Here is a 72,089-nt window from a genome sequence, read left to right on the forward strand (position 1 = left end):
AATGTGACATCCCTCCCTTGTCTCACCTACATGTGGCTCCAGTCAGACAGCAACATGTCTGACTCTTCAGTTCCTTCTGAGCTGCCCCAGCAAACCACTCAGTTCAACAGCAATTAGGGACAGGGAACACATGGTGGTCTGACCAGTGAGTCCCACATTCCATGGAAGCATGTAGGAAAAAAGACAGAATATCCATGTTGATCTGTTACAAATGGGCCCCTGTCTCATAGACTAATTGTATTTCTATCCATCATCACAATGTTATGAGATGTGGGAGAGATCTCCAGCCGGCTGTTGTTGCTAAGAGGGACAAGAAAAGCTGGATAACTCTCCTTTCCTGAGATGGGAACAGTTCAGATAGGTTCGCAATTTAAAACGTAAAATGATCTCCAGTACTGTTGCTGGGTAGATTTGTTCATAAATAGTCCTCATTGACAATGTTAAGAGTTTGTAGTTGGCTTGCAGCCAAACGGTCAGGACTGAGGAAACAGATCTTTGAAAAAAAATCCAGATGTTTCCTGTAAACAACTTTGAACATTCGAGCCTGCCTGCTGCAAGCGGCTGGATTGCTGCCAAATACTGTGTGGGGCAGATTAGCCTGAATATGAATGGACAAAATGGGATTTATCCATTCAAACAATAAATGTTTCAGTCTCACATGAAGTAAACGTTTTAAATGGTGTTCCATCTAAATAAATATGTTCAGTGAATGCTGTGATCAATCTGAGGTTAGACGCGATCGGAACATTGTAAACTGACCAGATGCTATTTAATTTATATTAGTTCCGAGTAAAGGTCACTATAGTTATTTAAGTCCGTTTGTTAAGAACCTAATGAAGTGATTGTGAGTGGTGTTGATGGACCCAATCCACAAGCCCAATAAGACGAGGTACTTAAATAAAATCATAAAACTGCCTTGAACCCGCCTGAATTCCTGGAATATTCTCCGAGTTGTTGACTTCATTTAAACGGAGGCGTCTCTTATACCTGATTAACACCGTGTTCTGTACAGTTTAATTTGTGCTGATTTCCATTATTATTTAACAGTCCCTCTCATTGCTGCCAATGAGTGGAGAAATGACCAGTTCATGACCTGCTTCAGTGGAAGATAAAACATTTATTCTTGTGATATTGTGTAATATTCCGCAAAATCCTGATATCCTGTGTTCCCAACATAGCGAATGTTAGACAGTCGATGGTCAGTGAAATTAGCGGCATTGATTTGGATGCTGAAGGATAACTTTGCTGATCGCCCTGTCCGTTCTGATTCATTCTGTCAAATGTTAATGTCAATTTTATGTTTGCAAGCGGGTTTCTTTTACCGCCTATTTTCACAGGACTGTCTGAGGCTCAGGGGCAGTTTCAGAAATGTAAGGAGAGACATTGTGTAATGTTAGGAGCCTTGTCTGCAGACCCGCAATGCTCAGTGATAGCCATCCGCACTGCAAATGGAATCATCTTGTTCATTCCCGCATTCCGACATAAATCGTCAACAATTCCTCTGATAAATGATGTATTTTTACAAATGGAATGGGGACCCGGAGTGTTGCAAATCAGACTGACACACAACCTATTCCCTAACAAAATAATTAGTCTTTTTAAGATCACCTCAATATATTGGAGTAGAAATAAAGGGACTGAATTTGCAATGGAATAGTTCTTTTCTTCACAGATGAGCAAAAGTAATTTCGCAATGGGGACATTATAAAGAATCAATTCAGGGAAACAAATATCCCGTTACAGATAAATGTCTATTTAATAATAACCCATAGTAAATCTCTGGGTCCATTCTGTTGGGGTGGGGGGGGGGGGGGGGGTGGAAGGTGGGACGTGGATCCAGCCGCCGCCTCCACCAGGGAATCAACAGGCGGCGCCTGGAAACCCGCCCCCTTCTGCCGGGTATTTAAATGCCGCTCACTGGGACCCGAATCCAACAGTCCGGGAGCTGGTTTGTTCACTGAGTTCCTGACACAACCATTTCCCCCAAATGACCAGAAGGATGAGGTGGGCCATTTCTCTCAGTTTGTTGCTGACTTTCTTATCCCGTGAGTAGTTTTTATTGTCCAAGTCTCTCACTGTTACTGTCTCAGTGTTAGTCTCTCTCTGGAATGTCCCAGAGTCACCAATCATTTCACCAGCATTAATCCTCGGGCTTTTTGATATATTTTTACAGGTGTCCAGTCGGATGTTGTGGTGCCTCAGCCGGAGGCAGAGACCGGGCATCCCGGAGGCTCCCTGAGGCTGACCTGTAAAACCAGCGGGTTCAATCTTGGCACCGCTTACATGCACTGGGTCCGACAGGTTCCCGGGCAGGGGCTGGAGTGGTTGGTATATTACTATAGTTCATCAGACAACAGCTACGCCCCAGCAATTAAAGATCGATTCACTGCGTCCAAAGACACTTCAAACAACATCTTCTCTTTGGCCATGACGAACCTGAAGACCGAAGACACCGCCATCTATTACTGTGCAAGACACCACAGCGAGAGGAACCAGGGCTGGACCCGCACAAGAACAGCTCGAGAGGGAGTTCAGCAACTTACACCTTAACCTGAAGGTCAGTACTTGACTCAAATGTAATATTGATGTCAGTGATCAGTCAAAACACAAGCTGCTTCTTACATAACTGACACAGGGAAAATTAAACAGTAAAACCGAACAAACCAATCGATCTGCAAGTATTAGCTTTTGTCTGTTGATGTTTACTGTTAACAGTTTCAGTAATTACAGGCCTGGATATACTCATCGTTGTATTATTTCTGATACTTGGAGAAAGTCTATGTGCATTGCGTTTTATGAACTGCTGTCTAAATTGTAAATTCGATCAGAAGTAATCGTCTATTTGAAGTGAATATTGAGCGGCAGGACTGAACAGAGAGTGAGTGCAGTTTTTGTGCGGGTGTCTGTCACTGTGACTACAGGGGGTCACGGTGCTGTGCACAGCGACATCCTCACACAAAAACCTCAGTGAAAGAGTTTGTCCAAATTGGTGATCAGGGCCACAGCAGGATTGTCAACGTAAATGAGGCTTAAATAAAACACAATATTAGTTTGTGAAAAGGTACAACAATCTTCCACTTTATCTCTGTGGACCGACACGCTAAATGTGCCCAGAGAGTTTAAAAGTGTTCCGATCCTCTTTATAAATGTAATGACCAGGACAAGCTGAAATAACTCAGATTCGCTCTTGGAAGAGACAGAGTTTTTTGAACGCGCAGTGAAATTAAATCTCTGTATTTTACAGTTAACAGTCTGCCGCAGTATTTGATACGCTGTGTCTCACTGTGATAACTGGGGCACAGCAGTTACTGTCAATACAAAAAGCCCCTCAGCACCAATTAACTGAGGCTGGCTCAGTGATCGCTTTTACAATCCAACTTTATTTACAGTGAAGTATTATTCATGTCCAGCACTGACAAAATGACAATAATTAATACGGAAATCTGTGACAATTATTCACTCGTTAGTTGGTGATTTCAAGAACATGATCAGATGTTACTCTGAAATATAAAACATTAGGGTCATTTCTGAACAGCAAGCGATCTCCACAAGTACAATTCTAGTTTAATGAAAATGTACCGCGATTTTACCTTGTCTCTGGTTTGTGAATATTTAAAATAATGGTGGATTTCTGTCTATTTTGTGCAGGTCCGGTTATTGTACGGAGCTGCTCAGGGAATGTGACACTGTGACGCTATGGACTACTGGGGACAAGGCACCATGGTGACGGTGACTGCAGGTAAGAATCATTCAATTATTTATGAACTGTTTTACTTGAGTCTTTGTTTTATTTATTTTTCTATTTTAACTATGCATTCGTTCACTGAATTGCGGGTTTGCTGGATTCTGTATTGAGATTTTGTTGTCATGTTTTATGTGATTCTGCTGGAAAAGGAATTATTCTGCCTCTTGACAAAAGGTTCTGCTGAGGGATTCAGTCCCTGGTTGTTATAATTTGATGTTTATTTGCTGAGGATACTGTGGCTGGGTTACTTTAAATACCTAACGCCTGTTAAACAGTTTGGTATTTCTGCAATGTTTAATCTCGGTGACACCTGGTGGCTGCAGATTTTAGCGCCTCCTGCACAAGTGTTAGAAATCCACCCAATATTCACAAAATATGCTGAAGTATCTGTGTCAATTTATTGAACACTTCCCGCGTATTGACAATGCTGATGATATTCTTCCATATTTCTGTTTGTTTTAATTGTTCATTCACTTGCTGAAAGGCGGATTTGGTGGGTTCTAGATATAAATTTTCTTGAAATGCTGTTTGATTCTGTTGAAAGTGTTTGTAGAATTGAGCTGGTTCTCCATGAGACGAGTTTCAGCCCCTCGGTGATGTAATTTGGTGTTTTTCTGCTGAGGAGATTGTGTCTGGGTGATTTTGAATGAGTAAAGTTTGTGAAACGGTTCTGGCGTGTCTATATTCTTTAAACTCGGTGATACTGAGCGTTTCCATGTTTTGTAATTGAATGAAAATAAGACACGTGTTTGAAACTGCTTGGCACACGATTGTGGGTGGAAAACGGTCAGGATTTTAGAGTTTTTTTAAAATTGATGATTGCAGATTAAACTAAGCCACAGTTTAAAATGCTCTTTCCGAACATAATTTGTTCCTGCAATCACAGCCTGGCTTTTCTTCAATGTTCCATCTTGGTGGGATTGATGGATGCAGCTTTTATCTCTCCTGTCAACTGTTTAAATGCGTTTGAAATATGGTCCAACATGAATAAAATATGGTAAAGTTTCAAATATATTTTAGACATACCCCACATCCTCACACTGATATACTGTTATTCTGTATTTCTATTTAGTTTGATAATTCATACATTTGGTGTCGAACTGATTTGCTGGATTCGATATTCAGATGTTTTTGAAATGTTACGTTTGATTCTGTTGAATGTAGAATTAAGCTGCTTCTCAATGAAACGGGTTCAGTCCTTACGGTGAGTTTTGGTGTTTTGCTGCTGAGGAGATGGTGTGTCTGGGTGACTTTGAATAAGTACAATTTGTGAAGCGGTTTTCTGTTTCTACGTTGTTTCTGCATTGTTCAAACTGGGTGACATTGAGCAGTTACACGTTTTCTGGTTATATGTAAAAAGGTTTGCGCGTTTGAATCTTCTTAACACAATTGTGGGGAGTAGACGTGGCCGGTTTCGAAAATAAAGAAAGGAATTAAAGATTTGATAGACATTTTTAAATTTTACCAAATGATTACTGATTAAACTAAACCAGGGCGTCATTAAGAACGCAATTCGTTACTGCAGTCTGAAACTATTTAATTAAAACATTTTCAAATTCGTGAGTAAAATTAATATAACTTAAACAATTATAATGCGGTATTATCACCATATTATCCAAATATGTTTCCATATTAATATCATTAATCATCAATCTCCTTCCACAATTCTGCTGTGCTCGGCACACCATTAGCATGACCGGAAAAGTTTGTAGGCTGGGAATATTTTGTGATTATTTATGAAACTGTTTTAATAATAACATACTGATTCTACAGCACTGTTCAATTACACAAGATATATTTGAATTAATTTTTATTTCCCTGATTACGTTTGCAGTTACTTAAATAGGAGTTTTATATTGCAGTTTGGCAATTTATGTAGCCGGTTATTGTATTATTTATGTGCAGCAGCAAGAATATTATCTCTTCAACATTTGTAGTTGTCTCTAACCTAATCATAAAGAGTTTTCTCAGAGGTGGAAGTCGCTGACAGTGCAGCAATTGTTCTTATGATTTTATCTGAATTGTAGGAATGTTCAGACTGCACAGGGCTGGAGCTTGACAAGTAAAAGCTTGAAATTCAAACAGATTAATTTAATTACAAAAGGAGAATATTAGCTTTGCAAAAAATAATAACATCCTGTTTCGCAGAGCTGTGCTGTACACAATATAACATTATAGAAATAAAACAAATTATACAATCGAAGAATAGATTATATCTGAGCCTCAAGCTTATTTCTTCTTAACTCATAAATTGAACAAGAACATTTCTCCATCATTTTCTCATTATGTTTCAGGGCTGTGGAGGATCTGAATGAATTATTTTCATTATTTTTTGCGCTGATTAATTTGGATCTCCTTTTCTTAAGCAATATTTTCAATAATAAAGTTAATCGAATTGCCTGAATGATTAAATCTCAGAAACACTTTATTGATCACAAACTACCAAGGACTTTATTGTTATATATATAGTTTCGAGTTACAACAGTTTATCAATTCGGGAATACCGCTTTAACAAACAGATGAGATATTACACATGTCTGAATTATTCCATCCGATAATTTGAAGTTTAATGTTTAAGTAATTCCAAATTATTTATCAAATTTCAGGCAGGAGCAGCTTTTGAATTACAGAGAACCATGTTTTATTATTTATATTATAGAGTACAAATCAGCTGACAGGTCAACTAATTGACAATTGGCAATAACTTGCAATGCGACATTAGTACTAACTAATTCAACATAAATTAACAGCTACAATTGAGTAGCATATTGGCGTGTGATATCAAAGCTATTGGAGAATGTTTAATTGTACTGAAAATAATTTAGAAAACAATACATTTATTTGCTCCGGTTGATGAGGTGGCCCGCCTCCATTGTTTTGTTGATTGTATTTAATTAAGACATTGGATCAAATCAGGTAATCAGTTTCCAATGCGAATGTTTCCTGGTTTGTTTATTTCTTATCAAACACTGGATCTCTGTCACAGACATTAAACTCCCCTCAATCTGTTATATTTAATGTCTTCATTCTCAGTGAAAATACATTCTGCCCAGTTCAGACAGGAGAAATAGCTGAAAGGCGAAAGGAGTTTGAAATTAATATCAGTTTAATTTCAAAGAGGTTATTAATTTCATTTGTCGTAAGTTGACCATTTATCAATTAGAATCAAGCGGTTTGAATGATTCGTTCCCCTGTGTTTCAGAGTGAAATTTGACACACTAGGTAGGCTCTCATCCGCACACTGTTTCTCCCTCACACACTCCCTCTCTCCCAGAAACCTGGACTATTCCTCAAACACACAGACACTCCCTCTCACAGAGACTCTCACATACACAATAGCTCTTCAAAAACACACAGTCTCTCTCACACACACACTCGGTCACACGCACACTGCCTCACACACTCATTCTCTTACATACTCTCTGTCTCCAACTTTCTCTCTCTCCAACTCTCCCTCACACACCAACAGACTGTCACGCGCTCTCTCTCATACACAGGCACATTATCACTCACTCTCTCACACACACTCTCTCTTACACGTTTTACCAATCTCACTCACATACACAATCATTCACAGACACACACTCTCACACACATGCACTCTCGCACACATTATCTCTTGCACACACGCTCGTTCACACACATGCCCTGTCACACACATCTCTCCAACAAAAAAACGCTCTCTCACATACAGGCTCTCTCACATATCCGTTCTCTCACACATACACTCTCTCTGACATGCATGCTCTCTCATGCTCTCACACACACATGCTCTCACACACACGCTCTCTCACACACATGCTCTCTCACACACACGGCCTCTCGCTCACACATGCTCTCTTGTACGCCTGCTCGCTCACACATATATCCTCTCTTGCATACATGCTCTCTCATACACATGCGCTCTGATACTCACACTCTCTCGCACACACTCTCTCACTCACTTGCTCACTTACACTCATGCTCGTTTACACACATGCTCTCTCACGCACATGCTTTCTCGCACACTTGCTCTGTTGCACACATGCTCTCACACCTATGTACTCTCCCACACATGCTTTCTCACACACACGCTCTCAATCACATATCTCTCACACTCACGCTCTCTTGCACACACGCTCCCTGACACACATGCCCTCTCACTCACATGCTCTCTCATACACTTGCTCTCTCACATACACACTCTCTCACACACACACACTCTCTCATTCTCTCTTGCACACACACTCTCTCACACACCTCATGCTCTCTCTCGTACTCATGATTTCTCGCACACATGCTCTCTCACACATGCTGCCTCGCAGTCATGCGCTCTCACACACATGTTCTTTTGCACACATGCTGTCTCATGCACACGTTCTCTCCAACACACATGCTCTCTCACACATATGCTCTCTTACACACATGCTCTCTCACACATATTGTCTGTTACACTCACACACATGCGCTCTCACACACATGATCTCTCACACACATGCTCTCTCACATACATGCTGTCTCACTCACATGCTTTGGTGCATACATGCTCTCTCACACACATGCTCTCTTGTGAAAGCACTCTTTCACAACATGCTCTCTCATACACACAATTTTGCACATGCAGTCTCTCTCCTGTGCACACTATATTGCTGCCTCACACACACAGATATCCTCTCGCTCGCACAGATACACACAATCGCGCTCTCACACACAGATACTCTCTCACACACAGATATTCCCTCACACACAGATACTCTCTCGCACACACACTCACGCGTGTACTCTCTCTCTCTCCCACTCTCTTGATCCATCTCTCACAGAATCACACGCATGCATACAGACACATACATAGACACAGACACATGCTCTCAGACACATACCCACATTCTCCCTCACACGCACACTCACACAGACACGCACACACTTTCAGATACACAGGTGAGAGCGACTGAACTAACATCAATAATAATAATCATTATTATTGTCACAAGTAGGCTTACATTAACACTGCAATGAAGTTACTGTGAAAAGCCCCCAGTCACCACACTCTGGAGCCTGTTCGGGTACACAGAGGGAGAATTCGGAATATCCAAACCACCTAACAGGTCGATTTTCGGGACTTGTGTGAGGAAACCGGATCACCCGGATAAAACCCACGCAGACTCCCGGGAGAATGTGCAGACTCTGCACAGGCAATGACCGAAGTGGGAATCGATCCCGGGCCCCTGGCGCTGTGAAGCAACAGGGTTAACCACTGTGCTGCCGTTCCGCCAAATCAAGGCAGCATTGAAACGTGTGACCTCAAGCAGCCCAACCAAAGAATGAATGGATAGGAATCAGGGGAAGAATCTCCGCTGGTTGGAGTCACAACCAGCACCAAGGTGGATGGATTCCATTGCTGGAGGCCAATCAGCTCAGTTCCAGGACATCACTGCGAGACTTCTTCAGGGCAGTGTCCCAGGTCCAACCATCTTCAGCTTGTTCATCAATGACCTTCTTTCCATCATCAGATCTGAACAGGGGTTGATGGCAGATGATTGCACCATGCTCAGCACAATTTGCAACTGTGCAGTCACTGAATAAACCTGTAAATAAAGCAACATGGAGGCTCTATCCGGTTCTGGCTGACAAGTGGTAAGTAACAGTCAAGTCACCCAATTGAAGGCAATGCCCACCTCCAGTAAGAACGGATCTAACCACCGCCCCTTGACATTCACTGGCATTACCATCATTGAATCCCCACTAACATCCTCCTGGTGATTAACATGGACCGGAAAGTGATCTGGGTGAGTCATAGAAATTTTGAGGCCAAAAGAACAGATCAAAGGTGAAAAACCCATCTTCTGACTCCCCAAAGCCTGTCCACTATCTAAAGATCCGCAGCTGAAGCTCATCGTGTCTCCGTAGGCAGCATTTTCCAAACCGATGACAGCGGCCATTTGGACAAGGACAATAGACACATGGGAACATCACCAACTGGAAGTTCCCCTCCTCACCATTCGCCATCATGACTATAAAATATATCACATTTCCTGCACTGCCGCTGGTTCAAAATCATGTATCGGACTCGGGGAAACACCACATGGACTGCAATGGTTAAAGAAGGAAGCTCAGCACCTTCTCAAAGTCAATGAGGGATGGGAGATAAATGGAGGCGGAGCCTCCATCACAAGAATGAATAAACACAACACACTCTCTCTGACACAATATGACAAGACTTTTACGGGCACAAAAATCCCATTTGCAAAATGAAAATCCGTTAAGTCGCAGGAATGTTAATTGTCCCAGTTCTAAATTGTTTTGTGGAAAATGAAATTATATCGGCATTAAAGCAGCTGTCCAGTGATCTACACTGCTGTCTGACTTTACACAGCCGGTGTAACTGAAAGTATTAAAACAGCTACCCAGTGATCTACACTGCTGTCTGACTGTACACAGCCGGTGTTACTGAAAGTATTAAAACAGCTGCCCAGTGATCTACACTGCTGTCTGACTGTACACAGCCGGTGTTACTGAAAGTATTAAAGCAGCTGTCCAGTGATCTACACTGCTGTCTGACTTTACACAACCGGTGTTACTGAAAGTATTAAAACAGCTACCCAGTGATCTACACTGCTGTCTGACTTTACACAGCCGGTGTTACTGAAAGTATTAAAGGAGCTGCCCAGTGATCTACACTGCTGTCTGACTGTACACAGCCGGTGTTACTGAAAGTATTAAAGCAGCTGCCCAGTGATCTACACTGCTGTCTGACTGTACACAGCCGGTGTTACTGAAAGTATTAAAGGAGCTGCCCAGTGATCTACACTGCTGTCTGACTGTACACAGCCGGTGTTACTGAAATTATTAAAGCAGCTGTCCACTGATCTACACTGCTGTCTGACTGTACACAGCCCGTGTTACTGAAAGTATTAAAGCAGCTGCCCAGTGATCTACACTGCTGTCTGACTGTACACAGCCGGTGTTACTGAAAGTATTAAAGCAGCTGTCCAGTGATCTACACTGCTGTCTGACTGTACACAGCCCGTGTTACTGAAAGTATTAAAGCAGCTGCCCAGTGAGCCACACTGCTGTCTGACTGTACACAGCCGGTGTTACTGAAAGTATTAAAGCAGCTGTCCAGTGATCTACACTGCTGTCTGACTGTACGCAGCCGGTGTTACTGAAAGTATTAAAGCAGCTGCTCAGTGATCTACACTGCTGTCTGACTTTACACAGCCGGTGTTACTGAAAGTATTAAAGCAGCTGCCCAGTGATCTACACTGCTGTCTGACTGTACACAGCCGGTGTTACTGAAAGTATTAAAGCAGCTGCCCAGTGATCTACACGGCTGTCTGACTGTACACAGCCGGTGTTACTGAAAGTATTAAAGCAGCTGCCCAGTGATCTACACTGCTGTCTGACTTTACACAGCCGGTGTTACTGAAAGTATTAAAGCAGCTGTCCAGTGATCTACACTGCTGTCTGACTGTACACAGCCGGTGTTACTGAAAGTATTAAAGCAGCTGCCCAGTGATCTACACTGCTGTCTGACTGTACACAGCCGGTGTTACTGAAAGTATTAAAGCAGCTGCCCAGTGATCTACACTGCTGTCTGACTGTACACAGCCGGTGTTACTGAAAGTATTAAAGCAGCTGCCCAGTGATCTACACTGCTGTCTGACTGTACACAGCCGGTGTTACTGAAAGTATTAAAGCAGCTGCCCAGTGATCTACACTGCTGTCTGACTGTACACAGCCGGTGTTACTGAAAGTATTAAAGCAGCTGCCCAGTGATCTACACTGCTGTCTGACTGTACACAGCGAGGGTTACTGAAAGTATTAGAGGAGCTGCCCAGTGATCTACACTGCTGTCTGATCTTACACAGCCGGTGTTACTGAAAGTATTAAAGCAGCTGTCCAGTGATCTACACTGCTGTCTGACTGTACACAGCCGGTGTTACTGAAAGTATTAAAGCAGCTTTCCAGTGACCTACACTGCTGTCTGACTGTACACAGCCGGTGTTACTGAAAGTATTAAAGCAGCTGCTCAGTGATCTACACTGCTGTCTGACTGTACACAGCCGGTGTTACTGAAAGTATTAAAGCAGCTGCCCAGTGATCTACACTGCTGTCTGACTGTACACAGCCGGTGTTACTGAAAGTATTAAAGCAGCTGTCCAGTGATCTACACTGCTGTCTGGCTGTACACAGCCGGTGTTACTGAAAGTATTAAAGCAGCTGCCCAGTGAGCTACACTGCTGTCTGACTGTACACAGCCGGTGTTACTGAAAGTATTAAAGCAGCTGCCCAGTGATCTACACTGCTGTCTGACTGTACACAGCCGGTGTTACTGAAAGTATTAAAGCAGCTGCCCAGTGATCTACACTGCTGTCTGACTGTACACAGCCGGTGTTACTGAAAGTATTAAAGCAGCTGCTCAGTGATCTACACTGCTGTCTGACTGTACACAGCCGGTGTTACGGAAAGTATTAAAGCAGCTGCCCAGTGATCTACACTGCTGTCTGACTGTACACAGCCGGTGTTACTGAAAGTATTAAAGCAGCTGTCCAGTGATCTACACTGCATTCTGACTGTACACAGCCGGTGTTACTGAAAGTATTAAAGCAGCTGCCCAGTGATCTACACTGCTGTCTGACTGTACACAGCCGGTGTTACGGAAAGTATTAAAGCAGCTTTCCAGTGATCTACACTGCTGTCTGACTGTACACAGCCGGTGTTACTGAAAGTATTAAAGCAGCTGTCCAGTGATCTAAACTGCTGTCTGGCTGTACACAGCCGGTGTTACTGAAAGTATTAAAGCAGCTGCCCAGTGATGTACACTGCTGTCTGACTGTACACAGCCGGTGTTACTGAAAGTATTAAAGCAGCTGCCCAGTGATCTACACTGCTGTCTGACTGTACACAGCCGGTGTTACGGAAAGTATTAAAGCAGCTTTCCAGTGATCTACACTGCTGTCTGACTGTACACAGCCGGTGTTACTGAAAGTATTAAAGCAGCTGTCCAGTGATCTAAACTGCTGTCTGACTGTACACAGCCGGTGTTACTGAAAGTATTAAAGCAGCTGCCCAGTGATCTACACTGCTGTCTGACTGTACACAGCCAGGGTTACTGAAAGTATTAGAGGAGCTGCCCAGTGATCTACACTGCTGTCTGACTTTACACAGCCGATGTTACTGAAAGTATTAAAGCAGCTGTCCAGTGATCTACACTGCTGTCTGACTGTACACAGCCGGTGTTACTCAAAGTATTAAAGCAGCTTTCCAGTGACCTACACTGCTGTCTGACTGTACACAGCCGGTGTTACTGAAAGTATTAAAGCAGCTGCTCAGTGATCTACACTGCTGTCTGACTGTACACAGCCGGTGTTACTGAAAGTATTAAAGCAGCTGCCCAGTGATCTACACTGCTGTCTGACTGTACACAGCCGGTGTTACTGAAAGTATGAAAGCAGCTGCCCAGTGATCTACACTGCTGTCTGAATGTACACAGCCGGTGTTACTGAAAGTATTAAAGCAGCTGCCCAGTGATCTACACTGCTGTCTGACTGTACACAGCCGGTGTTACTGAAAGTATTAAAGCAGCTGCCCAGTGATCTACACTGCTGTCTGACTGTACACAGCCGGTGTTACTGAAAGTATTAAAGCAGCTGCCCAGTGATCTACACTGCTGTCTGACTGTACACAGCCGGTGTTACTGAAAGTATTAAAGCAGCTGCCCAGTGATCTACACTGCTGTCTGACTTTACACAGCCGGTGTTACTGAAAGTATTAAAGCAGCTGTCCAGTGATCTACACTGCAGTCTGACTGTACACAGCCGGTGTTACTGAAAGTATTAAAGCAGCTGCCCAGTGATCTACACTGCTGTCTGACTGTACACAGCCGGTGTTACTGAAAGTATTAAAGCAGCTGTCCAGTGATCTACACTGCAGTCTGACTGTGCACAGCCGGTGTCACTGAAAGTATTAAAGCAGCTGCCCAGTGATCTACACTGCTGTCTGACTTCACACAGCCGGTGTTACTGAAAGTATTAAAGCAGCTGCCCAGTGATCTACACTGCTGTCTGACTGTACACAGCCGGTGTTACTGAAAGTATTAAAGCAGCTGTCCAGTGATCTACACTGCTGTCTGACTTTACACAGCCGGTGTTACTGAAAGTATTAAAGCAGCTGCCCAGTGATCGACACTGCTGTCTGACTGTACACAGCCGGTGTTACTGAAAGTATTAAAGCAGCTGCCCAGTAATCCACACTGCTGTCTGACTGTACACAGCCGGTGTTACTGAAAGTATTAAAGCAGCTGTCCAGTGATCTACACTGCTGTCTGACTGTACACAGCCGGTGTTACTGAATGTATTAAAGCAGCTGCCCAGTGATCTACACTGCTGGTGGACTGTACACAGCCGGTATTACTGAAAGTATTAAAGCAGCTGCCCAGTGATCTACACTGCTGTCTGACTGTACACAGCCGGTGTTACTGAAAGTATTAAAGCAGCTGTCCAGTGATCTACACTGCTGTCTGACTGTACACAGCCGGTGTTACTGAAAGTATTAAAGCAGCTGCCCAGTGATCTACACTGCTGTCTGACTGTACACAGCCGGTGTTACTGAAAGTATTAAAGCAGCTGCCCAGTGATCTACACTGCTGTCTGACTGTACACAGCCAGGGTTACTGAAAGTATTAAAGCAGCTGCCCAGTGATCTACAGTGCTGTCTGACTGTACACAGCCGGTGTTACTGTAAGTATTAAAGCAGCTGCCCAGTGATCTACACTGCTGTCTGCCTGTACACAGCCGGTGTGACTGAAAGTATTAAAGCAGCTGCCCAGTGATCCACACTGCTGTCTGACTTTACACAGCCGGTGTTACTGAAAGTATTAAAGCAGCTGCCCAGTGACCTACACTGCTGTCTGACTGTACACAGCCCGTGTTACTGAAAGTATTAAAGCAGCTGCCCAGTGATCTACACTGCTGTCTGACTGTACACAGCCGGTGTTACTGAAAGTATTAAAGCAGCTGTCCAGTGACCTACGCTGCTGTCTGACTGTACACAGCCGGTGTTACTGAAAGTATTAAAGCAGCTGTCCAGTGAGCTACACTGCTGTCTGACTGTACACAGCCGGTGTTACTGAAAGTATTAAAGCAGCTGCCCAGTGATCTACACTGCTGTCTGACTGTACACAGCCGGTGTTACTGAAAGTATTAAAGCAGCTGCCCAGTGATCTACACTGCTGTCTGACTGTACACAGCCGGTGTTACTGAAAGTATTAAAGCAGCTGTCCAGTGAGCTACACTGCTGTCTGACTGTACACAGCCGGTGTTACTGAAAGTATTAAAGCAGCTGTCCAGTGATCTACACTGCTGTCTGACTGTACACAGCCGGTGTTACTGAAAGTATTAAAGCAGCTGCCCAGTGATCTACACTGCTGTCTGACTGTACACAGCCGGTGTTACTGAAAGTATTAAAGCAGCTGCCCAGTGATCTACACTGCTGTCTGACTATACACAGCCGGTGTTACTGAAAGTATTAAAGCAGCTGTCCAGTGAGCTACACTGCTGTCTGACTGTACACAGCCGGTGTTACTGAAAGGATTAAATCAGCTGTTCGGTGAGCTACACTGCTGTCTGACTTTACACAGCCGGTGTTACTGAAAGTATTAAAGCAGCTGCCCAGTGATCTACACTGCTGTCTGACTGTACACAGCCGGTGTTACTGAAAGTATTAAAGCAGCTGTCCAGTGAGCTACACTGCTGTCTGACTGTACACAGCCGGTGTTACTGAAAGTATTAAAGCAGCTGCCCAGTGATCTACACTGCTGTCTGACTGTACACAGCCCGTGTTACTGAAAGTATTAAAGCAGCTGCCCAGTGATCTACACTGCTGTCTGACTGTACACAGCCGGTGTTGCTGAAAGTATTAAAGCAGCTGCTCAGTGATCCACACTGCTGCCTGACTGTTACACAGCCTGTGTTACTGAAAGTATTAAAGCAGCTGTCCAGTGATCTACACTGCGGTCTGACTGTACACAGCCGGTGTTACTGAAAGTATTAAAGCAGCTGTCCAGTGAGCTACACTGCCGTCTGACTTTACACAGCCGGTGTTACTGAAAGTATTAAAGCAGCTGCCCAGTGATCTACACTGCTGTCTCACTGTACACAGCCGGTGTTACTGAAAGTATTAAAGCAGCTGTCCAGTGATCTGCACTGCTGTCTGACTGTACACAGCCGGTGTTACTCAAAGTATTAAAGCAGCTGCCCAGTGATCTACACTGCTGTCTGACTGTACACAGCCGGTGTTGCTGAAAGTATTCAAGCAGCTGCCCAGTGATCTACACTGCTGTCTGACTGTACACAGCCGGTGTTACTGAAAGTATTAAAGCAGCTGCCCAGTGATCTACACTGCTGTCTGACTGTACACAGCCGGTGTTACTGAAAGTATTAAAGCAGCTGCCCAGTGATCTACACTGCTGTCTGACTGTACACAGCCAGGGTTACTGAAAGCTGATCAATGTGGAGAATCAGGACAGGATCGATGCAGAGGAAGAGGAGGAGGTGGGAGTGGTGGAGCCGAACGGAGGAGCCCCCAGCTCGGCTGTGGACAACTGGCAACAGGAAGCTGAGCCTGAGTGGAAAATCAGCCAGAGAAATGTCGTCCTAATGGGCTGGGAGCACCTGGGAATGATCACTCACCCACACTCACTCACTCTCACTCACTCACTCTTACTCACTCACACACATCCTGTTTCACCCACCCTCACTCACTCACCTACCCTCACTTACTCGCCCTCCCTGAATCTCTCTCACCCACCCACCCTCGCTCACACTCACTCACCCTCTTTCCGCAACCCGCACTCACTCACTCTAACTCTTCAACCCTCAATCAGACACCTTCACTCACACACACTCACTCACGCATTCTCACACACAGACTCTCATACACACTCACTCACACCCTCACTCACACACCCTCACACACACACACTCATACACACTCACTCACACCCTCACTCACACACCCTCACACACACACCCTCACATACCCTCACTCACACACCCTCACTCACACACCCTCACACACACACCCACACTCACACACTCTCACTCACACACCGTCACTCACACACCCTCACTCACACCCTCACATACTCACCCTCACTCACATAACCTCACACACACACCCTCACTCACACACCCTCATTCACACACCCTCACTCACACACCCTCACTCACACACCCTCACTCACACACCCTCACTCACACACCCTCTCTCACACACACACCCACACACACCCTCACTCACACACCCTCATACACCCTCACTCACACACCCTCACTCACACACCCTCACTCACACACCCTCACTCACACACCCTCACTCACACACCCTCACTCATACACCCTCACTCACACACCCTCACTCACACACCCTCACTCACTCACCCTCACTCACACACCCTCACTCACACACCCTCACTCACACACCCTCTCACACATCCTCACTCACACACCCTCACTCACACACCCTCACTCACACACCCTCACTCACACACCCTCTCTCACACACCCTCACTCACTCACCCTCACTCACACACCCTCACTCACACACCCTCACTCACACACACTCACACACACACCCTCACTCACACACCCTCACTCACACACCCTCACTCACACACCCTCACTCACACAGCTCACTCACACAGCTCACTCACACACCCTCACTCACACACCCTCACTCACTCACTCTCACTCACACAACCTCACTCACACACCCTCTCTCACACACCCTCACTCACACACCCTCACACACACACCCTCACTCACACACCCTCACTCACACACCCTCACACACACACCCTCACTCACACACCCTCACTCACACACCCTCACTCACTCACCCTCACTCACTCACCCTCACTCACACACCCTCACTCACACACCCTCACTCACACACCCTCACTCACTCACCCTCACTCACACACCCTCACTCACACACCCTCACTCACACACCCTCTCACACACCCTCACTCACACACACTCACTCACACACCCTCACTCACACACCCTCTCTCACACACCCTCACTCACTCACCCTCACTCACTCACCCTCACTCACACTCCCTCACTCACACACCCTCACTCACACACCCTCACACACACACCCTCACTCACACACCCTCACTCACACACCCTCACTCACACACCCTCACACACACTGTCTCACTCACACACCCTCACTCACACACCCTCACTCACACACCCTCACTCACACAGCTCACTCACACAGCTCACTCACACACCCTCACTCACACACCTTCACTCACACACCCTCACTCACACACCCTCACTCACACACCCTCACTCACACAGCTCACTCACACACCCTCTCACTGGATTGTGACGTACACAGCTCAGTTCGCTGGATTGAGACGTACACAGCTCAGTTAGCTGGATTGTGATGTACACAGCTCAGTTAGCTGGATTGTGACGTACACAGCTCAGATAGCTGAATTGTGACGTACACGGCTCAGTTAGCTGGATTGTGACGTACACAGCTCAGTTCGCTGAATTGTGAGGTACACAGATCAGTTAGCTGGATTGTGACGTACACAGCTCAGTTCGCTGAATTGTGACGTACACAGCTCAGTTAGCTGGATTGTGATGTCCACAGCCCAGTTAGCTGGATTGTGACGTACACAGCTCAGTTAGCTGGTTTGTGACGTACACAGCTCAGTTAGCTGGATTGTGACATCGACAGCTCAGATAGCTGGATTGTCACGTACACAGCTCAGTTAGCTGGATTGTGACGTACACAGCTCAGTTAGCTGGATTGTGACGTACACAGCCCAGTTAGCTGGATTGTGACGTACACAGCTCAGTTCGCTGGATTGTCACGTACACAGCTCAGTTAGCTGGATTGTCACGTACACAGCTCAGTTAGCTGGATTGTGACGTACACAGCTCAGTTAGCTGGATTGTGACGTACACAGCTCAGTTAGCTGAATTGTGACGTACACAGCTCAGTTAGCTGGATTGTGACGTGCACAGCTCAGTGAGCTGGATTGTGACGTACAGAGCTCAGTTAGCTGGATTGTGACGTACACAGCTCAGTTAGCTGGATTGTGAGGTACACAGCTCAGTTAGCTGGATTGTGACGTACACAGCTCAGTGAGCTGGATTGTGACGTACACAGCTCAGTTAGCTGGATTGTGACGTACACAGCTCAGTGAGCTGGATTGTGACGGACACAGCTCAGTTACCTGGATTGTGACGTACACAGCTCAGTTAGCTGGATTGTGACGTACACAGCTCAGTTCGCTGGATTGAGACGTACACAGCTCAGTTAGCTGGATTGTGATGTACACAGCTCAGTTAGCTGGATTGTGACGTACACAGCTCAGATAGCTGAATTGTGACGTACACGGCTCAGTTAGCTGGATTGTGACGTACACAGCTCAGTTCGCTGAATTGTGAGGTACACAGATCAGTTAGCTGGATTGTGACGTACACAGCTCAGTTCGCTGAATTGTGACGTACACAGCTCAGTTAGCTGGATTGTGATGTCCACAGCCCAGTTAGCTGGATTGTGACGTACACAGCTCAGTTAGCTGGTTTGTGACGTACACAGCTCAGTTAGCTGGATTGTGACATCGACAGCTCAGATAGCTGGATTGTCACGTACACAGCTCAGTTAGCTGGATTGTGACGTACACAGCTCAGTTAGCTGGATTGTGACGTACACAGCCCAGTTAGCTGGATTGTGACGTACACAGCTCAGTTCGCTGGATTGTCACGTACACAGCTCAGTTAGCTGGATTGTCACGTACACAGCTCAGTTAGCTGGATTGTGACGTACACAGCTCAGTTAGCTGGATTGTGACGTACACAGCTCAGTTAGCTGAATTGTGACGTACACAGCTCAGTTAGCTGGATTGTGACGTGCACAGCTCAGTGAGCTGGATTGTGACGTACACAGCTCAGTTAGCTGGATTGTGACGTACACAGCTCAGTGAGCTGGATTGTGACGTACACAGCTCAGTTAGCTGGATTGTGACGTACACAGCTCAGTGAGCTGGATTGTGACGTACACAGCTCAGTTACCTGGATTGTGACGTACACAGCTCAGTTAGCTGGATTGTGACGTACACAGCTCAGTTAGCTGGATTGTGACGTACACAGCTCAGTTAGCTGGATTGTGAGGTACACAGCTCAGTTAGCTGGATTGTGACGTACACAGCTCAGTGAGCTGGATTGTGACGTACACAGCTCAGTTAGCTGGATTGTGACGTACACAGCTCAGTGAGCTGGATTGTGACGTACACAGCTCAGTTACCTGGATTGTGACGTACACAGCTCAGTTAGCTGGATTGTGACGTACACAGCTCAGTTAGCTGGATTGTGACGTACACAGCTCAGTTAGCTGCATTGTGACGTACACAGCTCAGTGAGCTGGATTGTGACGTACACAGCTCAGTTAGCTGGATTGTGACGTACACAGCTCAGTTAGCTGGATTGTGACGTACACAGCTCAGTTAGCTGGATTGTGACGTACACAGCTCAGTGAGCTGGATTGTCCCGTACACTGCTCAGTTAGCTGGATTGTGACGTACACAGCTCAGTTAGCTGGATTGTGACGTACACAGCTCAGTTAGCTGGATTGTGACGTACACAGCTCAGTGAGCTGGATTGTCACGTACACAGCTCAGTTAGCTGGATTGTGACGTACACAGCTCAGTTAGCTGAATTGTGACTTACACAGCTCAGTTAGCTGGATTGTGACGTGCACAGCTCAGTGAGCTGGATTGTGACGTACAGAGCTCAGTTAGCTGGATTGTGACGTACACAGCTCAGTTCGCTGAATTGTGAGGTACACAGCTCAGTTAGCTGGATTGTGACGTACACAGCTCAGTGAGCTGGATTGTGACGTACACAGCTCAGTTAGCTGGATTGTGACGTACACGGCTCAGTGAGCTAGATTGTGACGTACACAGCTCAGTTAGCTGCATTGTGACGTACACAGCTCAGTGAGCTGAATTGTGAGGTACACAGCTCAGTTAGCTGGATTGTGACGTACACAGCTCAGTTAGCTGGATTGTGACGTACACAGCTCAGTTAGCTGGATTGTGATGTACACAGCTCAGTTAGCTGGATTGGGACGTACACAGCTCAGTTAGCTGGATTGTGACGTACACAGCTCAGTTAGCTGGATTGTGACGTACACAGCTCAGTTAGCTGGATTGTGATGTACACAGCTCAGTTAGCTGGATTGTGACGGACACAGCTCAGTTAGCTGGATTGTGATGTACACAGCTCAGTTAGCTGGATTGTGACGTACACAGCTCAGTTAGCTGGATTGTGACGGACACAGCTCAGTTAGCTGGATTGTGATGGACACAGCTCAGTTAGCTGGATTGTGACGTACACAGCACAGTTAGCTGCATTGTGACGTACACAGCTCAGTGAGCTGAATTGTGAGGTACACAGCTCAGTTAGCTGGATTGTGACGTACACAGCTCAGTTAGCGGGATTGTGATGTACACAGCTCAGTTAGCTGGATTGTGATGTACACAGCTCAGTTAGCTGGATTGTGACATACACATCTCAGTTAGCTGGATTGTTACGTACACAGCTCAGTTAGCTGGATTGTGACGTACACAGCTCAGTTAGCTGGATTGTGACGTACACAGCTCAGATAGCTGGATTGTGACGTACACAGCTCAGTTAGCTGGATTGTGACGTACACAGATCAGTTAGCTGAATTGTGACGTACACAGCTCAGTTAGCTGGATTGTGACGTGCACAGCTCAGTGAGCTGGATTGTGACGTACAGAGCTCAGTTAGCTGGATTGTGACGTACACAGCTCAGTTCGCTGAATTGTGAGGTACACAGCTCAGTTAGCTGGATTGTGACGTACACAGCTCAGTGAGCTGGATTGTGACGTACGCAGCTCAGTTAGCTGGATTGTGACGTACACGGCTCAGTGAGCTGGATTGTGACGTACACAGCTCAGTTAGCTGCATTGTGACGTACACAGCTCAGTGAGCTGAATTGTGAGGTACACAGCTCAGTTAGCTGGATTGTGACGTACACAGCTCAGTTAGCTGGATTGTGACGGACACAGCTCAGTTAGCTGGATTGTGATGTACACAGCTCAGTTAGCTGGATTGTGACGTACACAGCTCAGTTAGCTGGATTGTGACGTACACAGCTCAGTTAGCTGGATTGTGACGTACACAGCTCAGTTAGCTGGATTGTGATGTACACAGCTCAGTTAGCTGGATTGTGACGGACACAGCTCAGTTAGCTGGATTGTGATGTACACAGCTCAGTTAGCTGGATTGTGACGTACACAGCTCAGTTAGCTGGATTGTGACGGACACAGCTCAGTTAGCTGGATTGTGATGGACACAGCTCAGTTAGCTGGATTGTGACGTACACAGCACAGTTAGCTGCATTGTGACGTACACAGCTCAGTGAGCTGAATTGTGAGGTACACAGCTCAGTTAGCTGGATTGTGACGTACACAGCTCAGTTAGCTGGATTGTGATGTACACAGCTCAGTTAGCTGGATTGTGATGTACACAGCTCAGTTAGCTGGAGTGTGACCTCCGCAGCTCAGTTAGCTGGATTGTGACGTCCACAGCTCAGTTAGCTGGATTGTGATGTACACAGCTCAGTTAGCTGGATTGTGACGTACACAGCTCAGTTAGCTGGATTGTGACATACACATCTCAGTTAGCTGGATTGTTACGTACACAGCTCAGTTAGCTGGATTGTGACGTACACAGCTCAGTTAGCTGGATTGTGACGTACACAGCTCAGATAGCTGGATTGTGACGTACACAGCTCAGTTAGCTGGATTGTGACGTACACAGATCAGTTAGCTGGATTGTGACGTACACAGCTCAGTTAGCTGGATTGTGATGTACACAGCTCAGTGAGCTGGATTGTGACGTACACAGCTCAGTTAGCTGGATTGTGACGTACACAGCTCATTTAGCTGGATTGTGACGTACACAGCTCAATTAGCTGGATTGTGACGTACACAGCCGATTTAGCTGGATTGTGACGTACACAGCTCAGTTAGCTGGATTGTGACGTACACAGATCAGTTAGCTGGATTGTGACGTACACAGCTCAGTTAGCTGGATTGTGATGTACACAGCTCAGTGAGCTGGATTGTGACGTACACAGCTCAGTTAGTTGGATTGTGACATACACAGCTCAATTAGATGGATTGTGACGTACACAGCCCAGTTAGCTGGATTGTGACGTACACAGATCAGTTAGCTGTATTGTGACGTACACAGATCAGTTAGCTGGATTGTGACGTACACAGCTCAGTTAGCTGGATTGTGATGTACACAGCTCAGTGAGCTGGATTGTGACGTACACAGCTCAGTTAGCTGGATTGTGACGTACACAGCTCAGTTAGCTGGATTGTGACGTACACAGCTCAGTTAGTTGGATTGTGACGTCCACAGCTCTGTTAGCTGGATTGTGATGTACACAGCTCAGTTAGCTGGACTGTGACGTCCACAGCTCAGTTAGCTGGATTGTGAAGTACACAACTCAGTTAGCTGGATTGTGACGTGCACAGCTCAGTTAGCTGGATTGTGACGTACACAGCTCAGTTAGCTGGATTGTGACGTACACAGCTCAATTAGCTGGATTTTGACGTACACAGCCCAGTTAGCTGGATTGTGACGTACACAGCTCAGTTAGCTGGATTGTGACGTACACAGATCAGTTAGCTGGATTGTGACGTACACAGCTCAGTTAGCTGGATTGTGATGAACACAGCTCAGTGAGCTGGATTGTGACGTACACAGCTCAGTTAGCTGGATTGTGACATACACAGCTCAGTTAGCTGGATTGTGACGTACACAGCTCAGTTAGCTGGATTGTGACGTACAGAGCTCAGTTAGCTGGATTGTGACGTACACAGCTCAGTTCGCTGAATTGTGAGGTACACAGCTCAGTTAGCTGGATTGTGACGTACACAGCTCAGTGAGCTGGATTGTGACGTACACAGCTCAGTTAGCTGGATTGTGACGTACACGGCTCAGTGAGCTGGATTGTGACGTACACAGCTCAGTTAGCTGCATTGTGACGTACACAGCTCAGTGAGCTGAATTGTGAGGTACACAGCTCAGTTAGCTGGATTGTGCCGTACACAGCTCAGTTAGCTGGATTGTGACGGACACAGCTCAGTTAGCTGGATTGTGATGTACACAGCTCAGTTAGCTGGATTGTGACGTACACAGCTCAGTTAGCTGGATTGTGACGTACACAGCTCAGTTAGCTGGATTGTGACGTACACAGCTCAGTTAGCTGGATTGTGATGTACACAGCTCAGTTAGCTGGATTGTGACGGACACAGCTCAGTTAGCTGGATTGTGATGTACACAGCTCAGTTAGCTGGATTGTGACGTACACAGCTCAGTTAGCTGGATTGTGACGGACACAGCTCAGTTAGCTGGATTGTGATGGACACAGCTCAGTTAGCTGGATTGTGACGTACACAGCACAGTTAGCTGCATTGTGACGTACACAGCTCAGTGAGCTGAATTGTGAGGTACACAGCTCAGTTAGCTGGATTGTGACGTACACAGCTCAGTTAGCTGGATTGTGATGTACACAGCTCAGTTAGCTGGATTGTGATGTACACAGCTCAGTTAGCTGGATTGTGACCTCCGCAGCTCAGTTAGCTGGATTGTGACGTCCACAGCTCAGTTAGCTGGATTGTGATGTACACAGCTCAGTTAGCTGGATTGTGACGTACACAGCTCAGTTAGCTGGATTGTGACATACACATCTCAGTTAGCTGGATTGTTACGTACACAGCTCAGTTAGCTGGATTGTGACGTACACAGCTCAGTTAGCTGGATTGTGACGTACACAGCTCAGATAGCTGGATTGTGACGTACACAGCTCAGTTAGCTGGATTGTGACGTACACAGATCAGTTAGCTGGATTGTGACGTACACAGCTCAGTTAGCTGGATTGTGATGTACACAGCTCAGTGAGCTGGATTGTGACGTACACAGCTCAGTTAGCTGGATTGTGACGTACACAGCTCATTTAGCTGGATTGTGACGTACACAGCTCAATTAGCTGGATTGTGACGTACACAGCCCAGTTAGCTGGATTGTGACGTACACAGCTCAGTTAGCTGGATTGTGACGTACACAGATCAGTTAGCTGGATTGTGACGTACACAGCTCAGTTAGCTGGATTGTGATGTACACAGCTCAGTGAGCTGGATTGTGACGTACACAGCTCAGTTAGTTGGATTGTGACATACACAGCTCAATTAGATGGATTGTGACGTACACAGCCCAGTTAGCTGGATTGTGACGTACACAGCTCAGTTAGCTGGATTGTGACGTACACAGATCAGTTAGCTGGATTGTGACGTACACAGCTCAGTTAGCTGGATTGTGATGTACACAGCTCAGTGAGCTGGATTGTGACGTACACAGCTCAGTTAGCTGGATTGTGACGTACACAGCTCAGTTAGCTGGATTGTGACGTACACAGCTCAGTTAGTTGGATTGTGACGTCCACAGCTCAGTTAGCTGGATTGTGATGTACACAGCTCAGTTAGCTGGACTGTGACGTCCACAGCTCAGTTAGCTGGATTGTGAAGTACACAACTCAGTTAGCTGGATTGTGACGTACACAGCTCAGTTAGCTGGATTGTGACGTACACAGCTCAGTTAGCTGGATTGTGACGTACACAGCTCAGTTAGCTGGATTGTGACGTACACAGCTCAATTAGCTGGATTTTGACGTACACAGCCCAGTTAGCTGGATTGTGACGTACACAGCTCAGTTAGCTGGATTGTGACGTACACCGATCAGTTAGCTGGATTGTGACGTACACAGCTCAGTTAGCTGGATTGTGATGTACACAGCTCAGTGAGCTGGATTGTGACGTACACAGCTCAGTTAGCTGGATTGTGACATACACAGCTCAGTTAGCTGGATTGTGACGTACACAGCTCAGTTAGCTGGATTGTGACGTACACAGCTCAGTTAGCTGGATTGTGACATATACAGCTCAGTGAGCTGGATTGTGACCTCCGCAGCTCAGTTAGCTGGACTGTGACGTACACAGCTCAGTTAGCTGGATTGGGACGTACACAGCACAGTTAGCTGGACTGTGACGTACACAGCTCAGTTAGCTGGACTGTGACGTACACAGCTCAGTGAGCTGGATTGTGACGTACACAGCTCAGTTAGCTGGATTGTGACGTACACAGCTCAGTTAGCTGGATTGTGACGTACACAGCTCAGTTAGCTGGATTGTGATGTACAGAGCTCAGTTAGCTGGATTGTGACGTACACAGCTCAGTGAGCTGGATTGTGGCGTACACAGCTCAGTTAGCTGGATTGTGACGTACACAGCTCAGTTAGCTGGATTGTGACGTACACAGCTCAGTTCGCTGGATTGTGATGTACACAGCTCTGTGAGCTGGATTGTGACATACACAGCTCAGTTAGCTGGATTGTGACGTACACAGCTCAGTTCGCTGGATTGTGATGTACACAGCTCAGTTAGCTGGATTGAGACGTACACAGCTCAGGTAGCTGGATTGAGACGTACACAGCTCAGTTTGCTGGATTGTGACATACACAGCTCAGTTAGCTGGATTGTCACGTACACAGCTCAGTTAGCTGGATTGTCACGTACACAGCTCAGTTAGCTGGATTGTGACGTACACAGCTCAGTTAGCTGGATTGTCACGTACACAGCTCTGTGAGCTGGATTGTGACGTACACAGCTCAGTTAGCTGGATTGTGACGTACACAGCTCAGTTAGCTGGATTGTGACGTACACAGCACTGTTAGCTGGATTGTGACGTACACAGCTCAGTTAGCTGGATTGTCACGTACACAGCTCAGTTAGCTGGATTGTGACGTACACAGCTCAGTTAGCTGGATTGTGACGTACACAGCTCAGTTAGCTGGATTGTGATGTACACAGCTCAGTTAGCTGGATTGTGACGGACACAGCTCAGTTAGCTGGATTGTGATGTACACAGCTCAGTTAGCTGGATTGTGACGTACACAGCTCAGTTAGCTGGATTGTGACGGACACAGCTCAGTTAGCTGGATTGTGATGGACACAGCTCAGTTAGCTGGATTGTGACGTACACAGCACAGTTAGCTGCATTGTGACGTACACAGCTCAGTGAGCTGAATTGTGAGGTACACAGCTCAGTTAGCTGGATTGTGACGTACACAGCTCAGTTAGCTGGATTGTGATGTACACAGCTCAGTTAGCTGGATTGTGATGTACACAGCTCAGTTAGCTGGATTGTGACCTCCGCAGCTCAGTTAGCTGGATTGTGACGTCCACAGCTCAGTTAGCTGGATTGTTACGTACACAGATCAGTTAGCTGGATTGTGACGTACACAGCTCAGTTAGCTGGATTGTGATGTACACAGCTCAGTGAGCTGGATTGTGACGTACACAGCTCAGTGAGCTGGATTGTGACGTACACAGCTCAGTGAGCTGGATTGTGACGTACACAGCTCAGTTAGTTGGATTGTGACATACACAGCTCAATTAGATGGATTGTGACGTACACAGCCCAGTTAGCTGGATTGTGACGTACACAGCTCAGTTAGCTGGATTGTGACGTACACAGATCAGTTAGCTGGATTGTGACGTACACAGCTCAGTTAGCTGGATTGTGATGTACACAGCTCAGTGAGCTGGATTGTGACGTACACAGCTCAGTTAGCTGGATTGTGACGTACACAGCTCAGTTAGCTGGATTGTGACGTACACAGCTCAGTTAGTTGGATTGTGACGTCCACAGCTCAGTTAGCTGGATTGTGATGTACACAGCTCAGTTAGCTGGACTGTGACGTCCACAGCTCAGTTAGCTGGATTGTGAAGTACACAACTCAGTTAGCTGGATTGTGACGTACACAGCTCAGTTAGCTGGATAGTGACGTACACAGCTCAGTTAGCTGGATTGTGACGTACACAGCTCAGTTAGCTGGATTGTGACGTACACAGCTCAATTAGCTGGATTTTGACGTACACAGCCCAGTTAGCTGGATTGTGACGTACACAGCTCAGTTAGCTGGATTGTGACGTACACCGATCAGTTAGCTGGATTGTGACGTACACAGCTCAGTTAGCTGGATTGTGATGTACACAGCTCAGTGAGCTGGATTGTGACGTACACAGCTCAGTTAGCTGGATTGTGACATACACAGCTCAGTTAGCTGGATTGTGACGTACACAGCTCAGTTAGCTGGATTGTGACGTACACAGCTCAGTTAGCTGGATTGTGACATATACAGCTCAGTGAGCTGGATTGTGACCTCCGCAGCTCAGTTAGCTGGACTGTGACGTACACAGCTCAGTTAGCTGGATTGGGACGTACACAGCACAGTTAGCTGGACTGTGACGTACACAGCTCAGTTAGCTGGACTGTGACGTACACAGCTCAGTGAGCTGGATTGTGACGTACACAGCTCAGTTAGCTGGATTGTGACGTACACAGCTCATTTAGCTGGATTGTGACGTACACAGCTCAGTTAGCTGGATTGTGATGTACAGAGCTCAGTTAGCTGGATTGTGACGTACACAGCTCAGTGAGCTGGATTGTGGCGTACACAGCTCAGTTAGCTGGATTGTGACGTACACAGCTCAGTTAGCTGGATTGTGACGTACACAGCTCAGTTCGCTGGATTGTGATGTACACAGCTCTGTGAGCTGGATTGTGACATACACAGCTCAGTTAGCTGGATTGTGACGTACACAGCTCAGTTCGCTGGATTGTGATGTACACAGCTCAGTTAGCGGGACTGTGACGTACACAGCTCAGTTAGCTGGATTGTGACGTACACAGCTCAGTTCGCTGGATTGTGACGTACACAGCCCAGTTAGCTGGATTGTGACGTACACAGCTCAGTTAGCTGGATTGTGACGTACACAGCTCAGTTCGCTGGATTGTGACGTACACAGCCCAGTTAGCTGGACTGTGACGTACACAGCTCAGTTAGCTGGATTGTGACGTACACAGCTCAGTTCGCTGGATTGTGACGTACACAGCTCAGTTAGCTGGATTGTGACGTACACAGCTCAGTTAGCTGGATTGTGACGTACACAGCTCAGTTTGCTGGATTGTGACGTACACAGCTCAGTTAGCTGGATTGTGACGTGCACAGCTCAGTTAGCTGGATTGTGAGGTACACAGCTCAGTTAGCTGGATTGTGACGTACACAGCTCAGTTAGCTGGATTGTGATGTACACAGCTCAGTTAGCTGGATTGTGACGTACACAGCTCAGTTAGCTGGATTGTGACGTACACAGCTTAGTTAGCTGGATTGTGACGTACACAGCTCAGTGAGCTGGATTGTGATGTACACAGCTCAGTGAGCTGGATTGTGACGTACACAGCTCAGTGAGCTGGATTGTGACGTACACAGCTCAGCTAGCCGGATTGTGACGTACACATCTCAGTTCCCTGGGTTGTGACGTACACAGTTCAGTTAGCTGGATTGTCACGTACACAGCTCAGTTAGCTGGATTGTGATGTACACAGCTCAGTGAGCTGGATTGTGATGTACACAGCTCAGTTAGCTGGACTGTGACGTCCACAGCTCAGTTTGCTGGATCGTGATGTACACAGCTCAGTGAGCTGGATTGTGACGTACACAGCTCAGTTAGCTGGATTGTGACGTACACAGCTTAGGTAGCTGGATTGAGACGTACACAGCTCAGGTAGCTGGATTGAGACGTACACAGCTCAGTTTGCTGGATTGTGACATACACAGCTCAGTTAGCTGGATTGTCACGTACACAGCTCAGTTAGCTGGATTGTCACGTACACAGCTCAGTTAGCTGGATTGTGACGTACACAGCTCAGTTAGCTGGATTGTCACGTACACAGCTCTGTGAGCTGGATTGTGACGTACACAGCTCAGTTAGCTGGATTGTGACGTACACAGCTCAGTTAGCTGGATTGTGACGTACACAGCACTGTTAGCTGGATTGTGACGTACACAGCTCAGTTAGCTGGATTGTCACGTACACAGCTCAGTTAGCTGGATTGTGACATACACAGCTCAGTTAGCTGGATTGTGATGTACACAGCTCAGTTAGCTGGATTGTGACGTACACAGCTCAGTTAGCTGGATTGTGATGTACACTGCTCAGCTAGCTGGATTGTGACGTACACAGCTCAGTTAGCTGGATTGTGACGTACACAGCTCAGTTAGCTGGATTGTGACGTACACAGCTCAGCTAGCTGGATTGTGACGTACACAGCTCAGTTAGCTGGATTGTGACGTACACAGCTCAGTTAGCTGGATTGTGACGTACACAGCTCAGTTAGCTGGATTGTGACGTACACAGCTCAGCTAGCTGGATTGTGACGTACACAGCTCAGTTAGCTGGATTGTGACGTACACAGCTCAGTTAGCTGGATTGTGACGTACACAGCTCAGTTAGCTGGATTGTGACGTACACAGCTCAGCTAGCTGGATTGTGACCTCCGCAGCTCAGTTAGCTGGATTGTGACGTACACAGCTCAGTTAGCTGGATTGTGACGTACACAGCTCAGTTAGCTGGATTGTGGCGTACACAGCTCAGTTAGCTGGATTGTGACCTCCGCAGCTCAGTTAGCTGGATTGTGACGTACACAGCTCAGTTAGCTGGATTGTGATGTACACAGCTCAGTGAGCTGGATTGTGAGGTACACAGCTCAGTTAGCTGGATTGTGACATACACAGCTCAGTTAGCTGGATTGCGACGTCCACAGCTCAGTTAGCTGGATTGTGATGTACACAGCTCAGTTAGCTGTATTGTGATGTACACAGCTCAGTGAGCTGGATTATGACGTACACAGCTCAGTTAACTGGATTGTGACCTCCGCAGCTCAATTAGCTGGATTGTGACGTACACAGCTCAGTTAGCTGGATTGTGACGTACACAGCACAGTTAGCTGGACTGTGACGTACACAGCTCAGTTAGCTGGGTTGTGACGTACACAGCTCAGTTAGCTGGACTGTGACGTACACAGCTCAGTTAGCTGGATTGTGACGTACACAGCTCAGTTTGCTGGATTGTGACATACACAGCTCAGTTAGCTGGATTGTGACGTACACAGCTCAGTTTGCTGGATTGTGACATACACAGCTCAGCTAGCTGGATTGTGACGTATACAGCTTTGTTAGCTGGATTGTGACGTACACAGCTCAGTGAGCTGGATTGTGACGTACACAGCTCAGTGAGCTGGATTGTGACGTACACAGCTCAGCTAGCTGGATTGTGACGTACACAGCTCAGTTAGCTGGATTGTGACGTACACAGCTCAGTTTGCTGGATTGTGACATACACAGCTCAGTTAGCTGGATTGTGACGTACACAGCTCAGTGAGCTGGATTCTGACATACACCGCTCAGTTAGCTGGATTGTGACGTACACAGCTCAGTTAGCTGGATGGCTGGTTCGTGATGAAGAGCGATCCTAACAGCACGGGTTCAATTGCTGGACCGGCTGAGGTTATTCATAAAGACCCCCATTCTCAACCTTGCCCCTCGCCTGCGGTGTGGTGACCCTCAGGTTAAATCACCACGAGTCAGCTCTCAGAAGGAAAGGGCAGTCTCCGGGACCATGGCGACATTTCTATTTTATTTTACATGGTGGCTGAAATAATGGGGGAAACTCTCTGCTCCTCTCCTTCAATCCAATGACAGTTACATCATTCAGGCGGCATCAAATGTTATTTTTTGTATGTGTTAGAAACGGAGAAAGGGATGCGGGTTTCTAATGAGGGGGCAAAGAGATCGTGATTCTTAAATCATAGAACTAATAGATGCTGAAATGTGGATGTAGCAGTTAATGAGAAAATGTTAGGATAAATGCATCGTCACATTTTGATGTGCTTGGTAACTTATAGATCACAAATAACAGAGTCTAACTTGTTGAATGGACCATTCTCTCCCAGCAACACCGTCTCCGCCCACTCTCTACAGCCTGGCCTCCTCCTGTCAGCAACACAACAGCGACGGCTCCGTGACCTACGGCTGTTTGGCGATGGACTACTCCCCAGAAATCTCCAGACTTACCTGGAAGAAAGATGGGCAGCTGATCACCACTGGAGTTAAGAAATACCCGTCGGTGAGAAACAAGAAGGGAACCTACACCCTGAGCAGCCAGTTAACCATCACCGAGTCAGAGGGGGGATGCAGCAAAATCAGCTGTGAGGTTCGACACAGCGGCTCAGACAAGAGCATTGGAATGAAATGTAAGTGTTGTGGAATCTGTGAGAAACAGACGCTTTGATTACTTTATTTACATCTTTGGTCATAACACATTTATGGTTCTCTGCATAGTTCTGATTCCTGCGAGAAACAGTGACCACAGAGAAACTGTTCAAATATAGTCATTTTATTTGTTACAACATCTTCTTCAAGAAATGTCTAACTTGTGTTTCTTGAAGGCCCTCCACCTGTCAACACTCCAAATGTTCTCCTCACCGTGAGTTCCAATGAAGAAATCTCAAGCAAGAAATTTGCAACCATGGTCTGTTCAATCAACGATTTCCATCCAAAGTCAATTGCGGTAAAGTGGCTGAAGAATGGACAACCCATGGGTTCAGGATTTGTCACCTCTCCCCCCTGTGACGTGAACGGGAACTTCTCGGCGACCAGTCGGCTGACAGTCTCCGCTGGGGAATGGTTCAGCAATGCGGTCTATACCTGCCAGGTTACTCATCAAGAGGGCACCCAAAGTCAAAACATCACCGCGTCTGGTAAGAGACACAAACAGAGGAAACAATAAATCATCCTGCACTCTGATGTTAATCCAAATCAGGAATTTACTGAAGTTAGTACAAAGCACAGAACAATTTCTAATTTACTGCCATGTAGTTTGTGTTTCATTCTGATGTAAGAGCTGCATGAGGGTTGCTAATCATTCACGATTTTATGAATATAGAAATAAATGTATCCCTATAATTTGAAGTCATTTAGTGAGTGAGTTGGATGAATGAAATGAAAATCGCTTATTGTCACAAGTAGGCTTCAAATGAAAAAGCCCCTAGTCGCCGCATTCCGGCGCCTGTTCGGGGAGGCTGGACCCGCGCTGGTGGCCTGCCTTGGTCTGCTCTAAAAGCCAGCGATTTAGCCCCGTGCTAAACCAGCCCCTGGTGGACTTGATACCAGCTTTATCCTGAGACAGCTGATTATATTTGAGAGTCAGTGGGTGTCTCAAACACTTAACTGATAACAGCTCCGGGGGCAAGTGTTGGAAAGTTCATCCAACCTATTTATGGATCAGCCTTCAGTACTTCGTTCCTGAGATCAGGAATGGAATATTTGTATTGGGAATGCTGAAATACTGATTTGTTAGAATGATATCGGGGCTGACTGTATTTCACAATGAGAATAGTTTTCACAAACCAAACTGATTTTCCATTGCCGATAGAAGATTAAAGGCGGTCTTTAGAGGTTGATGTTTCGAAGTTGATTATTTAGAGGTTGATGTTTCGAAGTTGATTTATTCCTATTTAGAGTTCAGGCTGAATACTGCTGTCCTGATTCTGAAGATCAAACTTGGGTTGATTTCCACTTTTTTCAGTCGCAGGTTTTTCCGGTTGCAAATATGCCTCAGTAACAATACTGCCACCACAAATAGAACAGGTCTTATTGGAGGCGACTGTAACCTTAACCTGCATCATTTCGAATGCTCCTTATGGAGTCAACGTGTCCTGGAGTGAAGCAAAGAAGCCGCTGAAATCAGAGATTGCCGACCAGCCTGGGGCAGATACTGAGAGTGTGGTCAGCAAATTAAACATCTCGACACAAGCCTGGCTGAGTGGGGCTGTGTTTGACTGTGTGACGAGCCATCAGGACCTGCCAACTCCCTTCAGAATTTCAATCCACAGAAAAATAGGTGAGCGGTGAGACTGAAGCAATAAGTGAGTCATTGTGTCTATTTCTAGTGTCAGTGCAGCGGTCAGTAGTTAGCATTCAGTGTATTTATGGTCCATTCTGATTGGTAATTCCACTAACTAAATACTCTGGGCGTTTAGAGTTTAAGGGGGAAATTGATATGCAGATGAATGAACAATGAATTGAAAACAGTGATGTTGGGTTTAGATGGAGCGAGACCATAGACCACAAGACTTAGGAACAGACGTTGGCCACTGGGCCCATCAACAGCGGTCCAGCCTGCAGTGAGGTCATGACTGATCTGACGTGATAATCTTCAACTCCTCTTTCCCGACTTATCCCCATATCTCTTGACGCCTTTACTGATTTAAAATATGTCTCCCTCAACCTTGAACATACTGAACCACCCAGAATCTACAGCCCCCCGGGTTACATAATTCCAGAGCTTCACTACTCTCAGAGAGGAAATTCCACCTCGTCTCTGTCTGAAATGGGCGAACCCTCACTTTGTGATCCTGCACGCTGCTCCTAGCTGCTCCCACAGAGATCCTGCACGCTGCTCCTAGCTGCTCCCACAGAGATCCTGCACGCTGCTCCTAGCTGCTCCCACAGAGGAAAACACCCCCTCAGCGTCTATCCTAAGAAGCTCCCTGAGAATCTTTCATGTCTCGATTAGGCCGCCTTCATTCCTCTAAACTCCAATAAGTACAGCCCAGCCTACTTAACCTCAGCTCATAAGAAAATCCCTCCATACTCGGGATCAACCTCGTGATCCTTCTCTGGACTGCCTTCAAAACCAATTTGTCTTCCTTAGATAAGGGCACCAAAACTATGCAAAGTATACCAGGTGTAGACTAACTAGTGCCTTGGATAGTTTTAGCCAGACTTCCCCATGTTTATATTCTATTCCCTTTGAAATAAATGTCAACATTCAATTTGTCTCCATATTACCTGCAGAACTTTCTTTGTGTGGTTTCTGCACGAGGACCCCCAATCCCCCGTTACTTCAGCTTTCTCCAGTCTTTCTATTTTTTGTCATCTGCAAACGTGGGAATAGTACATTCATTTATTAATTTTGAAATTCATGGAAATTACATCTACTGGCCCCCCTCTCTCTCGCCTTCTCGTTACCACCTCAAATAAGGGCAATCCATTTGTCAGGCATGATTCCCCCTTCACGAGGCCGCGCTGACTCTGTTGATTATATTGAGTATTTCTAAATGCTGAGCGATTGGATCCGTTATAATGGACTCGAACCGTTTCCCACTGACAGATGTTAAGGTCACTGGCCTATCGTTACCTGTTTTTGTCTCCCTCCCCTTTTGAATAAGGGAGTTGCATTGGCAGTTTCCCCAATCCTCTTGGGGTAAGGTGGGGGGAGTCTGGAGTGGAACTTATACACCAGCACAGAACAGGCGGGCCGAATGGCCTGTTTCCCTGCTGTACACTTTCTGAAAATTTCGAATTCAATATCCGTAAATTCTCAGGGTAAAGGCTTGTGTCCACCTCAGCTCCGAGCTGGGAAACCGGACAGATCCCAAACTGGGAAATGGAAACCTTTAAAATCCAACACAAAACACATTTCTCTCACATCTAACCCGCGGTTCCATTGTCTCCGGAATTCCCCATTTTACTGACGTTTATTGTACATTTTCTGCAGATCCCAACCCGCGGGAACCGTCCGTCTCTGTCCTCCTGCCCTCGGCTGAAGACGTCTCCGCTCAGAGATTCGTCTCCCTCAGCTGCTTAGTGAGAGGTTTCTCCCCCCGAGAGATCTTCGTCAAGTGGACCGTCAATGACAAGCAGGTGAATCCCGGGAACTACAAGAACACCGAGGTGATGGCGGAGAACGGCAATAGCTCCTTCTTCATGTACAGCCTGTTATCCATTGCAGCGGAGGAGTGGGCCAGCGGCGCTTCTTACTCCTGTGTGGTGGGACATGAAGCCATCCCCTTGAAGATCATCAACAGAACGGTTGATAAATCCAGCGGTAAACCCAGTTTCCTGAACATTTCCCTCGCTCTGATGGACACCGTTAATTCATGTCAATGAGAATCTATGGGTTACACGTCTAACTGAAATAAAAATAATAAAGTATTTTTCCTCCAATTGTGATTTAAATGCACAGCCGCTTAATTAATGGAGCTTCCACTTTGCAGATTGGTTCAATGAGACCCGGATTTCTACAGGTCTCGGCCCCAAGTCTGATACAACCAGTGCTCCCAGCTCAGATACACCCTGGGTTAGAGACAGAGCAAAACTCATTCATCACAGAATTCAGCAAAATATCTTCACTGACTATCCCCTCTGAGAAGAAATCAGACAAGTTCCCATTTCAGGCAAACAAACACATCATATTTAGACCTCGGTGTTCCTGCTTCTATCATTGTCCATCCCTTTAAAAATAATGTCAGATTTAAGTTGCTGCATCACACCCACTGGGAACTGAATTGAAGGTCACACAGAAACATGGACCAGCAATCCCCATCAAAGAGAGGAAAAAGTCAAATTGTTAATCCACTATACCCCAACTTCACGAGCAGAGAGAGGGGGAGGAGCATTAATCAATCCACTGTCTTCCCCCTTCCCCAACAGAGAGAGGGGGAGGGGCATTAGTTAACGCACTGTCTCCCCACTTCCCCAACAACGAGGGGGGAGGGGCTGTTTAGCACAGAGCTAAATCGCTGGCTTTGAAAGCAGACCAAGGCAGGCCAGCATGCACGGTTCAATTCCCGTAACAGCCTCCCCGAACAGGCGCCGGAATATGGCGACTAGGAGCTTTTCACAGTAACTTCATTTGAAGCCTACTTGTGACAACAAGCGATTTTCATTTTCATTAGTCAATCCACTGTCTCCCCACTTCCCCAACAGAGAGAGGGGGAGGGAATTAGATAACCCACAGCCTCCCCACTTCCCCAACAGAGAGGGGGGAGGGGCATTAATCAATCCACTGTCTCCCCCTTCCCCAACCGAGAGGGGGAGGGGCATTAATCAATCCACTGTCTCCCCACTTCCCCAACAGAGAGAGGGGAGGGGCAATAGTTAATCCACTGTCTCCCCACTTCCCCAACAGAGAGAGGGGGAGGGGAATTAGATAACCCACGGCCTCCCCACTTCCCCAACAGAGGGGGGGGAGGGGCATTATTTAATACACTGTCCCACCACTTCCCGAACAAAGAGAGGGGGGAGGGGCATTAGTCAATCCACTATCTCCCCACTTCCCCAACAGAGAGAGGGGGAGGGGCTTTAGTTGACCCACGGCCTCCCCACTTCCCCAACAGAGAGGGGGGGAGGGGCATTAGTTAACCCACTGTCTCCCCACTTCCCCAAACAAAGAGAGGGGGGGCATTATTTAATACGCTGCTCCCCCCCCCACTTCCCGAACAAAGAGAGGGGGAGGGGCATTAGTTAACCCACTGTCTCTCCACTTCCCCAACAGAGAGAGGGGGAAGGGGCATTAGTTAATCCACCGGAACCCAATTCCGCGACAAAGAGAGTAGGAGGGGCTTCACTTAATGCACCGTACCCCCACTTCCCCAGCAAAGAGAGGCGGAGGGGTATTAGTTAACACACTGTGCCCCAACTTCCCCAACAAAGAGAGGCGGAGGGGCATCAGTTAGCACACTGTGCCCCCACTTCCCCAACAAAGAGACGGTGGGGGCTGAGTTAATCCACTGTACACCCGCTTCCAACAATGAGTGGAGGGCCATTATTTAATCCACTGTACCCACACTTCCCCAACAAAGAGAGCAAAGGGGCAACACTGAGCCATTTTACCTCCACTTTCCCGACCAAACGAGGAGGAAGGTGATGAGTGAACTCTCTGTATCTCCACCTCCAGCAGGGAGAACCCAAAGGCAATTTGCTGAGCTGACCAGAGAGAGGGAGATTATTAACTCAATATCTTCCCAGCCTCCAAGCAGGGAGTTTGGAAGTAAACGGTTCTCTGGACTAAGAACTCCGTTACTGACATTACAAGAAGGCATGTAGCTTACTGGCTGAAGGGTTTAAAAGACCATCATGATAAAGATGTATTTTTTCAGCAGCCTTGTTCCTCTTATCCGCCTGCTAAAACCGATTCCCCAAAATCCAAATCCAGACTGGTGATTGAATTCTTCCTGGGTTTTCACTGTTCTCTCCTGAGGCACCTCCTTGTATTTTTGCATTAGGTCACCTGATGGCAGCTTGCACCTCACAGAAAACACATTTATAGCAGAAAGTTCAACATATTCTACATCGGTATCAATAATACCCACAAATGGCAACGCTACAGGCAGCTGATACAAATACACAGACAGATAAAGACACAAACACGCCACACACATGCACACAGACCGACAAACGTACACACGCTCACAAGTAGACACAAACACACACCTAGACACACACACAGAAACACATGCATAAACATACACCCAGGCACAATGAACCACACATATTTTGGCACAAAAACACACGCAAACCATAAGACCATAAGACATAGGAGCGGAAGTAAGGCCATTCGGCCCATCGAGTCCACTCCGCCATTCAATCATGGCAGATTTCAACTCCATTTACCCGCTCTCTCTCCATAGCCCTTAATTCCTTGAGAAATCAAGAATTTATCAACTTCTGTCTTAAAGACACTCAACGTCCCGGCCTCCACCGCCCTCTGTGGCAATGAATTCCACAGACCCACCACTCTCTGGCTGAAGAAATTTCTCCTCATCTCTGTTCTAAAGTGACTCCCTTTTATTCTAAGGCTGTGCCCCCGGGTCCTAGTCTCCCCTGCTAATGGAAACAACTTCCCAACATCCACCCTATCTAAGCCATTCATTATCTTGTAAGTTTCTATTAGATCTCCCCTCAACCTCCTAAACTCCAATGAATACAATCCCAGGATCCTCAGACGTTCATCGTATGTTAGGCCTACCATTCCTGGGATCATCCGTGTGAATCTCCGCTGGACCCGCTCCAGTGCCAGTATGTCCTTCCTGAGGTGTGGGGCCCAAAGTTGCTCACAGTATTCTAAATGGGGCCTAACTAATGCTTTATAAAGCTTCAGAAGTACATCCCTGCTTTTATATTCCAAGCCTCTTGAGATGAATGACAACATTGCATTTGCTTTCTTAATTACGGACTCAACCTGCAAGTTTACCTTTAGAAAATCCTGGACTAGGACTCCCAAGTCCCTTTGCACTTCAGCATTATGAATTTTGTCACCGTTTAGAAAATAGTCCATGCCTCTATTCTTTTTTCCAAAGTGCAAGACTTCGCACTTGCCCACGTTGAATTTCATCAGCCATTTCTTGGACCACTCTCCTAAACTGTCTAAATCTTTCTGCAGCCTCCCCACCTCCTCCATACTACCTGCCCCTCCACCTATCTTTGTATCATCGGCAAACTTAGCCATAATGCCCCCAGTCCCGTCATCTAGATCGTTAATATATAAAGAGAACAGCTGTGGCCCCAACACTGAACCCTGCGGGACACCACTCGTCACCGGTTGCCATTCCGAAAAAGAACCTTTTATCCCAACTCTCTGCCTTCTGCCTGACAGCCAATCGTCAATCCCTGTTAGTACCTTGCCTCGAATACCATGGGCCCTTATTTTACTCAGCAGTCTCCCGTGAGGCACCTTATCAAAGGCCTTTTGGAAGTCAAGATAGATAACATCCATTGGCTCTCCTTGGTCTAACCTATTTGTTATCTCTTCAAAGAACTCTAACAGGTTTGTCAGGCACGACCGCCCCTTACTAAATCCATGCTGACTTGTCCTAATCTGACCCTGCACTTCCAAGAATTTAGAAATCTCATCCTTAACAATGGATTCTAGAATCTTGCCAACAACCGAGGTTAGGCTAATTGGCCTATAATTTTCCATCTTTTTCCTTGTTCCGTTCTTGAACAGGGGGGTTACAACAGCAATTTTCCAATCCTCTGGGACTTTCCCGGACTCCAGTGACTTTTGAAAGATCATAACTAACGCCTCCACTATTTCTTCAGCTATCTCATTTAGAACTCTAGGATGTAGTCCATCTGGGCCCGGAGATTTATCAATTTTTAGACCTCTTAGTTTCTCTAGCACTTTCTCCTTTGTGATGGCTACCATATTCAACTCTGCCCCCTGACTCTCCGGAATTGGTGGGACATTACTCATGTCTTCTACTGTGAAGACTGACGCAAAATACTTATTTAGTTCCTCAGCTATTTCCTTGTCTCCCATCACTAGATTACCAGCGTCATTTTGGAGCGGCCCAATGTCTACTTTTGCCTCCCGTTTGGTTTTAATGTATTTAAAGAAACTTTTACTATCATTCCTAATGTTACTGGCTAGCCTACCTTCATATTTGATCCTCTCTTTCCTTATTTCTCTCTTTGTTATCCTCTGTTTGTTTTTGTAGCCTTCCCAATATTCTGACTTCCCACTACTCTTTGCCACATTATAGGCTTTCTCTTTTGCTTTGATGCATTCCCTAACTTCCTTTGTCAGCCATGGCTGCCTAATCCCCCCTCTGATAACCTTTCTTTTCTTTGGGATGAACCTCTGTACTGTGTCCTCAATTACTCCCAGAAACTCCTGCCATTGCTGTTCTACTGTCTTTCCCACTAGGCTCTGCTCCCATTCGATTTTCGTCAGTTCCTCACTCATGCCCCTGTAGTTACCTTTATTTAACTGTAACACCTTTACATCTGATTCTACCTTCTTTTTTGCCTTTGTGGTTCCTCAACTCTACCCACACAGACTCCACATCATCTGACCCTATGTCATTTAGTGCTATTGATTTAATTTCATTCCTAATTAACAAGGCAACCCCTCCCCCTCTGCCCCCCTCCCTGTCTATTCGATAGGTTGTGAATCCCTGGATGTTTAAATGCCAGGCCTGAACACCCTGCAACCATGTCTCTGTGATGCCTACCACATCATACCTGCCAGTCACAATCTGCGCCACAAGCTCATCTACCTTGTTCCGTACACTGCGCGCATTTAAATATAGCACCTTTAATTCTCTATTGACCGTCCCTTTTTGTTTTCTTAGTGTGGTGGACCTTGGTTTACTGAGCCTTTCCATACACTGTCATATTTTGTGGGATGGGGACTATCGTAACCTCTCCTGAGTTTTGTCTTTTCGTGCTTTTTTGTATTCCTAAGCAGCTACGCTTCCCACTGATTACTTCACCTCTTGGTTCCCTAACTTTCCCTTCCCCCCCAATCTTTAGTTTAAAGTGCTATTGACCACCCTATTTATTCTTTTCGCCAGAACACTGGTCCCAGCTCGGTTCAGGTGGAGACCATCCCAACGGTATAGGTCCCCCCTGTCCCAAAACTGATGCCAGTGTCCCATGAAAAGGAACCCCTCTTTCCCACACCACTCTTTCAGCCACATGTTAACTTCCCTTTTTCTTGCCTCCCTATGCCAATTTGCACGTGGCTCGGGCAGTAATCCGGAGATTATGACCCTTGAGGACCTGTTTTTTAATTTGAATCCAAGCTCTTTATAATCTCTATAATCTCTAAACAGGTCCTCTTTCCTAGACTTGCCTATGTTGTTGGTACTGACATGGACCACAACAACTGGATCCTCCCCCTCCCTCTCCAGTATCCTTTCAAGCTGGTCAGAGATGTCCCGCACCCTAGCACCGGGCAGGCAACATACCATGCGGGACTCTTTATCCTGCTCACAAAGGATACTATCTATCCCCCTGATAATAGAATCCCCTACAACTAGCCTATTTGCTCCCTCCCCTTGAATGGCCTGTTGAACCATGGTGCCTTGGTCAGCTGACTCATCCTTCCTGCAGCCCTGTTCGCCATCCACACAGGGAGCAAGTGCCTCATACCTGTTGGACAGAGTCAAGGGCTGAGGCTCCTGAGTTCCTGACTGCTGGTTCCCTTTACCTGCCTGACTTGCAGTCACACCCTGCTGTCCCTGGCCACTGGCAGGATTTAAACTACTTACTCTGACAGGTGTGACTGCCTCCTGAAACACAGTGTCCAGGTAAGTCTCTCCCTCCCGGATGTGCCTCAGTGTTTGAAGCTCAGACTCCAGCTCATCAACTCTGAGCCGGAGCTCTTCGAGCAGCCAACACTTACTGCAGATGTGGTCGCTGCAGCTCGCAATGGGATCTGCCAGCTCCCACATCAAGCAGCTCAAGCACATCACCTGACCAGCTAATTAATTAATTAGTTTAATTTAAGTTTATGAGTTTAGCTGTGTTTTTTTTTTTTAGTTTGGGGCAGATTTGCTATCAACCACTCAGATCACAGCTTCCCTCTGACGTCACTTTTGGAAAAAAAAAACTACTGGAAAACAGGAAGTTACCGTTAGGTTTTTATACTCACAGAGACTGCTCCTCCTCCTCCGAACGGCTCCCGAAATTAGGCCCGAAGAAAGAGAGAGAACAAAACAGTAGGGAAAAAGCACCTTCTCCCACTCTTCACTGAATTACCTCACTGCACCAAATTACCAAATTCTCACTCGGTCTGTATCTCTCTCACTCAGGCTGTGTGTCCTTGACCTGCGCAATGCTTACTAATGTGCACTTTCTGTCTGTCTTATACAGACTTTAGGATGACTCACACTAAAACTTCAAAGAGAAGAAAGCAATGTGTACCTTTGTGCCCCTTAACAGGCCTCAGGTGACTGCCAGATAACTGCCTCTCAGCAATTAGGGTGGGGGCAGCTTCAGCCAATCAGACACTAATCTAAACGTGCGCAAAAATTCACAAACATGCACATAAACACAAAAAAGCACATGTTTATACACACACAGACACACGGGCACATCCACACAGAAATCCACACACACAAGCGGCTACACAAACAGACACATACAACCACACAAACAGACACATACAACCCCACATGTCCACACAGATACACAAACATATAAAACCAGACAAGCAGGCTGACAGTAGAATATGAAACACAAATGTAACCAATAACATGTACATTAGCATAATTTCAGATGACAGAAATATGTCCATTCAAACAGAGACAATAATCCACATTGACACACTAATGGGCTCACGTAGACACATATTAGCAGACTCGTACACACATTAACACGAACACACAAGAATACACATAGAGTCATCAATACACATCAATAGATAGAAACAACCATCAACGCATAAATAGCACTGCTGCCTCACAGCACCATAAACCTGGGTTCAATTCCAGCCTCGGGTGATTGTCGGTGTAGGGTTTCCACGTTGTCCCGTGTCCGTGTTTCCTCCGCGTGCTCCGGTTTCCTGCCACAGTCCAAGGAGGTGCAGATTAGGTGGATTGGCCATGCTATATTACCCCTTGGTGCCCACAACGTTAGGTGGGGTTACGGGGTACTGGGGTTAGGGAGGGGCATGCACCGGTCGGATGCTCTTTCTGGGGGTCGGTGCAGACTCAATGGGCCGAATGGCCTCGTTCGACACACATCAACAAACACACACACACAAACGCACTTATCCAGACACAAACATTAAGACACTGACATGCATGTTGAACACAAAAAGACACACTTTTATTACTGGGCAGGGAAGTATAAACTTATATTAACACAGGCATTAATATATAAACATAGACTTCAACACACAAACACACACAGTAAAACACTCATATATACACATTGACAGAAGATAAACAAAGTTCACATGCAGGCGCTGACGTACAAATACAGTGATCAATGCTAACTGACACATGAACACACACAATGACACTTATGAAGACATCGGGACAGACAAAAGAAGAGTAAAGCTAAACACGAATTTCGCATCTACACAGACACAAAAGAAAAAGAACAAACACAAACGGCAGGCAAGGGCGGCACGGTGACGCAATGGTTAGCACTGCTGCCTCACAGCGTCAAGGACCTGGGTTGGATCCCACTCGTGGGTCTTTGTCCCAGTGGAGTTTGCACATTCTCCCCGTGACCCGTGGGTCTCACCCCCACAACCCAAAGATGTGCAGGGTAGGTGTATTGGCCACGCCAAATTGCCCCTTAATTGGAAAAATTAAGTAACACAGATCGATTTCTGAGTGTCACGAACTCAACAGTAGATATACAATGACAAATATATTAAAGACTCAATTAGCAGCGGGAGAAAATGAAACGAGAATATTAAAAATATATCCTGGATTAATAAACAATCTAATTATATTTATTCGGCTCTATCCTCGTAGATACCACAGACCACACCTGGACTGAAGACGATGAGGATGATAACGGGAACATCTGGACAACCGCTTCCACATTCATCACCCTGTTCTTCCTGAGCATTTCCTACAGCGCTGCAGTCACTCTGGTGAAGGTGAGAAGATTCAATCCACTCACACTTCAAACTGACGGAAGCCGTTTCAAAAATCTCTAAATGTTTGATTGATTAAAAACTCTAACATCAATGTCCCCGATCATAAACATCTGCTTCATAATTTTCTCTCTCTTTTACAGATCAAGTGATCGGTTGACTTTCGGACGCTGTAGATTTTCCCCAGCTGTTTATTATGATCTGTGTGTGACACAAATACAATATCTCCTCTTGGTGACTCTAACAGTAAAATTCTCTCAGTTTATTATTCTGCATCTGTAACTGAGACAATCATGGGCAGTATTTCGGTTTTCAGTTTAAAATGTACGAGATAATTTTGGCTGTTATGTAATTGTAGCTAATCATGTCCCGAAATGTTATGCCTAAATAAGTAACTTATCTCGTACCTTATTTGCAACTGTTGCCTTCCCTTTATGTTGAGCTCCTGTCCTCTCTTTCTGGTGTCTGTTACAGTTGTACATACAGTTGGCAGCTCAGAGGGCATGTGTTCTGTTCTTACTGTGACCCTCAATCGTTATGTTCCCTTTTGTTAACTTCAAAATAAATTTTTGTGTAATATTTTCTCTGAAATTTTAATAAATATTGAATGAAAAATGAAGAAAGTAAGGCTTTGCTGAACTCCTTTCTCTAAGGTCCATCGGCACTGCCCCATTTCCCCGATTACACAGTTTTCTCCCCTTTCCCAGACAGATATTTCTCACCAGTCCTGTCTGGGATGTGTCTGAACTCAAGGTCCCTCAGCGAAAGAACCACTGCGCCACCAAGCGGCCTACCCGGGTTAAGACACCTTTAGCTTAGCCATTTTTTTTGTAAACTCCAGAGGCAGAATGCCAGCTAAAGAATTCCACAGATTCACTACCCTCTGAGAAAAGAAATGTCTCCTCATCTCTGTCCTAAATTTGAGACCCTTTATGCTTAGCTTATGCCCTCTGGTACTAGACTCTCCCACAAGAGGAAACAAGATGATTTTTCAGGTTGTGTAAATGGTTCCACAGTCAGTTCACTGGAACACTCACTCAGGTGTGTGTGTGTCTCGGGGCTTTTCCAGTCACACTGATGTTTGAAATCTCTTCCCACAGTCAGAACAGACAAGCACATTGACAGTTTGTGATATTTAGATCCTAATGAATTGAGTGACTGTCAGATCTCGATGTTATATTTGGTTCGAGTTGCCAGGCTGCCAATCCTCCCGTTCTAATGCCTGAAAAAGGTTACAAAACTGATCACTGTAAGAATGGGATAGAAATTCACAACAGATCATTCTAGTTTCTATTGAACCTTCTTTCCTCTCTTGCTTTCCCCAAGCATGTGGTCCAGTCAAAATAAAAGACCAAAATCAGCGACTCCCAACAAAAGTGTCACTGCCTGTGCGGAGTCTGCCCGTTCTCCCCGTGTCTGCGTGGGCTTCCTCCGGGTGCTCCGGTTTCCTCCCACAGTCCAAAGATGTGCAGGTTAGGTGGATTGGCCATGCTAAATTGCCCTTATGTTAGATGGGGTTGATGGGTTACAGGGATAGGGTGGAGGTGTGGGTTTAAGTAGGGTGCTCTTTCCAAGAGCCGTTGCAGACTCGATGGGCCTAATGGCCTCCTTCGGCGCTGTAAATTCTATGATTGTACCTCTATGATTATTGAACATGATGTGGAGATGGCGGCGTTGGACGAGGGTGAGCACAGGACGAAGTCTTACAACACCAGGTTAAAGTTCAACATGAAGAACCTGAGGAAGGAGCAGTGCTCCGAAAGCTAGTGTTTGAAACAAACATGTTGGACTTTAACCTGGGATTATTGAACAATCAGCGAGTCAGCCTGAAATCTGCCTCAGAATGCCCGGGTGATTGACGGCAGATCCGGACCAATAGAAAGAGGAGGCGCGGGGCTGGAGGACCGACCGGGAGCAGCTCGTCCTCCAACCAATCGGAGTGAATGAGGGGCGGGCCTGTTGTGATTGAAGCATGCGCAGTGTGGGTAATGGCGATGCAGAAGGACGATTTTTTCTGATCAGAAATTGGTGAGAGGCGTTTAACAATATGGAGGGAGCGAGAGATCGCGGGAGTGGGCGGAAACGTTGTGTAAAGTTGTTGAAATCGCAAATCTCGGAAAGGTTTACGGGACCCCGTTTGTACCGAGCGGAGCTGTAGCTCCTCATCTTCGGCTCGGGTTAACGGCCGCCATCTTTATTGGATGTGAATCGGGGCGCATGCGCGTTTGTCATCTTTGTCGGGGCGATGTTTCAATGAGTGGGAGGAGCTTGTTCCCCATTGTTCAGAATGGAGACAACTTGTCCATCAAACTGGATTAGTCTTGAGTTCCGGGTGCGGCGATGACCAGCTAAGTCGCACGTTTCGGCAGCTCCCGGTGGAAAGGACTTTTGGGCTCTTGATAGGAGCCCCAGCGGCAATTGTAACGGCTAAAAACACTGTGCGGTAAGCCAGAAGGGATTCCCCCCTGGACACGGATGGAAAAAGGAGAGGAAAGTGGCCGGATTGCGGTGGATCCTCTAGAGCAGCGGCCAGGAAGGCAGGCACAAAGCAAGATGGCGTCGGAAGGAGGCAGTTTAATATGGGGCCCTGACCAACAAGAGTTCCTGCGGCGTTGCGTGGAAGAACTTAAAAAGGAGATGAAGAAGGAGCTGTTGGCCCCGATATTACAGGCGATTGAAGGGCTAAAGGAGGAGCAAAAGACCCAGGAGCAGGAGCTTCGGGTCATGAAGGCAAAGGCTGTTGAGAATGAGGACGACGTACAGGGCCTGGTGGCGAAGACAGAGATGCACGAGATACAACACAAAAGGTGTGTGGAAAGGCTGGAAGTGCTGGAGAATAATGCGAGGAGGAAGAATTTAAGGATTCTTGGTCTTCCCGAAGGTGTACAAGGGGCGGACGTCGGGGCATATGTGAGCACGATGCTGCACTCGTTAATGGGATCGGAGGCCCCGACGGGCCCGTTGGAGGTGGAGGGAGCCTATCGAGTTATGGCACGAAGACCGAGGGCTGGAGAAATTCCTCGAGCCATAGTGGTGAGATTTCTCCGATATAAGGACAGAGAGATGGTCCTCAGATGGGCAAAGAAAACTCGGAGCAGTAGGTGGGAGAACGCGGTGATCCGCATATATCAAGATTGGAGTGCGGAGGTGGCGAGAAGGAGGGCAAGCTTTAATCGGGCCAAGGCGGTGCTGCACAAAAGGAAAGTTAAATTTGGAATGCTGCAGCCGGCAAGACTGTGGGTCACACATCAAGGGAAACACCACTACTTTGAAACGGCAGAAGAGGCGTGGACATTTATTGTCGAGGAGAAACTGGAATAAGCGGGCTAGAAAAAGAACGTTTGGGACAAAGTGGTGGGGCGAATATGTGGGGTGAAGAGGGGGGGAAAAGGGGGAAGAGATGATTTCCCAAGTTGTTAATCCTGCGACCCTGTAACTTTTCTCTCTTCCCCATGTCGTGGGGGAGGGGGGGAGGATGAGGAGCTGGGGGCGCCGGCCATTGGGGGCGGGGCCAAATGGGAAGCGCGGGCTTTCTTCCCGCGCTATGGTAATCATGGCGGAAACAGGGAAGCAGGAAGGAGGGGGCCTCGCACAGTGGGAGCCGAGGTCACGGGGGGGAAGCCGAGGTCGGCCAGAGTTTGCTGACTTCTGGGAGCAACATGGGGGGTGCAATTACGCTAGTGAGGGATCTAGCGGGGTGGGGGGGGGTTAACTGGGTTGCTGCTGCTAGGGAGAAGGGGGGGTGGGGAGGTTAACTGTGTTGCTGCTGCTAGGGAGAAGGGGAAGCTGGTATGGGGTGGGGTGGTCGGGGCGGGAGGGCGCCGTTGGGGGGTGATACGGCTACATGGGAACCGGGTGAGGAGCTGGATTGAAAAAGGAGATGGCTAGTCGACAGGGGGGGGGGCGGGTGTAAAGAGCCCCCCAACCCGGCTGATCACGTGGAATGTGAGAGGGCTGAACGGGCCGATAAAGAGGGCACGGGTACTCGCACACCCAAAGAAACTTAAGGCAGATGTGGTTATGCTGCAGGAGACGCATCTGAAACTGATAGACCAGGTCAGACTACGCAAAGGATGGGTGGGGCAGGTGTTTCATTCGGGGCTAGACGCAAAAAACAGGGGGGTGGCTATACTCGTGGGGAAGCGGGTAATGTTTGAGGCAAAGACCATAGTGGCGGATAGTGGGGGCAGATACGTGATGGTGAGTGGCAAATTGCAAGGGGAGGCGGTGGTCTTCGTGAACGTATATGCCCCGAACTGGGATGATGCCAACTTTATGAGGCGTATGTTAGGACGTATCCCGGACCTAGAGGTGGGGAAGTTGGTAATGGGTGGAGATTTTAATACGGTGCTGGACCCAGGGCTGGACAGATCGAGGTCCAGGACCGGAAGGAGGCCGGCTGCAGCTAGGGTGCTTAAGGACTTTATGGAGCAGTTGGGAGGAGTAGACCCCAGGAGATTTAGTAGACCTAGGAGTAAGGAGTCTACATTTTTCTCCTATGTCCACAAAGTTTATTCACAGATAGACTTTTTTGTTTTGGGAAGGGCACTGATCCCGAAGGTGACGGGGACGGAGTACACAGCTATAGCTATTTCGGATCACGCTCCACATTGGGTGGACCTGGAGATAGGGGAGGAAAAAGAACAGCGTCCACCCTGGAGAATGGACATGGGATTATTGGCAGATGAGGGGGTGTGTTTAAGGGTGAGGAGGTGTATTGAAAGGTACTTGGAACTCAATGATAATGGGAAGGTTGTAGAAGCCAAGTATTTCAAATACAACTAGTATAGGTAAAAGATAGCTGTTTAAGCCTAAATGTTGAGCCCCAGTTTTAAATACCCATTTATACAGCATAATTCACTTTTACTAAAGTCCGTTGTTCTGGCAAATGCATATTTTCAAAGACAGTGTGACATTAAAACAGCACAGTTGCAAGATAATTTGACACTACTTGTGCTAATTGTCAAGGACAGGGACTGAATACACAGCAACATGAAGGCACCATTGTTCACAATGCAGATAACAGCTGGGTCAGAAAAGCTGATGTTGCACATTGAAGATGGATGGCTTGCCATCAAATCAAATGTGTTTGAGTCTAACCCAAACCAATTAGGATTATATTGGGGTGTGATTAGATGATTTAAGACAGATATGAAAGTGTATAACTGAAAAGTTTCCGCCCGCCATTTTGGTGTATTGTCTTTGTGTATTGTCTTTGGGTGTGTGTTGAGGAGATGTCTTTGTGTTGTCTTTCTGTTAGTTTAGTCAGTTTTGTCCTTTATAGTCTCCATTTTAGAGATGTCTTTTGGGGGTTCTGTCAGTCTAACAGTCTGTGTCAGTGATGTTAGTCCACTTTTGACTTTGAGTTTGAGTTTAGCTGAAGATTAGCTTTCTCTCTCTCTTCATGTTTCATTGCCAGACTTTGACCTTTTAAAAGTTACTTTCGAGCTGTCTGCCTAAGCAAAGAAAGATAATGTCTGTAATTCTCTGAAAGCTTCGAATTGTCTACGAATTGCCTTTTAAATGACTTTCAAATTGTAATCAAGCGACTACAAATAAAACAATTCTTTTTGGCACCTGAGAAGTTTATACTGCAAATTTCTGCTGAGTTCCAGTATTCGCAAAGTGCTACTGATAACCGAATAGCAGAGATGATATAAATTCCTTCAACTATACACAGTCGAATAATACAAGGAATCGAACAACTTAACACAGTCTACAAATCTTACAACTTGTCGTATTGCGCCAGGACTTGATTCATCAACTAAGCTTTCCCCAAACTTGGTGTAGTTCGACAGGTTAAGATCCCATAAATTAAAGATTCCTTCACTGTGTTGCCCCTTTCAGTGACCTGTGGACCTGTACACCTAGATCTCTCTGACTTTCAATACTCTTGAGGGTTCTACCATTCACTGTATATTCCCGACCTGCATTAGACCTTCCAAAATGCATTACCTCACATTTGTCCGGATTAAACTCCATCTGCCATCTCTCCGCCCAAGTCTCCAAACAATCTAAATCCTGCTGTATCCTCTGACAGTCCTCATCGCTATCCGCAATTCCACTAACCTTTGTGTCGTCTGCAAACTTATTAATCAGACCAGTTACATTTTCCTCCAAATCATTAATATATACTACAAACAGCAAAGGTCCCAGCACTGATCCCTGCGGAACACCACTGGTCACAGCCCTCCAATTCGAAAAGCATCCTTCCATTGCTACTCTCTGCCTTCTATGACCTAGCCAGTTCTGTATCCACCTTGCCAGCTCACCCCGATCCCGTGTGACTTCACCTTTTGTACTAGTCTACCATGAGGGACCTTGTCAAAGGCCTTACTGAAGTCCATGTGGACAACATCCACTGCCCTACCTGCATCATCTTTGTGACCTCCTCGAAAAACTCTATCAAGTTAGTGAGACACGACCTCCGCTTCACAAAACCGTGCTGCGTCTCACTAATACGTCCATTTGCTTCCAAATAGGAGTAGATCCTGTCTCGAAGAATTCTCTCCAGTAATTTCCCTACCACTGAAGTAAGACTCACCGGCCTGTAGTTCCCTGGATTATCCTTGCTACACTTCTTAAACAGAGGAACAACATTGGCTATTCTCCAGTCCTCCGGGACATCACCTTAAGACAGTGAGGATCCAAAGATTTCTGTCAAGGCCTCAGCAATTTCCTCTCCAGCCTCCTTCAGAATTCTGGGGTAGATCCCATCAGGCCCTGGAGACTTATCTACCTTAATATTTTTTAAGACGCCCAACACCTCGTCTTTTTGGATCGCAATGTGACCCAGGCTATCTACACACCCTTCTCCAGACTCAACATCTACCAATTCCTTCTCTTTGGTGAATACTGATGCAAAGTATTCATTTAGTACCTCGCCCATTTCCTCTGGCTCCACACATAGATTCCCTTGCCTATCCTTCAGTGGGCCAACCCTTTCCCTGGCTACCCTCTTGCTTTTTATGTACGTATAAAAAGCCTTGGGATTTTCCTTAACCCTATTTGCCAATTACTTTTCATGACCCCTCTAGCCCTCCTGACTCCTTGCTTAAGTTCCTTCCTACTTTCCTTATATTCCACACAGGCTTTGTCTGTTCCCAGCCTTTTAGTCCTGACAAATGCCTCCTTTTTCTTTTTGACGAGGCGTACAATATCTCTCGTTATCCAAGGTTCCCGAAAATTGCCATATTTATCCTTCTTCCTCGCAGGAACATGACGGTCTTGAATTCCTTTCAACTGACACTTGAAAGCCTCCCACATGTCAGATGTTGATTTGCCCTCAAACATCCGCCCCCAAGCTAGGTTCTTCAGTTCCCGCCTAATATTGTTATAATTAGCCTTCCCCCAATTTAGCACATTCAACCGAGGACCACTCTTATCCTTGTCCACCAGCACTTTAAAACTTACTGAATTGTGGTCACTGTTCCCGAAATGCTCCCCTACTGAAACTTCTACCACCTGGCCGGGCTCATTCCCCAATACCAGGTCCAGTACCACCCCTTCCCTAGTTGGACTGTCTACATATTGTTTTAAGAAGCCCTCCTGGATTCTCCTTACAAACTCTGCCCCGTCTAAGCCCCTGGCACGAAGTGAGTCCCAGTCAATATTGGGGAAGTTGAAGTCTCCCATCACCACAACCCTGTTGTTTTTACTCTTTTCCAAAATCTGTCTACCTATCTGCTCCTCTATCTCCCGCTGGCTGTTGGGAGGCCTGTAGTAAACCCCCAACATTGTGACTGCACCCTTCTTATTCCTGATCTCTACCCATATAGCCTCACTGCTCTCTGAGGTGTCCTCCCGTAGTACAGCTGTGATATCCTCCCTAACCAGTAGCGCAACTCCGCCACCCCTTTTACATCCCCCTCTATCCCGCCTGAAACATCGAAATCCTGGAACGTTTAGCTGCCAATCCTGCCCTTCCCTCAACCAGGTCTCTGTAATGGCAACAACATCATAGTTCCAAGTACTAATCCAAGCTCTAAGTTGATCTGCCTTACCCGTAATACTTCTTGCATTAAAACATATGCACTTCAGGCCACCAGACCCGCTGTGTTCAGCAACTTCTCCCTGTCTGCTCTGCCTCAGAGCCACACTGTCCCTATTCCCTAGTTCTCCCTCAATGCTCTCACCTTCTGACCTCTTGCTCCCATGCCCACCCCCCTGCCATACTAGTTTAAACCCTCCCGTGTGACACTAGCAAACCTCGCGGCCAGGATATTTATGCCTCTCCAGTTTAGATGCAACCCGTCCTTCTTATATAGTTCACACCTGCCCCGGAAGAGCTCCCAGTGCTCCAGATAACGGAAACCCTCCCTCCTACACCAGCTGTTTAGCCACGTGTTTAGCTGCTCTATCTTCCTATTTCTAGCCTCACTGGCACGTGGTACAGGGAGTAATCCCGAGATTACAACCCTAGAGGTCCTGTCTTTTAACTTTCTGCCTAGCTCCCTGAACTCCTGCTGCAGGACCTCATGCCCCTTCCTGCCTATGTCGTAAGTACCAATATGTACAACGACCTCTGCCTGTTTGCCCTCCCCCTTCAGGATGCCCTCTACCTGTTCGGAGACATCCTGGACCCTGGCACCAAGGAGGCAACATACCATCCTGGAGTCTCCTTCACGTCCACAGAAGCACCTATCTGCGCCCCTGACTATAGAGTCCCCTATTACTATTGCTCTTCTGCGCTTTGACCCTGCCTTCTGAACATCAGAGCCGGCCGTGGTGCCACTGCTCTGGCTGCTGCTGTTTTCCCCTGATAGGCTATCCCCCCCGACAGTATCCAAAGGGGTATACCTGTTCGAGAGGGGGACAACCACAGAGGATTCCTGCCTGACTGCATGATCAGTAAGTTTGCAGATGACACTAAAATAGGTGGTATTGTCGGCAGTGAGGAAGGTTATCAAAAATTGCAGCAGGCTCTTGATCAACTAGGGAAGTGGGCCGAGAAATGGCAAATGGAGTTCAGTACAGATAAGTGTGAGGAGTTGCATTTCAGAAAGTCAAATCAAGGTCGGACTTTCACAGTGAATGGTCGGGCCTTAGGGTGTATCATGGAACAGAGGGATCTTGCAGTTCAGGTGCACGGTTCTCTAAAGGTGGAGTCACAGGTAGATAGGGCAGCACGGTAGCATATGGTTAGCACAGTTGCTTCACAGCTCCAGGATCCCAGGTTCGATTCCCCGCTGGGTCACTGTCTGTGCGGAGTCTGCACATTCTCCCTGTGTCTGTGTGTGTTCTCTGGTTTCCTCCTTCAGTCTAAAGATGTGCGGGTCGACTGGCCATGCTAAATTGCCCTTAGTGTCCCCCAAAAAAGGTTAAGTGGGGGTTACTGGGTTACGGAGATAGGGTAGATAAGTGGGCTTGAGTAGGGTGCTCTTTGTAAGGGCCGGTGCAGGCTCGATGGGCCGAATAGCCTCCTTCTGCACTGCAAATTCTCTAAAGAATGCTTTTGGCGTGCTGACCTTCATCAGTCAGGACATTGAGTATAGAAGTTGGGAAGTTATGTTGCAGTTGTCCAGGACGTTGGTGAGGCTGCACCTGGAGTATTGTGTTCAGTTTTGGCTGCTTTGCTATGGGAAAGATGTTATTAAACTGGAGAGACTGAAGAAGAGATTTACAAGGATGTTGCCAGGACTCAAGGGACTGAGTTCTAGGGAGAGATTGGACAGGCCAGGACCTTTTTCTTTGGAGCGTAGGAGACTGAGGGGTGATCTTATCGAGGTGTATAAGATCATGAGAGGCATGGATAGGGTGAATGCACTCGCTCTTTTTCTCAGGGTTGGGGAATCGAGGACCAGAGGGCATCGGTTTAAGTTAAGAGGGGAAAGAATTAATGGGAATCTGAGGAGCAACGGTTTTACACCGAGGATAGTACGGAATGAGCTGCCGGAAGAAACGGTTGAGGCAGGGACATTGACAACATTGAAAAGCATTTGGACAGATACATGGATAGGAAAGGTTCAGAGGGATATGGGCCAAACACAGGCAAATGGGATTGGCTTAGATGAGCTTTTTGGTTGGCATGGACCAGTTTGGGCCGAAGGGCCAGTCTCCATGCTGTAGATTCTATGAACCCCAAGTCTCTTTGGACACCCACTGTACTTAACCTCTTTCCATTTAGAAAGTACTCAGTTCGATCCATTTTTGGTTCAAAACAGATAACCTCACACATGTTTACATTGTCACAGTCTTGCCCATTCACCTAGTCTGTCAATATCTTCTTGCAATTTTATGCTATCATGTATGCTGTCTGAGATGCCACCAAACTTTCATCAGCAACAGTGCAGAAGAGGCCCTTCGGTCCATCGAGTTTGCACCGACACATGATAAACCTGACCCACCTACCTAATCCCATTTGTCAGCACTTAGCTCATCGCCTTCAATGTTATGACGTGCCCGTCTTCATCCAGGTACCTTTTTAGAGGATGTGAGGCAACCCATCTCTACCACCCTCCTAGGCAGTGCATTCCAGACCGTCACCACCCTCTGCATAAAAATATTTTTCTTCAGTACATGTGTCAATAAATCTAATCCCCACTCTCTGCTGTCTGTTGGTTAGCCAATCCTCTATCCAAGCTAATATATTACCTCTCAACCCCCTGGGATTTTACCTTATTACCTTTTGTGTGACACCTTGTCAAATGTATTTTGGAAATCCAAATACATCTACAGGACCCCATTATCCACTTAGCCTGATACATCTTCCAAGAACTGCAAGAAATTAGTCAAACACGATTTACCCTTCACAAAACCACGCTGACTCTGATGGTTTGACTTTCCAAATGTCCAGTTATTACTTCCTCAATAATGGATTCCAACAGTTTCCCAACAACAGGTTTTAAACTAACTAGTTTCCTACTTTCTGCCTTTTTGACCTAATCCAGCGACATTGGAGATTTTCGCAGTGGAACCTTAGTCACAATCACTGAGACTAGCTTTAAATTCCAGATTATATTAATTTAATGGATTGGAGCTCATATCCCCTGAACATTTTCCTGTCTCTCTGCGTGACTAATGCAGTGACATTGTCACTGGGTCAGTGTCACCCCCCCCCCCCCCCCCCCGGGCTCTGTGAGGTTGTTTGTGGAGAGAAGCCGGAAGCGGCGGATAGTGAGAGTGGAGAATATTCATTGTTTCACACAGAACATACAGTGCAGAAGGGGGCCATTTGGCCCATCGAGACTGCACCGACCCACTCAAGCCCTCACTTCCACCCTATCTCCGTAACCCCTCCTAACCTTTTTGGTCACGAAGGGCAATTTATCATGGCCAATCCACCTCACCTGCACGTCTTTGGACTGTGGGAGGAAACCCACGCCGACACGGGGAGAACGTGCAGATTCCGCGCAGACAGTGACCCAACCGGGAATCGACCCTGGCGCTGTGAAGCCACGGTGCTATCCAATGACTTGTGCTACCGTACTGCACATTCGGTTCTGGGGCCCTGGGGTTTGTAAACCCCGCCCCCAACACTGACCTCTCACCTGACACCTCACAACGCCCGAGCAATGATTGACGGCATCGCGCGACCAGTAGGAGAAGAGTGGGCGGGTCCGGCAGACCAGGCGGGAGTGACTGGTCCTCCAACCAATCGGAGTGAATGTGGCAGGACTGGCCGAGTGAAGCATGCGCAGTGTGATTAATGGCGATGCAGAAAAGGTTCTTTCTCGGATGCACAACTCGTGAAGGTGGGAATGGCAGGACGGAGGGAGAGCTGGATCATGCGGGTCGTTAGGCACGCTTCGTAAACATGTTATATAAACCGAAAATCCGGAAAAATAAACCACCGGTACCTGGGGATCTGAGCGGGGCCTGGAGCTTTCTCACAGACAGGACTATGCGGTCGCAATCTTTATTTGGTACTGGCAGCGGTGCGCATGCGCCGTCTCAAATTGGGTTCTCGCAGCAGTGCACATGCGCTCTCGGCACCTTATTTGGATCACTGGCAGCTCACTGCGCACGCGCACCCACCATCTTTATTGAGGCACGAGCAGCAGAGCGCAGGCTCAGTCGCCATCATTGTTGGGGGCAACGTTTTTGAAATGTGTCTTCATGACAGAATGTCCAGCAAACTGCTTCACTCTGAGTTACAAATTCCTATTTATGGGGCAGAATATTTGTCCAGGGCAGTGACAATAATTCGAATTTATATTGTGACTTGAACAGAATAAAACGTTTTCGACTTTCAGAGAAACGTTACAAAATAACAATTGACACTGAGCCACATGAGGAGATATTAGATTTTCTTTTTAAAATGTTTTTATTCAAGGTTTTTCAATAATTTTTACAAAACACTCGAAAAAGGAAAATAATACAAAGAAAACGTGGCAATATGCCAACAAAACAAAACAACTTAACCCTCTAAACGACTAATAATTTAACACCTATCTCAAAGAAGAATGGGGCATACGCCCCTTACAAAAAGGCGCAAGATGAAGAGGAATTGACCCTTCCAGGGCGTCAGCCCACAGGCCCTCATCCAGCTCCTTGTCTAGCTCCTCCTCCCACTTGCCCTTCAGCTCCTCCGCCGAGGCTTCCTCCACCTCCTGCAGCTCCTGGTATATCGCCGAGACCTTACCCTCTTTGACCCACACGCCCGAAATCACCCTGTCCTGTATCCTTCGGGTAGGCAGCAGCGGGAATTCCCCTACCTGCTTTCTCACGACCGCCCGAACCTGCATATACCTAAAGGCATTTCCCGGAGATAACCTAAATTTCTCCTCCAGCGCCCTCAGACTGGCAAAAGTCACATCGATGAATAAATCCCCCATCCTTTTAATTCCCGCCCGGTGCCAGCTTAGGAACCCACCATCTATCCTACCTGGAACAAACCTATGGTTGTCCCGTATCGGAACCCAGACTTAGGCCTCTACATCCCTCTTATGCCATCTCCACTGCCCCCCCAAATCCTCAATGTCACTGCCACCACCGGGCTCGTGGTATTCGGCATCGACGGGAGCGGTGCCGTCACCAGTGCCCCCAGGCTAGTACCTATACAGGATGCCTCCTCTAACCTTTTCCAAGCCGCCCCCTCTCCCTCCATTACCCACTTCCGAATCATAGACACATTCGCTGCCCAGTAATAGCTGCACAGGTTCGGCAACGCCAAACCCCCCCCCTCAAACTGTGCTCCAAGAACACCCTCTTAACCCTCGGGGTCTTATTTGCCCACACAAATCCCATAATGCTCCTGTTTACCCGCTTAAAGAAGCCCTTGGGGATGAGAATGGGCAGGCATTGAAAGACGAATTGGAACCTGGGGAGGACCGTCATCCGAACGGATTGCACCCTACCCGCCAGGGAGAGTGGCAACATGTCCCACCTCCTGAAGTGCTCCTCCATCTGGTCCACCAGCCGTGCCAGATTGAGCTTATGCAAGACCCCCCAACTCTTAGCCACCTACCGAATACCGAAAACTCCTCACCACCATCTTGAGCAGTAGCTCCTCCAACGTCCTTTCCTGGCCCCTCGCATGCACCACAAACAGCTCACTCTTCCCCACGTTGAGCTTATATCCCGAGAAGTCTCCAAACTCCCGAAGGGTCTACATGACCTCCTCCATCCCCTCCAGCGGATCCGCAATGTACAGAAGCAGGTCATCTGCGTATAGTGAGACATGGTGCTCCTCCCCCACCCCCAGACCAAACCCCTCCAGTTTCTGGACTCCCTCAACGCCATAGCCAGCGGCTCAATCACCAGGACAAAGGGCACCCCTGCCTCGTTCCATGGTACAACCTAAAATACCCTGACCGCAGCCGGTTCGTCGATACAGTTGCCACCGGTGGACTTCCGGGTGCGGCGATGACCAGCTGAGTCGCACGTTTCGGCAGCTCCCGGTGAAACGGACTTTTGTGCTCTTGATAGGAGCCCCAACGGCAATTTTGACGGCTAAAAACACTGTGCGGTAAACCAGAAGGGAATCCCTCCTGGATATGGATGAAAAAAGGAGAAAGTGGCCGGATTGCAGTGGATCCTTTAGAACAGCAGCAAGGAAGGCAAGCAAAAACCAAGATGGCGTCGGAAGGTGGCAGTTTAACATGGGGCCCTGAACAACAAGAGTTCTTGAAATGCTGTGTGGAAGAGCTCAAAAAGGAAATGAAGAAAGAGCTGTTGGCCCCGATACTACAGGCGATCGAAGGGCTAAAGGAGGAACAAAAGACCCAGGAGCGGGAGCTTCGGGTCGTGAAGGCAAAGGCAGCCGAGAATGAGGACGACATACAGGGCCTGGTGGTGAAGACGGAGATGCATGAGGCACATCAGAAACGATGTGTGGAAAGGTTGGAGGCACTGGAGAACAATGCAAGGAGGAACAACCTGAGGATTCTTGGTCTTCCTGAAGGTGTGGAGGGAGCGGACGTCGGGGCATATGTGAGCACGATGCTGCACTCGTTAATGGGAGCGGAGGCCCCGGCGGGTCCGTTGGAGGTGGAGGGAGCATACCGAGTGATGGCGCGAGGACCGAGAGCAGGAGAAATTCCCAGAGCCATAGTGGTGAGATTCCTCCGTTTTAAGGATAAAGAAATGGTCCTTAGATGGGCAAAGAAAACTCGGAGCAGTAAATGGGAGAACGCGGTGATCCACGTTTATCACGACTGGAGTGCGGAGGTGGCGAGAAGGAGGGTGAGCTTTAATCGGGCCAAGGCGGTGCTTCATAAAAAGAAGATAAAATTTGGAATGCTGCAACCGGCAAGACGCTGGGTCACATATCGAGGGAGGCACCACTACTTTGAAACGGCGGATGAAGCGTGGACTTTTATTGTGGAAGAAAAACTGGAATGAGCGGGTTATTAAAAAGAACGTTTGAACAAAGTGGTGGGGCGAATGTGGGGGGCGAAGAGGGGGGTTAAAAAGGGGGGAAAGAGGAGTTTTATGTACTAATCCTGCGATGTGGTAACTTTTCTCTCTTCCACAGGTGGTGATGGGGGGAGGAGGGGAGGTGGAGGAGATGGGGCGTTGGCCATTGGGGGCGGGGCCAAGGGAGAAGCGCGGGCTTGGTTCCCGCGCTATGATAATCATGGCGGGAATAGAGAAGCAGGAAGGAGGGGGCGTCGCGCGGTGCGAGCCGAGGTCATGGGGGGAAGCCGAGGTCGGCCAGAGTTTGCTGACTTCTGGGAGCAACATGGGGGGAGTAATTACTCTAGCGGGGGGTGGGGGGGGGAGGGTGGGAGGGGGGAATTACTGGGTTGCTGCTGCTGGGGAGAGGGGGGAGCTGGTATGGGAGGGGATGGGCGGGGGGGCACCGCCTGGGGGAGATACAGCTGCGTGGGAACCGGGTGAGGAGGTGGAAAAAGGGGATGGCTAATCGACAAGGGGGGGGTGGGTAGGAAGCCCCCCAACCCGGCTGATCACGTGGAACGTGAGAGGGCTGAACGGGCCGATAAAGAGGGCACGGGTACTCGCACACCTTAAGAAACTTAAGGCAGATGTGGTTATGTTACAGGAAATGCACCTGAAACTGATAGACCAGGTTAGGCTACGCAAAGGATGGGTGGGGCAGGTGTTCCATTCGGGGCTTGATGCGAAAAACAGGGGGGTGGCTATATTAGTGGGGAAGCGGGTAATGTTCGAGGCAAAGACTATAGTGGCGGATAACGGGGGCAGATACGTGATGGTGAGTGGCAAACTACAGGGGGAGACGGTGGTTTTGGCAAACGTATATGCCCCGCACTGGGATGATGCCAATTTTATGAGGCGGATGCTAGGACGCATTCCGGACCTAGAGATGGGAAAGCTGATAATGGGGGGGGATTTTAATACGGTGTTGGAACCAGGGCTGGATAGGTCGAAGTCCAGGACTGGAAGGAGGCCTGCAGCAGCCAAGGTACTTAAAGATTTTATGGAGCAGATGGGAGGTGTAGACCCGTGGAGATTTAGCAGACCTAGGAGTAAGGAGTTCTCGTTTTTCTCCTATGTCCATAAAGTCTACTCGCGAATAGACTTTTTTGTGCTGGGAAGGGCGTTGATCCCGAAGGTGAGGGGAACGGAGTATACGGCTATAGCCATTTCGGATCACGCTCCACACTGGGTGGACTTGGAGATAGGGGAGCAAACAGGAGGGTGCCCACCCTGGAGAATGGACATGGGACTAATGGCAGATGAAGGGGTGTGTCTAAGGGTGAGGGGGTGCATTGAAAAGTACTTGGAACTCAATGACAATGGGGAGGTTCAGGTGGGAGTGGTCTGGGAGGCGTTGAAGGCGGTGGTTAGGGGGGAGCTGATATCAATAAGGACACATAAAGGGAAGCAGGAGAGTAAGGAACGGGAGCGGTTGCTGCAAGAACTTTTGAGGGAGGACAGACAATATGCGGAAGCACCGGAGGAGGGACTGTACAGGGAAAGGCAACGGCTACATGTCGAATTTGACTTGCTGACTACGGGCACTGCAGAGGCACAATGGAGGAAGGTACAGGGTGTACAGTACGAATATGGGGAGAAGGCGAGCAGGTTGCTGGCACACCAATTGAGGAAAAGGGGAGCAGCGAGGGAAATAGGGGGAGTGAGGGATGAGGAAGGAGAGATGGAGCGGTGAGAGTGAATGGAGTGTTCAAGACATTTTATAAAAAATTATATGAAGCTCAACCCCCGGATGGGAGGGAGAGAATGATGGGCTTTTTGGATCGGCTGGAATTTCCCAAGGTGGAAGAGCAGGAAAGGGTGGGACTGGGAGCACAGATCGAGGTAGAAGAAGTGGTGACCCCGAGAGTGAGAAAGGGATTCTTACAGCGTAGCAGGGATAGGGGGGGGGGGGGGCTGGCACTACCGAGCCTAAGTGAGTATTATTGGGCCGCTAATATTTCAATGGTGAGTAAGTGGATGGGAGAGGAGGAGGGAGCGGCGTGGAAGAGATTAGAGAGGGCGTCGTGTAGGGGGACTAGCCTACAGGCTATGGTGACAGCCCCATTGCCGTTCTCACCGAGGAACTACACCACAAGCCCGGTGGTGGTGGCTACACTGAAGATTTGGGGACAGTGGAGACGGCATAGGGGAAAGACTGGAGCCTTGGGGGGGGTCCCCGATAAGAAACAACCATAGGTTTGCCCCGGGGGAATGGATGGGGGATATGGAATGTGGCAAAGAGCAGGAATAACGCAACTGAAAGATCTGTTTGTGGATGGGAAGTTCGCGAGTCTGGGAGCGCTGACTGAGAAATATGGGTTGCCCCAAGGGGATGCATTCCGGTATATGCAACTGAGGGCTTTTGCGAGGCAACAGGTGAGGGAATTCCCGCAGCTCCCGACACAAGAGGTGCAGGACAGAGTGATCTCAAAGACATGGGTGGGGGATGGTAAGGTGTCAGATATATATAGGGAAATGAGGGACGAAGGGGAGACTATGGTAGATGAACTAAAAGGGAAATGGGAAGAAGAGCTGGGGGAGGAGATCGAGGAGGGGCTGTGGGCAGATGCCCTAAGCAGGGTAAACTCGTCGTCCTCGTGTGCCAGGCTAAGCCTGATTCAGTTTAAGGTATTACACAGGGTGCATATGACTGGAGCACGGCTCAGTAAATTTTTTGGGGTGGTGGATAGGTGTGCGAGGTGCTCGAGAAGCCCAGCGAATCATACCCATATGTTTTGTTCATGCTTGGCACTACAGGGGTTTTGGATGGGGGTGACAAAGGTGCTTTCAAAAGTAGTAGGGGTCCGGGTCGAACCAAGCTGGGGGTTGGCTATATTTGGGGTTGCACAAGAGCCGGGAGTGCAGGAGGCGAGAGAGGCCGATGTTTCGGCCTTTGCGTCCCTAGTAGCCCGGCGCAGGATATTGTTAATGTGGAAAGAAGCCAAGCCCCCGGGGGTGGAGACCTGGATAAATGACATGGCAGGGTTTATAAAGTTAGAGCGGATTAAGTTCGTCCTAAGGGGGTCGGCTCAAGGGTTCACCAGGCGGTGGCAACCGTTCGTCGAATACCTCGCAGAAAGATAGATGGAATGGGAAAAAAGAAGGCAGCAGCAGCAGCCCAGGATCGGGGGGTGGGGGGGTGGGGGGGGGGGGGGGGTAGGGGTGGGGGGTGGGGGGGGAGGGGGGGGGAGGACGAACCAGAAGGACTCTCAGGGTTGTTAATATATACTGTATCATATGTATAGGTCGTTGCTGCAGATAATTATATATTGGACTGTTAAATTATATTTTTGGAGAGTGTTACTTGTGATAAGGCAGTTGCCAATTAGGGTTAGTTTTCATTTTTGTTAATTATTATTTATTCATTTTCTGTTTATAAAATAGGTCATTGTTATTTGTGTTGTTATAATATTGTGTAAAGGATGCACAATGTACTGTGTTGGTTGACCAAAAATTTTTAATAAAATATTTTTTTAAAAAAACACTTGCCACCGGTGTCTGGTACAACAATTCAACCCACCCTATGAACTCCTCCCCGAACCCAAACCTACCTAACACCTCCCACAGATACTCCCACTCCACCCGGTCAAAGGCTTTCTCCGCGTCCATTGCCGCTACCACTTCTGCATCACCCCCCTCTGTGGGCATCATAATCACATTCAGGAGCCTCCGCACATTCGTGTTCAGCTGCCTGCCCTTCACAAACCCCGTCTGATCCTCAAGTATCACTCCTGGGACACAATCCTCAATCCTGGTGGCCAAGACCTCCACCAACAACTTGGCATCTACATTGAGGAGCAAAATCGGCCTATACGAGCCACACTGCAGCGGGTGCTTGTCCCGCTTGAGGATAAGCGAGGTCGAAGCCTGCGACATCGTCGGGGGACAAATCCACTTTTCCTTCGTCTCATTAAAGGTTCTCAGCAGCAATGGGGCCAACAGTTCAAAGAACTTCCTGTAGAACTCAACTGGGAACCCATCCGGTCCCGGGGCCTTGCCCGCCTGCATACTCCCCAACCCCTTAACTAGCTCCTCCATCTCGATCGGGGCCCCAAAACCCTCTACTCGCCCCTCCTCCACCCTTGGAAACCTCAGTTGGTCCAGGAACTGCCGCATCCTCCCCCCCCCCCCAAGGGGGTTCTGTTACCATAAAAGTCCCTAAAGACCTCGTTTATTTTAGCTGGACTCCACACCGTGTTCCCGCCCCCATCCCTGATTCCCCCATCTCTCTAGCCGCCTCCCTCCTTCGCAGCTGATGTGCCAACATCCGACCCGACTTCTCCCCATACTCATACACTGCTCCCTGTACCCTCCTCCACTGGACGTCAGCTTTCTCCGTGGTCAGCAAGTCAAACTCCATTTGGCGGCTCTGGCGCTCCTTCAACAGCCCCTCCTCGGGGGATTCCGCATACCTCCTATCCACCCTCAGTATCTCCCCTACCAGTCTCTCCCTCTCCATCCGCTCCCTCCTCCCTGTGGGCCTTGATTGAAATTAGCTCCCCCCTGACCACTGCCTTCAGCGCCTCCCAGACCACACTCACCGAATCCTCCCCATTATCATTGGCCTCCACATATCTTTGGATGCACCCCCGAACCCGCCCACAAACCTCCTCGTTTGCCAGCAGTCCCACATCCATGCGCCACTCTGGCCCCTCGCCCACCCCAACTACAGCTCCACCCAGTGCGGGACGTGATCCGAAATCGCAATGGCCGAATACTCCGTCCCCTCCACTCTCGGGAGCGGCGCCCTGCTTACCACGAAAAAGTCTATTCGCGAGTAGGCCTTGTGCACATGAGAGAACAAGGAGTTTGACCTGGCAAACCACCACGGATCCACTCCCCCCACCTGATCCATAAACCCCTTCAGGACCTTGGCCGCAGCGGGCCTCTTACCCGACCTCTACCTAGACCGATCCAGTGCCGGGTCCAGTACCGTGTTGAAGTCCCCCCCATTACCAGATTACCTGCCACCAGATCTGGAATCCGGCGCAGCATGCGCTTCATGAACCCTGCATCGTCCCAGTTTGGAGCATACACATTCACCAGCACCACCCGAGCCCCCTGCAGCCTACCACTCACCATCACATATCGGCCCCCCTTATTCGTCACAATACCCGCCGCCTCAAAAGTCACCCATTTGCTCACCAAGATTGCGACCCCCCCTGTTCTTCGCATCCAGCCCAGAATGAAAGACCTGCCCCACCCATCCCTTCCTCAGCCTGGTCTGATCCGCAACCTTCAGGTGCATCTCCTGTAACATGGCTACGTCTGCCTTTAGTCCCTTTAAGTGCGCAAACACCCGGGCCCTCTTGACCGGCCCATTCAAGCCTCTCACGTTCCACGTGATCAGTCGGATCGGGGGACTACCCCCTCGGATGACCACCCCCCCCCCCCCCTGCCAACTAGCCATCTCCTCTTTTAGGCCGGCCACGTGCCCATCCCCCAGCCAAGCAATTGCTTAACCCCCCTGCTCCCCCCACTGCACTCCCATAAGTCAGCTGACTCCTGCTGACCCCGGCCACTCACGCCTCTGCCACCGATCCTCCTGTTGGATTCCCCCTCAAAGTCCCCCACCAAAGGGGCGGCTCAAGTCCCCCCCTCCACTCCCCCTACAAACCAATGTGTACTCCAGTCCAGTGACGCCCCCCCGCATCAGGCCCCGCCCCCCCTTTCCGTGGGTAAAAGCCTACGATCCCTGCCTGGGCCGACCCCGCCCCCTATGGCGCAGCTCCTTTCTCCTGCAACCTCGCCCCATTCCCCAAAGGCCCAGGGCCTCCAGCACACACTCCCCCCCCCACCCCCATCGAACGCGGGGAACGCCCCCTCCCCATTGAACGCGGGGAACAACCCTTCCCAAACCAGCACACATACAGAAAAAACACAAATATCGCCCTCTCCCACTCCCCAACATCCCCCATAGCATGCTACAAACCACTAATTTGAGTCCAGCATCTCATTTTTGATAAAGGGCCACGCCTCGACCGGTGTATCAAAGTAGTGCTGTCGGTCCTGATACGTGACCCATAGCTGCGCTGGCTGCAACAGGCTGAACTTCACCCCCTTTCCGTGGAGAACCGCCTTGGCCCGGTTGAATCCTGCCCTCTTCTTGGCCAGCTCTGCACTCCAGTCCTGGTAAATGCGGATTTCAGCATTCTCCCACCTGCTGCTCCGCTCCTTCTTCGCCCATCTCAAGACACACTCCCTGTCGGTGAAACGGTGAAACCTCACCACCACAGCCCTCGGCGGCTCATTCACCCTCGGCCTCCTCGCCAGGACTCTGTGCGCCCCATCCAGCTCCAGGGGCCTCGCGAAGGCTCCCGCACCCATCAGCGTACCCAGCATCGTAGCCACATACGCCCCAACATCCAACCCCTCCACACCTTCAGGGAGACCCAGAATCCGCAGATTCTTCCTCCTCGACCTGTTCTCCAGATCCTCAAATTTCTTCTGCCATTTTTTTATGCAACGCCTCGTGCGCCTCCACTTTCACCGCCAGGCCCAGGATCTCGTCCTCGGAGGCCTTTTGCTGCACCTCCTTAATCGCTGTCCCCTGCATCCTCTGGGTCTCCACCAGCCTTTCAATCGACAACCTCATCGGGGCCAACATCTCCGCCTTCAATTCCGCAAAGCAGCTTCTCCGAAACTCTTGCGGCTCCCGAGACCACTGAGCCCATGCTGCCTGGTCTCCGCCCGCCACCATCTTGCTTTTTCTCACCCGTTCTCCTCTCTTCTCTAATGCCACTTTTTTGACCACTCCGCTCCTGGTCCACTCCATACAGTGCTGGGGGAACCTCACTGCTGCCTTCCCACACCGGGAATCATCGTCCAAGTGCCGCTGGGGCTCCTTAGAAGGGCCCAAAAGTCCGTTCACGGCAGGAGCTGCCGAACGTGCGACCTACCCAGGCATAGCCCCAACCGGAATCCCATCTCTGGTCAGATATGACACCAAGGCTCTCAACCATTCTATTCAGCTTCAGAAAGTTGCTGGGGAAAGGGATGGAGTTGGCAGCTAGGGTTGAAGCAGGAACTGAAGACAATGGCTTCAGTCTTTCCAATATTTAATTGGAGGAAATTTCTGTTCATGCAGCACTAGATATCAGAGAGGTCAGGACAGTGTATGAGTTGGGGGGGAACTTGGAGATTATGTTATTCTCATAAACCTGCTACTCTGGTCCTGGTCTGGTTCCACTTCAGATAGAGAATTGAATCCTTTCCCACAGTCCCCACATTTCCACAGTTTCTCCATGGTGCCGGTGTCCTTCTAACTGTCTGTGTTGGATGGTGAGTTGAAGCCTGGTCCACACACACAGCCTGAGTACGGTCTCTTCCTGATGTGAAGCCTGGTCCACACACACAGCCTGAGTATGGTCACTTCCTGATGTGAAACCTGGTCCACACACACAGCCTGAGTACGGTCTCTTCCTGATGTGAAGCCTGGTCCACACACACAGCCTGAGTATGGTCACTTCCTGATGTGAAACCTGGTCCACACACAGCCTGAGTACGGTCTCTTCCTGATGTGAAACCTGGTCCACACACACAGCCTGAGTACGGTCACGTCCTCATGTGAAACCTGGTCCTCACACACAGCCTGAGTACGGTCCCTTCCTGATGTGGAGCCTGGTCCACACACACAGCCTGAGTACGGTCTCTTCCTGATGTGAAACCTGGTCCACACACACAGCCTGAGTACGGTCACTTCCTGATGTGGAGCCTGGTCCACACACACAGCCTGAGTACGGTCACTTCCTGATGTGAAACCTGGTCCACACACACAGCCTGAGTACGGTCTCTTCCTGATGTGAAGCCTGGTCCACACAGCCTGAGTACGGTCACTTCCTGATGTGAAGCCTGGTCCACACACACAGCCTGAGTACGGTCACTTCCTGATGTGAAACCTGGTCCACACACACAGCCTGAGCACGGTCTCTTCCTGATGTGAAACCTGGTCCACACACACAGCCCGAGTACAGTCTCTTCCTGATGTGAAGCCTGGTCCACACACACAGCCTGAGCACGGTCACTTCCTGCTGTGAAACCTGGTCCACACACACAGCCCGAGTACAGTCTCTTCCTGATGTGGAGCCTGGTCCACACACACAGCCTGAGTACGGTCTCTTCCTGATGTGAAACCTGGTCCACACACACAGCCTGAGTAGGGTCACTTCCTGATGTGGAGCCTGGGCCACACACACAGCCTGAGTACGGTCTCTTCCTGGTGTGAAACCTGGTCCACACACACAGCCTGAGTACGGTCTATTCCTGATGTGAAACCTGGTCCACACACACAGCCTGAGCACGGTCACTTCCTGATGTGAAACCTGGTCCACACACACAGCCTGAGTACGGTCACTTCCTGATGTGAAACCTGGTCCACACACACAGCCTGAGTACGGTCACTTCCTGATGTGGAGCCTGGTCCACACACACAGCCTGAGTACGGTCTCTTCCTGATGTGAAACCTGGTCCACACACACAGCCTGAGTACGGTCTCTTCCTGATGTGAAACCTGGTCCACACACACAGCCTGAGTACGGTCTCTTCCTGATGTGGAGCCTGGTCCCCACACACACAGCCTGAGTACGGTCTCTTCCTGATGTGAAGCCTGGTCCACACACACAGCCTGAGTACGGTCACTTCCTGATGTGGAGCCTGGTCCACACACACAGCCTGAGTACGGTCTCTTCCTGATGTGAAACCTGGTCCACACACACAGCCTGAGTACGGTCTCTTCCTGATGTGGAGCCTGGTCCCCACACACACAGCCTGAGTACGGTCTCTTCCTGATGTGGAGCCTGGTCCACACACACAGCCTGAGTACAGTCACTTCCTGATGTGAAACCTGGTCCACACACACAGCCTGAGTACGGTCTCTTCCTGATGTGGAGCCTGGGCCACACACACAGCCTGAGTACGGTCTCTTCCTGATGTGAAACCTGGTCCACACACACAGCCTGAGTACGGTCACTTCCTGATGTGAAACCTGGTCCACACACACAGCCTGAGTACGGTCTCTTCCAGATGTGAAGCCTGGTCCACACACACAGCCTGAGTACGGTCACTTCCTGATGTGAAGCCTGGTCCACACACACAGCCTGAGTACAGTCACTTCCTGATGTGAAACCTGGTCCACACACACAGCCTGAGTACGGTCTCTTCCTGATGTGGAGCCTGGGCCACACACACAGCCTGAGTACGGTCTCTTCCTGATGTGAAACCTGGTCCACACACACAGCCTGAGTACGGTCTCTTCCTGATGTGAAGCCTGGTCCACACACACAGCCTGAGTACGGTCACTTCCTGATGTGGAGCCTGGTCCACACACACAGCCTGAGTACGGTCTCTTCCTGATGTGAAACCTGGTCCACACACACAGCCTGAGTACGGTCTCTTCCTGATGTGAAACCTGGTCCACACACACAGCCTGAGTACGGTCACTTCCTGATGTGGAGCCTGGGCCACACACACAGCCTGAGTACGGTCTCTTCCTGATGTGAAACCTGGTCCACACACACAGCCTGAGTACGGTCACTTCCTGATGTGGAGCCTGGTCCACACACACAGCCTGAGTACGGTCTCTTCCTGATGTGAAACCTGGTCCACACACACAGCCTGAGTACGGTCTCTTCCTGATGTGAAACCTGGTCCTCACACACAGCCTGAGTACGGTCACTTCCTGATGTGGAGCCTGGGCCACACACACAGCCTGAGTACGGTCTCTTCCTGATGTGGAGCCTGGTCCACACACACAGCCTGAGTACGGTCTCTTCCTGATGTGAAACCTGGTCCACACACACAGCCTGAGTACGGTCTCTTCCTGATGTGAAACCTGGTCCACACACACAGCCTGAGTACGGTCACTTCCTGATGTGGAGCCTGGGCCACACACACAGCCTGAGTACGGTCTCTTCCTGATGTGAAACCTGGTCCACACACACAGCCTGAGTATGGTCTCTTCCTGATGTGAAGCCTGGTCCACACACACAGCCTGAGTACGGTCACTTCCTGATGTGAAGCCTGGTCCACACACAGCCTGAGTACGGTCTCTTCCTGATGTAAATGGTGCAATATGTTTTCAGACTCTGTGGCTGGTTAAAGTTCTTTGCACAGTCAGTTCGCTGGAAGAGTCACTCAGTGTGTATATGCCTCAGTGCTTTTCCAGTCGCACTGATGTTTGCAATCTTTTCTTTTAGTCAGGACAAACATTTCTCCTTCCACATTGAAAGGCCGATGATTTTCAACTCCTGATGAATCGATAGACTGTCAGGACTTACATGATGTTTGGTTTGAATTTCCCATCTGCAATCCTCATATTGTGTAAAAGACGTTTACATTGAATTACTTAGATTCTACAATGAACAGGCCAGTTGGTCCAACTGTTCTGCTGCTGATTATACTCGACACATCTCCTTCCATTCTATCCACCTCATCTCAGCCTGTCAGCTGATCTTTCCATTCCCTTTTCTCATGTGCTTGTCCCATTTCCTTTTGGAAATATCCCAGCACTTTCCACAACTCCTTCCCTGGTAACAAGTTGCACATTCTAATCCAGTGAATGAAGAAATGTGTCTATATCTCCCTCTTGGACTTATTAGTAACTCTCTTGTATTTATGACCTAGTTTACAATAATAATAATCTTTATTATCACAAGTAGGCTTATGCAATGAAGTGACTGTGAAAAACCCCTAGTCACCACACTCCGGCACCTGTTCAGGTTCACAGAGGGAAAATTCACAATGTCCAATTCATCCAACAAACACATCTTTCAGGACTTGTGAGAGGAAACCCGAGCATTCGGAGGAAACCCACACCGACACGGGGAGAACATGCAGACTCCACACAGTGACCCAAGCAGGAATTTAACCTGGGACCCTGGCGCTGTGAAGCAACAGTGCTTGTCAGCCTCCTCGGTGTTAAGCACGAAACCGACGAATCCCGCACCGTTTCTCAGTGCTAACCACTGTGCCGCCCATGTTTATTCCTGGCTCCCAGTTTGCGACTCCTTTACAATTGGCAGCATCCGCTCCACCTCTCCCCTGTCCAACTCACAGATCGTTTTAAAGCTTTGTATCAGGTCACTACTCAATTATTTGTTTTTTCAAGAAAATAAGGCCCAATCTGTTTAATTTTTACCCGATAGCTGTAATCTCGGTTTACAAAAATCATTACGATGCATCCAGGTTAGAAATTGAGGAGAGAAACCTTTTTTTGAGTTGGCACGTGCGCCTGTGTGGTCGCTTCTCTGCAGATCTGGTACCCTGAGAGTCCCGCCCCTCATTCACTGATTGGTTGGAGGACAAGCTGTTTCCGTTAGTCATTTTGCTACCCCCTATTGGTCAGGAGCTGCCGTCAATCATTGCCTGGGCATTGTGAGATGTCAGGTGAGAGGTCAGTGTTAGCACTGGGACTGCGGCGCCGAGGACCCGGGTTCGATCCGTGTGGAGTTTGCATATTCTCCCCGTGTCTGCGTGGGTCTGACCCCCACAACCCAAAAAGATGTGCAAGGTAGGTGAATTGGCCATGTTAAATTGCCCCTTAATTGGAAAACTTTGGGTTCTCCAAAGTTATTTTTTTAAAGCGCAATAAAAATTGCCATTGATCTGCACAATCCTAAGTGCGCTAATAGCTACACTGACAATCAATTTAAGATAATCAGTCCAGCTCGTAACAGGACTCATTTTATTTTGCTAAAAGCGACATACTTTCATATGCAGGCACCAGTTCTCTGGAATATGATCAAGACTTGCAACTTTTTTTGAATTACTCGGAAGCTCAAGGAACCTGTAGTTTTCTGTTGATTTCTCAACATCAATGTTTCAGCCAATCAGAGTGCACTTGCAAACCAATCAGCCCTCTTGACGCCTGTTGTATTAATTGTGATCATTTGAAATTTGGCATTTTTCTGTTTGTCCTGATAAGTACAAAATGAAAAGCTTCAGCAACATTTCTCTTTTCAGCAATTTTAATTTCAGTGCTCATAAGTGACTTTAAGTTCTTTTAAGTTCCTTGAGAATTTACTTTGATAGTGGAGGTGTCACTGTGAAGAATGTGTCAGTCAGTAAGAATTGTCAGCAAGGATTAATCACCAGTTTCTAATTGGTGATGTTAATCAGTGGAATCTTAGCCATAGTATTGCTAGTTTAGCTCACTTGGCTAGACAGCTGGTCTGTAATGCAGAGCAAGGGCATCAGTCAAGGTTATTCATGAAGGCCTGCCTTCTCAACCTTGCTCCTCGCCAGAGGTGTGCCTCAGGTTAAATCACAACCAGTCAGCCTGTGGTCATTTGCTCAACTTTACCCAGAGACAGTGAATTGTAGAGTTTGCACTAAAGATCCATTTTGTGCTGAAGGAAAAGTTCATAAATTTATTATCAACAAGTTCCTGAATTAAAGCAAAAAAATCACAGATGGTGCTCTTTAAATGGAACTTTGCAGCCCTGAAAATCAGGGCTTATAGCCAAGGGTCAGACCCACGCAGACACGGGGAGAATATGCAAACTCCACATGGATCGAACCCGGGTCCTCGGCGCCGCAGTCCCAGTGCTAACACTGACCTCTCACCTGACACCTCACAATGCCCAGGCAATGATTGACGGCAGCTCCTGACCAATAGGGGGTAGCAAAATGACTAACGGAAACAGCTTGTCCTCCAACCAATCAGTGAATGAGGGGCGGGGCTCTCAGGGTACCAGGAACTTATAGCCAAGTTCCGCACACATGAGTGCGGCCTCAACCGGGACCTGGGATTCATGTCGCATTACATTCATCCCCCACCATCTGGCCTGCGAAATCCTACCAACTGTCCTGGCTTGAGACAATTCACACCTCTTTAACCTGGGGTTACCCCATCTCTGGATCTGTAAAGATTTAATCACCTGCTAATGCTCGCATTCCTAGCATTGTTTGGCATCTTTGAATTTGTCTATATATGTGTTTCTGGAACAGACCTCTTCATTCACCGGAGGAAGGAGCAGCGCTCCAAAAGCTAGTGACATCGAAACAAACCTGTTGGACTTTAACCTGGTGTTGTAAGACTTCGTACTGTGCTCACCCCAGTCCAACGCCGGCATCTCCACATCCTGAAAATCAGTGACAGATCCAGAATATTAAACTCCAGCCAGTTATAGGGATTGTTAATGTCAGCAGAAACAAACCAAATATTGTCAGATTATCAATCCTGGATGTGCTTAACAGCAGAATCCAAACACTGCAGACAGTTGTGAACTCGCTGGTGTGTCAGCAGGTGGGATGACCGAGTGTATCCCTTCCCACACTCAGAGCAGGTGAACGGCCTTTCCCCGGTGTGAGTGC

The 72,089-nt window shown here is 48.0% G+C and overlaps 1 protein-coding gene, 1 long non-coding RNA gene and 1 gene segment (V, D, J or C); 1 reads left to right on the forward strand and 2 right to left on the reverse strand.

Moving 5' to 3' along the window:
- Positions 1–3,642: 3,642 nt before the first annotated feature.
- On the forward strand, positions 3,643–35,767 carry LOC140422654 (Ig heavy chain C region-like). The segment is given in 5 exon segments: positions 3,643–3,739; positions 31,705–32,004; positions 32,200–32,511; positions 33,345–33,653; positions 35,313–35,767. Coding segments are annotated over 5 exon segments (1,356 nt in total).
- On the reverse strand, positions 32,127–38,037 carry LOC140422655 (uncharacterized). The gene is made up of 3 exons (XR_011947540.1): positions 37,648–38,037; positions 34,604–34,691; positions 32,127–32,508 (listed from the first exon to the last, which is right to left on the reverse strand). It is a non-coding gene; the product is annotated as an uncharacterized lncRNA (long non-coding RNA).
- Positions 38,038–70,441: 32,404 nt separating this feature from the next.
- LOC140418800 (uncharacterized) overlaps positions 70,442–72,089 on the reverse strand; it is a 2,893-nt gene continuing 1,245 nt past the window's right edge. The window contains exon 1 of the mRNA XM_072502407.1: positions 70,442–72,089. This exon is cut by the window's right edge and continues 1,245 nt beyond it. Within this exon, the coding sequence (XP_072358508.1) occupies positions 71,950–72,089 (140 nt within the window). The 3' untranslated portion in view covers positions 70,442–71,949.

Source organism: Scyliorhinus torazame, chromosome 5, assembly GCF_047496885.1.
Source record: "Scyliorhinus torazame isolate Kashiwa2021f chromosome 5, sScyTor2.1, whole genome shotgun sequence".
NCBI classification, from domain to species: Eukaryota; Metazoa; Chordata; class Chondrichthyes; order Carcharhiniformes; family Scyliorhinidae; genus Scyliorhinus; species Scyliorhinus torazame.